The 63,004-nt window shown below is 34.5% G+C and overlaps 1 protein-coding gene across 1 annotated transcript; it reads left to right on the forward strand.

Moving 5' to 3' along the window:
• The first annotated feature begins 4,497 nt into the window (after positions 1–4,497).
• LOC129220230 (cytochrome P450 2J4-like) lies at positions 4,498–47,885 on the forward strand. Its single transcript, XM_054854595.1, has 8 exons — positions 4,498–4,756; positions 16,564–16,685; positions 28,459–28,565; positions 32,128–32,435; positions 34,157–34,278; positions 35,219–35,474; positions 42,922–43,112; positions 47,624–47,885. The coding sequence occupies exons 1-8, from the start codon at positions 4,515–4,517 to the stop codon at positions 47,803–47,805; spliced, it is 1,530 nt and encodes a 509-aa protein (XP_054710570.1). The 5' UTR covers positions 4,498–4,514; the 3' UTR covers positions 47,806–47,885.
• Positions 47,886–63,004: the final 15,119 nt, after the last annotated feature.

The raw sequence follows: 63,004 nt of genomic DNA on the forward strand, positions 1-63,004 counted from the left end.
TTACTTTGTTATTTTCCCTATTGTAATCAAAATACCAGGGCCGTAGATCGCTTTAGAACAAAATTTCGTTAAGAAGTTAAAATGAGAAAGAAGAAACAAACGAAGCGAAAAGATGTAGCCATGGCACACGAATAAAAGCGATAACTTGAATGCAGAGCAGATTTTGGAACTTCAATTAAAACGGTCTGTAACTTTTTTCTAGATAAAAAAAAGAAACTTGGTTCTTTAGTCATAGATCGAGTTAGATCTGGAGTAAAAAAAGTCTCTCTTTCCAATGGTGTCAAAAAGAAAACTGTAGGACAATTCGTTCACTTTTTGTTTATATGTTTACAGAAGAAAGTATCGCTTGAAGACCAGCAAAGCCTTGAAAAAGTCGAATTATAAACGCAAATAACTTCTGCTGTAATTAAGTTAAAGAACTGGAACAAATTGCATAGAACGCAAAAACATCTGCCCTTTCCAATGATATGTAACATTATTTTTTGTGCAAGTAATTTTTCACCGCCAAGTTTGGGGATCTGTGAAAATTGGAACTAAATTGGAATAAAAAAAAAGAACTAATTATTGAATTTTTTCTGAACTGGTCTGCAAACCTTTCCGGTGTTAAAAGAAAGATACTGTGAAAATTTCAGCGAAATCGACCGGGCATTTCTCGAGTTTTGTGCGTTCAAACAAACTGACGCTTTTTGGAGACTTCATTTTATGTTATGTAGAGATATCGAGGCTACGAAATCGGAAGCAAAATGACCGACTTCGGTTCCGTCTCCAACTCCAGAAATTTTAGAACCTTCGACTCCGACTCCTTTACCCCAAAATCAGTCAGACTCCGACTCCTCGGCTCCGACTCCGCAGCCCTCTCAGGTGAGACATACAAGCGCGTGAATGAAGACTATTTAGCCATGTTCTTTAAAGACACTTAAGAGTTCAAAACTACTTTCTTTCTTGTAGAAAATCGCCCATCAATGTTTAACGAGTGAAAATTGCTTCTGCATTTGAACGAAGCAGTTGTCTGTTTGGTGATATTTTGATGGTTGAAATTTTAACCCTAACTCCAAATGGATCAATGCTAAACTTCAATTTTGTTTCTTCATTCTCCTAAAATTACAGTCTTACCAGTAAGACAGTTAAATTACCGGATCTAGTTGAACCTTGTCAAATACATTGCGAAAGAAAAAATCAAATTATAAATAACTTACTGAATTTTTGGTGCTTCAACAATGAAATCATGCCGTCACGCATGCTATGGCGCGACTTTCATTGCTGATACGTCAGAGCGTTACTAGATAAGGGATTTTGGCTATAACGTAAAACCCCTCTAATGCGGATACTAACAGGACAAAAAAAAAATTTCCGCAATAAAGGGATGACCGCAGGACAGGGGTTTAATAATTATCTTTGCCTTAGAATCGGGAAATTAAATATTTTCTGCATAGGAGGGGTGTCCGCATTTGAGGGGCGTCCATTAGGACGGGTTTTACATGAGAATTTCTAACGAACGCATCTCATGAGGTACATCTGTTACTGATCCGAAAAAAAAAACTGAAGTTTTAATGTATTTTCTGAAAATCTTAAAAATTTAATTGCATTTTTACAAAAGTAGAGGCCACAACGTTTAAGTAATGATACAAGGATCTAATACCTTTGAAGTACTTTAATTATGCCCTGTGCAACATCTGATGTCTATTAAAATAGAATTGCTCAGCTATAAAAAATATTAACATTTCGATGTTGACACGGCTGAAACAACAACGTAAATTTCATAGCACTCTTAATAACATATAATTGAGTCAAAATAGCACGAACTTTTTTTTATTACATCGCAATGTACCAAATCTAACTTCATCTTTTTCGAATGTAAATATTTTTTGAGTTACGACAATTTATGCAATGAATGTTTCAAGTTTTACCATATAAAACTTGAAGACATTATAAATTAAAGTAAATTTTTTGGCGTTAAAAATGGGCTTATAATCTTAATAATAAAACGAAAAAAGTAAGCACTCATATTACGCTGCATTTACCAAGTGAAACAGAGATGTTTTAATATAAATATACTAATCTCAAACATTTTCTTAGATGAATGTTTGGTTAATCGGACCATTTTGTGAACTAAGCTGGATGTTATAGCTCATAAAACCATAAATCGATTTCTCCTTTTACGACTCATTATTGCTCAAGTAATAAACTTGAACTAAAAAAGATTGATGATATCCTTTATAGAGAACTAGAGCAGTACCCACACAATGATGCTCGTGCTAAAAATTTAAAGAAAGTCCGTTGAATAAAAAAAAATCTGCCCCCCCCCCCCCCCCCCCCCGATGTGAAATCATCATTTTTCTTTAACAAAATGCGTACACACCTTTAAAAAAAACTATTAAAGTTTCTGTAGAATTTAAAACTATTCTTCAAAACATTAAAATTAGATTTACAGTTGGCTTTAAACCTCTTTAGCGAGTGAAGCGGTTATTTCTGCAATTTAAAATGTTTCACCAAATAAATAGAAAAGACATCAAATAATATCTTTCAAATGTAAAATTATTCCACAACTCTATTGTTTATTGCCAAACTCGCCCAGAAACCACGTTACCGTAACCTAGTTGTTAGCGTGCGAAGCGAACTCCGATTAATTAGCTATCCTATCCGTCTAACGAAAACAAAACAAAAAAAGATCCCGTGGGACATTAGAAAATCATTGTCAGAAAAAGAAAAAAAATAGAAAAGTCGTATATTTCATTTGGTTAAAAACAAATCAAAAGTTTCTTTGGAGCTCAAAACAATTCGCCAAAACATTGGATCACATTTGCGGTTGCTTCAAAACAATAATCCTATACGTCTGTTGGAGGGGAGTTGGTCAGGACAGTCAGGAGCGTTATTCGATCAGTGAATTGGCTATTATATAGGCGAGGATTAGGAATAATTTCAAAAAATTAGCTTCTACGGAAATTTTGAAAACTTCATAAGACTTGATTTAACAGGAAGATATGTTTCAAACAAACTTTATGAGCACGAATATTGGACCCATAAAAATAGAATTTTTGCATTTTATCATTTTTTGAACAACTCAAAAGAGAATTATATTAGCCTCTCCAATTTCAATCCTATAATGTTTTAAAAATTAGTGAATTTAAAAAATACATAATTTTGGCGTCTAAAAATTGAATCAATTGCGAAATTCCGAATGTTTTCTCAATAGTTTGCCCTGAGAAATAGAATAAATTTACAGTTAAGAAAAACAGACAAAATAAACTTTCCTTTATTGATGAGAAGGCCATGAAGGTATTTTTAATTAAAGTTTTTAAAATGTTAAAGAGTCGAGCTGAAACATTTTACAAGAACATTGCCTGTTTTCTATTCTAAAATTATATATGTATTGATTTTATGTCATTTATAAACAATTTTAATTATAAAATATAATTAGTATTCATTTTTAAAATGAGAATGAGTCAAAAACACAAAGCAATATGTGAAGGAAACAATTACAAGAATATATAAACTACAACTTTTTCATACCAAACGATACTACAAAATTTGAACAAATATTCATTACTAGTGATACCCGCACGGCTTTTCCCGTAATAGAAAAATCAAAAGGTCTTTTGGTTCGCCTGTATATTTACAAATAATGTATGGTGAATTTTCTCACCAGTTGGCTTGTAACCATCTTACGGTTCCACGTTATGATAATTTCGTATCTCGTTAATTGGCTTGTGCCCATGTTACGATTCCACATTATGATAATTTCGTAATTTACTCGTCCATCTTATGATTTTTTTTTTCTTAAAATTGGAATAAAAAAGGACCACATCGAATTTTCGGAAAATCGCTTCGAGGTGCACCCCCCCCCCCCCCATGCTACATACTAACTTTGTGCCAAATTTCATGAAAATCGGCCGAACGGTCTAGGCACTATGCGCGTCACAGAGATCCTACAGACATCCAGACATCCTCCGGACAGAGAGACTTTCAGCTTTATTATTAGTAAAGATAAAAAAAATAATCCAGAGAATGTTTTAGTTACTTTCAAACATGTTCAAAAAACATGCAAACAGAGTCTGCATTTCAAACATGAAAATAGGTTCAGCTTTTTAAGCGACTGAAAATCCAATCAAATTGATAACGAATATTAATAAGAATCAACTGTTTCAAGAAATTCTTTTTTAAAAACTTTCGTTTACTATCAGATTTCTGTTATATTTCTTCTTCCAGGAGACAAAAACTTCGGAGTCTTTTGAACTATTTTAGACAAAATTTGAAGGTAAATGCCCTTTTCAGAATTAATCGTTTCAAGATTACATCGTAGATATGAAATTGAACATTTTTGGAAAGACGCGCAATCTATATTTGTTTGCTATACTTATTTCTAATCACTACTTTTTATATCACGTGCTTTTTCGCTACAGATAAATAGTTAAGATAACGGTGAGGCATAATATGTAATCAACAGGCAGTGTTTTAAATATTATAGATAGGATAGTTGAAGCAAAAGTCAGTTGGTGTTGCTTTTAGATACAAAAATGTTGGAGGTCCTGGCTAAGAAAATACCTTTTCACAACTTAGCTAATTCTTCTGTAGAAAATCTCTTAATACTTTTAACAACACTGCTAGTAGGTGTGTTTATTTATTCACGAACAAGACGAAGAGGAAATTATCCCCCAGGTCCAATTGGTCTACCATTGGTTGGATATGTACCTTTTTTGGGATCAGAGCCTCATAAAACTTTTGTGAAGCTAGCCAGAAAATATGGTGACATTTTCAGGTAAATAACATTTTCTTCAAGTAACCAATTTGCAACTCCAATAAGCTATAGGGGGCGCCGCAGCCACTGTCTAATGGCGGATGAAAAAGGTAAAACAAACGCATGCTTTAACTTATAACTTGCTTTGACGCTTAGTGAATGACAGTATTTTTCCATCGTGTTTGTGGGAAGCTTTCTTTTCTATTCTTCTGAAATTATATTACACCACAAACTATCTGAAACCTGTAATTTACCCCAAAGAAAACACGTGGAATGGAATCTTTTACCTTTTTCTTTAGTATTATTAATCACCACAACACCACAAGGTAGCGTATTCAACCTTTGGAGTTGCGAATACTATAAAATAAAATAATACTATAAAATCCCATCATTGTATATAGATATCGTAAAGTATGACCCAAGAGTGGTCATACTTTACAATAATATGATCTTCTTTCATGCTGCTCCAACATAGAAACAGCATGAAAGACCAAGTGATTTGGATCTTTGTATATAGATATCGTAAAGTATGACCAAAGAGTGGTCATACTTTACAATGATATGGTCTTCTTTCATGCTGCTTCAACATAGAAACAGCATGAAAGACCAAGTGATTTGGATTTGAGTTCATCAGCTCTCCAATATAAAGAACAGAAACTCACCCCTTTGAAATTTTGTCCACCAGTACAACTTTTAATTTTCAAATTTAAAATTTTTACTCTTATATTTTAATCTTGCAATTTTAAATGTGTTTTTATGGTTTATGGTTTTACCTATGTGATTTGTATCAAATTTATCTTTGAGATTTTATAAATGATCTTGCTTGGTGACAATGGAAAATTTTCTAATTCATTTTTTACTTCCTTTCACAAAAAAGGAATTACTGTAGATCCCCCGAAATATCCATTTTGACAATCCCCGAGTTAATTACAACGAGTTGTCTCGTGACGTCCGTATGTACGTATATATGTATGTGCGGATATGCGAATGTGCGTATGCATGTCGCATAACTCAAGAACGGTATGTCCTGGAAAGTTGAAATTTGGTACGTAGACTCCTAGTGGGGTCTAGTTGTGCACCTCCCTTTTTGGTTGCAACCGAGTGTTTCTAAAGGGGTCCTTTGCCCCTTTTTTGGGGGAAATCATTGTTAATTTCGATGCAAACTCAAGGGATGTTATAATTTGGCGGACACTTGGTGATATATATCGCCAGTCTTTTGGTCGCCAAGTTTTGTCACCAACTTGGCGACAAATTTGGCAATTTTAATTTTTTTTTATCTGGTTTTAATTTGGCCACTGTTGATGATATTTAGAGAGTTAGCTATTGAATCACATTAAAATTGCCAATAATGGGAAATAACATTAAGTTGATGTAAAAGGAAGTCATGTGATGCACACATCACTTCTTATTATATTACCTTACTTAAACATTGAAGTACTCTTTCACATCAATATACCGAGTTTTATGGAAGTTGTACTCTTTACTTTCAAGAGTAGGGGAAGATGGGGCACCTTGGGACAAGGAAAAGACTGATCTAATTTTCATTGTTTTAAAAGGTTCGGAGTAACATTAATAGGTGGTTTCATTTAAAATTTTTAAGTAGGAAATGAAATAATTTCTATCGGAGCATGAGGGAATTAAAACTTGTCCTTCATAATAAAGGTTAAGAAATGTATTGTGCTGCTAAGTCTAACTTTTTAAAAAGTTGATATATAATAACAATCTAAGTGGAGCAGGTTGGGACACACAGTGGTGGGGCAGTCTGGGACAGTGTCCCAAGCTGCTCTACCAATGTACAGTACAGAAAAAGCCTATTTCATTGCACTGAGTAAATCTGGTGAGTTTAAATAAACTAAAGTTGATAAAATAGTCACTGTTATACAGAACATTGATTTTTATTTCTAAGTAAAGTACTTAAATATATAAAGTAACAGAAACTGTGGGATCTTGAAAAGAAAATAGGAAGTTTTCTGGCTGTTGATGCGTCTGCTCTTGAAACAGCAGCAGAAAATGTTCTTAGCAAGATTTCAATTATTTAAGATGATAATTATTTGGATTATTGCTGGTGTCCCAAGGTGCCCCACCTAGTGGGGCAGGTTGGGATGCTGTATAGCTTTTATATATAAAAATTTAGTTTGATGAAATAATGGAGTAAAATAAATTTTAGTTGAAGTAAAAAAGTCTAAATTGCTTGTTCAGCTAAGTTTGGTAAAAATTGGTTTGAAAATAAAATTTCTAAAAATCATTATCTAAAAAGTGTCCCAGGGTGCCCCACCTTCCCTTATGATCAGTGGCGGGGATTTGGGAGGCAAGAGGGGTGACCGTCCCCGCACTGTTTTCATCGTTAAAGATCGCCTGAACGCTTTTAAGACTGTAATTTGGGAAAACTTCTGAGATCACCTAACGATAGCTTAAAACTGTATTAACGTGCCGCTAATAATTGCTCACAGTGAACAATTACCAAACACGATTACTATCCAGAAAGACAACCACTCAAACACGCGCTCCGATCCAAAATGGCTAATCTTAAGCTGATGCGTCAACTCGTATGTATACTATACAGGGGCGTTAAACTAACCCCTTCGCTGCGCCACTGATGACTGATGTCCCGCAGCGCTGGATTGACAGTGCAGGTGATGATGGTTTACCCTTTATGCGTTAGCCAGCCAGATCCCCAAACCTAACCCCATGTGATTTTTTTTTTTTTTTTTTTTTTTTTTTTGTCAAAGAAAGTTCATACACCACCATTGCCAACAAAATTGCAAGAACTGAAAGTTCGCATAGTGTAGCATTATGAAAAATTGACAGTGGAACGCTCCAAAATGTACGTTATGGATGTGTGTCGCGTTACGAAAGGCACACACATCGAACATTTGTACATGAAAAAATATTTCACAGTTTTATTTTTATTTTTATGTATCACTAGCATTCCCGTACCCGGCATTGCTCGGGTAATGGAATTAGCAGGGGATAACAGTGCTTGGTGCACCTAGTTACGAAAATTTCCTATAATTATTAATTATCACCAATATTTTTTCTAATTTTTGGAGGGTCCCGGGGCCGCTGAACTCCTTATATATATGTACTTGTCCTTAACCGATACTTAACTGTCATTAACGATCCTTTTAAAGCATTGATTTTCTTTACCCGAGCAACGCCGGCTACGGGAATGCTAGTATATATATGTTATCTCAGGACACTGATTTCTATCACTTACCTACGATGCGAAATAAAACTTAAATACTTTTGTATCTTATCTGTGATGATGTTCTTAAAAACTTCGTTTCCAGTTTTGAAAAAGTGAAAGCGAAAGCCAGTACTGTCTGACCACGGATTGTATGGAAAGACAAACATCCGTTTGACAGCCGAAAATGGACGAATCTATTATTTTTTAGCGATGCCAGCTTTTGTAGAAGCAGAGTCTCATTCAAATGAGCGGAATACCGGCATCAAATTTTTACTTTTCTCCTCATTCAGATAGCTTCGTCTTATCTGGAGGTTTGAAAATTCTATACAATCCGTGGTTGGACAGTAACATTATTATTTGACTTGAGAAAAGCCTCAAAGAATCACGTGAGAAACAAAAACAATATCAAATTTAAAATTCGCAACTCCAGAGTTCGAATACGCTACCTTGCGGTGATTTACAAAACTGCCGAAAAAACTGAAACATTGCGTTCCACGTGTTCATTTTGGGCAAAACAAACAGTTAATTATGTTTTTTTTTTTTTTTTTTTTTTTTTTTTTTTTTTTTTTTTTTTGCGTAATTCATCATTTGGAATCGACATTCGCAACAGCGTAACATCAAAAACATCTGATATAAACTGTGAGTACACATTTTATTTATCTTGTTCTGAGTGAATTTGAATAAATATCAGTTTTTCAATTCGATGAAAAAAAGCGGACTTAACAACATTGACTGGACACTAGGGCCGTGCTGAAAAATTACTCTTTTCCTTAACCTAATTCCACGTAAATGATTTAAATAACCTTTGTTACTACAGCATCCAACTGAAATGGACATTATGCAAATAAATTTTCTTGAAAATATTTATCGCAAAACAGATTGAAAAATGCAGAAATAACGTTAAGAATTTGAACAATAAAAAATAAAAGTGTGGAATTTTTATCGCTAAAATATCGCGCCAACTTTACTTTATTGCTCTGCTAAAGTTGACATTATCGGTGGAAGAGTTTCGCCAAAAATCTGTTTTTAGGGTTATGGTTTTAGTATTGTGTGAAAGAATAATGTATCTTGATAAGATTTCACATATCAGTTAAATCATTTCCATGACGAATGAATTAAATGCATGATGATTTCTTTTGATATCCAATCATAAAGTCATAGAAATAAATTATCTAATGTTAAATGTTACTCTTGACAGTGTCACGTATGTGCACTATGTGACAAAAATGTCAACAAATGCCGGAAATGTCACGAAACTGGACATAATATGTACTAATGTATAGAAAAAACGGTATACAATGAAAATGCTGTTCAAAGCGAACCAAAAATTTATGAATTCTGAATTCAACATCGTGAAAATGGCTGCTTCAGAACAACTTACTGTGTGTTCTGCATTAATTTTTTACTTTCGTAATACTTTTTGATTTCTAATCTCTTTCTACATGGGTCAGACTTTAAAAAATCTTTTCAAATGAATAAAGAACAAAAATCATACATGCGAACAAAAATTTCTGTCATTTCCTAAGTTTAGAAGCAATTTATACGTTACGGCGTGCGTTTGTTTTAGTTTTTTCATCCGCCATTAGACAGTGACTGCAGCGCCCCCTATAGTTTGTTGGAGTTGCGAATTCGCTATCGACCAAAAGTTGAGATGAATTACTGAATAATGATTTAAATTTCAATTACAGGTTTTAATTACGCAGAAATTTAGGTGTTTAAATTAATCTTTCCCAAACTAATTGATATTTCAAAAAATCCTTTCTTAGAGGATACTTTCGTAATCATGTGAACATGCCAGCCAAATTTTAAGTCTGAGGTAACAGCTATTCGGAACTCCAGCGCTCGAATACGCTACCTTGCGGTGATTTACAAAACTGCAAATGGAACTAAAACATTGCCACGTTGCGTAACAACGTGTGTCTGTTGACGTAAACACAGGCAGTTTGTTCTGAGTATTTATTAACGCGATCGATGTGTCTTAGTTTGCTTTCAGCTACAGAAATTAATTCGTCCCTTAGTAGTATTCTCGAGCTTCTCAAAATAATGTTAGTTTTCATTATTTCCTTAATAATTGGTGAAAGCGAAAATTCTGGATTAACAAACTTGGATAACGTTATACAAGGTAAAAAATTTTATTGTTTTGTACGAATTTGTAAGAATATGGGGTTTTTTTTAATCTTAAATTAATTAAACTTACCATATTTTACAGCAGCATTTAGTTGGAATGGACAGTATGCAAAATATTTTCTTGAATATATTATTTATCGTAGAACAAAATGAATAACCGAGAAAGAATTTACTTTATTCCTTTTATTCTCAGCTGAAAGGTTTCGCCAAATTTGTTTAGGGTTATAGTTTTTGTACAGTGCGAGCAAAGTAGCCTTGGCGAGATTTCGCGTTTTTAGTTAAACCATTTTTAATTTTTATCATGAGTGGAATAAAATGGTAGTAAGATTACAGAATTCGATAAGTGAAAGGAAATAATGGTCAATCAACTGAAAAGAAAACTACCACCATATATCCGTGAGAATTTTGTTGATGATTTGTATAACATGACACAATTAAATCGTAACTCAGAAATTAGAAAAATCGAAACAGAAATTTTTTAAATGAACCGATTCGGGAATTCGAGAGAAATAACTCAGCTACAAATGGGAAAAAAATAAGCGCTAGCCAAGCAAGGCAAAAAAGTATCATCTTCTTTCGATAACAATTTGTAATGTCACATTGAATTTTCTAGCATTAATTGTTATTCTTGTCAGGCCACAATTATTATTTAGTTTTATCAAGAATTGATAAATATCGAATTCAACATCGTGGAGATAGCTGCTTAGAACTACGAACTACGTAGTTTCCATTAATCTTTGACGTTTAGTAATGCTTCTTGAATTCTCATTTCTTTCTACGTGGGCCAGAATATCCACAAGACTTTGAAAATTAATTTAAAAAGAATAAAGCGAAAAAATCATACGTACGAACAAAAATCACAACACTTTTAGCATTTTCTTCGTTACCATGTGCGTTTGTTTTAGTTTTCAATTCCGCCATTAGACAGTGACTTCAGTGCCCCCTATAGTTCGTTGGAGTTGCGAATATTGGTTGTGCGTTTATATAACTAGACGTTAAATCCCGGTTATCACAAATTTGCCATTTCAACTGCGCTTGCGCGCGGACTTAGCTTTTTTTGGCTTTCTGTTTTAAGATTTCGTGTTGCTTGTTTATATTTAGGCTGAGAGAGAGTTCCACCAAATTAATGAATGCGATTAGAATATTTTCACAACGATTTCGTGATATATTATATGAAACTACAGTAGAATTACGGTAACCGGGATGCGTTGGCGTATTTTTTTCAAAAGCTGCCAAATTTGGCACCTACGACTCAATGTAAACAAAGTACTACAATGTAAACAAAAGAAATTATCAAATGAGAGTTGACCCGAAGACAAGGGGCGGAGCTTCGGATTGCTCAAACTATCATCTAGGTAACTACAACTGTTTATTAACCATTTTCTTTCTCTGATTGCAACCGTAAAGGGAAAAAAAAAAGCATTAAAATTCTTTTTTTTTTTTTTTTTTTTTTTTTTTTTTTTTGAAATATTGCAAAATATGGAAAGAAACAAATGATTAAGCCTATTTTTTTACAGAATTATATTATTTTTCTTACTTTGAATGAAGTAAAGTTTGCAGAAAAGACAAATGAGAGGTAATTTTTTTCAAGATGTTAACTTAAACGTGGGAAGATAAAACGCAGTATCTACAGAGATGAATATTTGAGATGTAAAAAGAAACGTATTTTGGATTCGATACTAACAATAGCGAAATGATGGAATTTGACCTTTTTGTTTTTGCAGTGGAAAGCAAGTTGATATTGCTCTTTATGTTCCCATTCCAGTAATATTGATAATAATATATCTATATAATAGTAATAATAATATATCTAATATATAGAAGAAAGTATTGGATTCGTGCAAATTTTCGAATTTTGTCGGATTCGAATGTTTTGAATTGTGTCGAGTCCATTTCGACTATTTTTCTGTAGGAAAATAAATAAAATATCATGATGTATGTGAACGAAAAGTTTCATGACGTATATGGTGTTACACTTTCTATCAACATGTTTAATTTCCTAAGGAGCATTAAAATGAAACACAAATTTTTACCGAAATTTAACAACAGTAAAAGTTAGATAGAACACGACATTAGTCTGGAAAAAAAAAAAAATTAATTTGAATTTTTGGCACCTTGAATTCAAATTATGTTTTTCGCAATCACGAGCGTGTGTGTTTGTGTAGGCTCATGTGTGTGGGTGCGTAAGTGTATGTATGCATGCATGTGTGTGAGTGAGTGTTGTGTACGTGCGTGTGCGTGTAGGTGTTCGTGTGTGTGTGTGTAGGCGGTGGTGTGTGTGTCTGTGTAGGCGTTCGTGTGTGTGTAGGCGTTCGTGTGTGTGTGTGTGTGTGTAGGCGTTCGTGTGTGTGTGTGTGTGTGTAGGCGTTCGTGTGTGTGTGTGTGTGTAGGCGTTCGTGTGTGTGGGACATGGACGCCACCGCCCAGCAAAAGTGGATTTCGGGGGACAGTGCTCGGGACCAGCCGCGCCGCCGCCGGTGGACGGTGGTGCTGCAGGCCTGGTCCAAGCTGAAAAAGGAACCACAACGCCAAAGACAGTCAAATGAAAGCAATAAGCAATCGTGATTGCTCAATAATCTGAGAAAAAGCCATTAAAAATACTTACTGTTTAATTAAGACTTGAAACGATCTACTTAATAAGATGAATCACATCAAAATATCTATTCAGAGAACGTTATCATAACTAAAATTATAATTCTAACTTACTGAAAGAGTGATTATGATAATTAATAAATTTTAAATTTAAGATAGAACAATAAAGCCGGAGGGAAATAACTTACTGCGAAAACATTCCAAAAACGTATCCAAAAGGTATAAATAACTAATTTTTAAATCTATAACTTAAAAGACTTAAAAAGTGACAAACATTTCGCGATGTAAAATTTCATAAAATGTTTCGAAGATCTAAAAATTAAAAAACACAATATGTTGCCAATTTTCAGAAAAAAATCACCTTTGAGAAAATTTAAAATATCCTATTCTATGGAATAAAAAAAAAAAGAAAGATTTATTGGACAAACAAATTACAATTTTGTAAAGGTGAATTCTGAAATGGCTGATTGGCCAAACGAATAGCAAATCAGCTTTGGTGTATGGTTACCAAAATTGCTCCGTCGCCAAGGTAAGGTAGCAGGTTGCCAGAGTGAAATATTTATCGCCGCGACCCGGTTACCGTAATTCTACCGAAACTGCGGATATGAATAACTGATAATTTTAAGAGAAAAATGACACTTCAATATTTATTAGTTTGGAAATATTTATTTAACATAAATGTAAAACACGTTGTGAACTTCAAAAATGATTGGAATATTAGTACAGAAATTCGTCTTTTGCGGTTATTTTACTTTAGGCGTAAATAACTTAGTATTATACATTTTTATTTAGAGGGTTTGGCTTTGTATTAGAAGTGATGCTGCAATTCTGGTACGCTCTTCTGAGGTTAAAAATTTGGTCCTGAAAAAGGACAGACAAATCAGACACCGAATCTTACTAATATTATATATGCGAATGTTTGTCTGTATGGATGTATGGATGTATGGATGTTTGTTACTCTTTCACGCAAAAAACTACTGAACGGATTTTGATGAAACTTTACAATAATATAGCTTATGCATCAGAATAACACATAGGGTAGTTTTCGTTCCGTCATGGGGGGCAAAACCCCCTTAGGGGGGCAATAAAACACAATTTTTGTATAAATTCTCTAATATTGGGATGAAAAAATACTTGCACATATTTACATTATATGTCCATCGAAAGCTCTGATTTTTCTGCTGAAGATGGCACCTGTTCGAAATTTCTAAGTAGAATAAAAAACGAGTTATGAGCTTTTTAGATCCATGTTCGAAGGCTTTCCTCAATTCAATACAGTATTTAGTGTATCATCTCAACTCCCTGTCGATAGCGACAATTGTTGTATTGTTGACTTTCTTTGCTTTTCGTGATTGTTCAAGGCTTTTCTCAAGTCAAATCTTGAAGTAAGATTTTTGCACAAGATTGGCAAATAATACATGATTTGGCTGATGGTTTTTCCATTTAAACGGAACTTTAATGTAATTAATGGTTTTTATTGTTATTTATGCTGATTGAACACTTACTCATTATCCAAACAACCAGTAGATCGCCAAAATTTTTGCAGAAAGATTTCCGTAGCTGATGCATTTGGCAGTTTTTTCAACGTTGCTGTTTTTGAAGCCGAAGACTACGTCATAATGTTTCTCAGCTTTCACCATGTAAACAAAATATCGCCAATCAAAGAATTTTCAAAAGACTTTTTTTTACTGTGTTAAATAATCCAGCAACTAAATTAGGCAAATCCATAAACAGCACAAAAACTTCCATTAATTTTCCTTTTTGCACAATTTCAAACAATCACCAAAATTTATTACTTATTTTGGTAACATTTCGGATGAAACTGTTTAGCGCCATTTTATGGTGACCAAAAATATCTCAGCATCTGGCGACGCTATCTCTGTAACGAAAATTAATATCATATCGTTTTACAAAGTAAGGAAAGAATGAGGGAGCATCATCGAAGGTACCCCGAAACGACTTTCGCAAATTCGGTAAAATCGCACCAAGAGCCACAATGATTGAAATTTCCCGAAATAACTAAAGCAAGTATAAGGGGATTACGATCGCAGCTACTATTTTTTAATCACTTCGTACTTCATTAGCCATACAGAGAAGGTTTTAGACTCCATGTTTAAAAAAAAAGTATCAACAGATTAATCTTTTTAAACATGAGAAGATTAATTTCATGTTTTTTAAATTTGTATATGCTTAAATATAGTGCTTTCGTTTCTAAATCAATACTACTTTGTTCTTTATACTTATTGCTATTTTAGTTTTATGGTTAAGGAAGAAACTCGATTTTTAATCACGACAAAAAGATGTGTTTTAAATTCTTTCACTTAAAACAGAAAACAAAAGCAAGTAACGATTTTTTCTAATAATTATTATTGACGCAGGCAACGTCGGGTATTTTTGCTAGTCCATTAATAATTAAGACGCAAAATTCAATCTTCGAGCCTAAAACTAAATCAGAGAAAACTTTGTGATTTCTAATTTTATCTGTTGCCATCTCATATTTATTACCAAATTTAAAATATTTGTAATTAATTTTAGCAAGATTTTTGAAATCAGCTAAGTACGCGCGAAAGCGCAGTTGAAATGGCAAATTTGTGATAACCGGGATTTAACGTCGAGTGTTGATATATGGTATATATGCATAAATGTTATCTCAGGACATTGATTTTTTGTATGTATAGATTTACAGTGCTAAGTATAATAGTTTATGAAATACAAATTTTTAAAACCGGGATGTTCTTTTTATGCTCACCCTGGGAAGATTTCCATAATTGGGAATCTGGCGATCTTTAATCATTGGCGTCAGTTTTTGGCTCCAGTGATTGCGCTAGTGATATTTTTCTTTGCAAATCTAAACAAAGAAAATCGAAACATCTATTCACATAACGTTACTCAAAATCAGAAGGGTTACCAGAGTAAAATTATCTGCGGCAAAAATGAGACAACCGTGCCAGATTCCCAATTATCGAACTATCCCCCTAACCCTGTGTTACGACACTGCCAGGTTAGATTTGCCCCTACTATAGTCGTTTTGTATAGAAAACTAAACATTAAATTTAATTTTTGCCCGTATTTGGATAGGATATAAGCATTTTGTTTTGGATAGTTTGGAGAAGAACTTTAAGAGTGCGCCAAGAGTTCCGTGTTATGATAATTTTCTCCTTCCGAGAATCCACACAAATAAATTGTAATTCAAAAAAAAAAAGTTTAAATTGGTAGCAATTTGAAGACCGTATAAAACATTTTTTTTTTTTTTTGACGCAAAAGTGTTTGCTTACTTGCCCCCGATATCGAGATATAAAGTCTTAAAATCTGCGTATCTCTCCTTAATGAAAATGGACACGTTTGAAATAAGATGGAGTCAAAGGCCAACCTTTACATTTGGACTTTATCCATCTTCTTAAAAAAATGGTCGGATACTTTTTTAACAGCCCTTGTTCCTTTTCAAAAAAGGAGTAGGGGAATGACAGTTCGCCTTATGTTACCTCAGCAACAGAGTTACCAAAATAAAAGTATTCATGCCAAAAATTTGGCAACTATGCCAAACTTCCAATTGTTGAAACATCACCATGAACCATAGGACTGATAAGCAGACATGCCGCCAACCGACGAAAACACTCCTAACCGAAAGTTTCAAAGTAGATCTATGTAGCCTCATCTGACGAAACTGATGGGGATATTTCGATAATTGGGAATCTGGCACGATCGTCTCATTTTTGGCGTAAATAATGTTATTTTGGTAACCCTGCTGATTTATAGTAACCTTATGTGAATAGATGTTTCCGATCTCTTTGTTTTGATTTGCAAAGAAAAATACCTCTCGCGCAGGCGCTTGTGCCAAAAATTAACGCCAATGAAGAAAGATCGTCAGATTCCCAATTATCAAAATATCCCCAAACTGATGTGTCTTCTCGAATTTTTTCAGCGTATATTTGGGTAGCAAGCACACCATCATTCTGAATGAATACAGCGTGATGAAAGAGACTGTAACTCATCCAGCTGCTCTCGATAGAGCTCCGAATATTTTTGATCACCTCCCGCTGGCAGGTAAGCAGATAATATTTTCTGTAAGCATTGATCGCTTATCTGCTTGACTCTGTAAGGACAAGCTATTTGTACATTGTATCCATACTTGTGACCAAGTCCCCCGATGTTGTGTAACCAAGTGCCCCGCGTATATTTGTTTTGCTTTTGCAAAGGTTTCAGTAACTTAAAACTAACCAAGCTTTTACTCAAATACATGAATGTATAGTCATTTAACTAACAATTACGATAAAATAATATTCAAAGCCTTAAAACAAAAGCAATAATTACATTTGTTAACCATCGAGAAAAAAATGGCGACAGATCTTTCTTCTCAATCATTTTATTCGCAACTGCAGAGCTCGAATACGCTACCTTGCGGTGATTAACAATACTAAAGAAAAAAGTAAGACATTCCCTTTCACGTGCTTTCTTTGGGGTAAATTGCAGGCTTCAGACAGTTTGTGGTGTAATGTAATTTCAGAAGAATTGAAAGGAAAGCTTACCACCAACACAATGAAAAAATATCTGTCATTTACTAGGCGTCAAAGCAAGTTATAAGTTACGGCATTTGTTTGTTTTACATTTTTCATCCGCCATTAGACAATGGCTACAGCGCCCCCTATAGTTTATTGGAGTTGCGAATTACGAAACTATAGTTCCATCATGGCCGCATTTAATTTTTAATTAGTAACGCGTCAGCGCCATCTAGTGGAGCCATGGTTCCATCGATATGTAAAACTACAATATGACGAGCAAAGATGGCAACAGCTATTTCGGCAATGATAAAATTTGTATTTCTCTAATTTGGCATGTTCCACGACGATATCATAATACTTCAAAAATAGAGTCAATACAAAGTTTTACACTAACGTTTTGGCATTTACTGTTGTTAGTTTTGTTCATTTAAAAGTAAAAGGTCGAGAAAGAAAACAGAAAATGGAAAAGAATTCTGTATCTAGGGTGCAGGACAGGTTAAATCTAGTTTTTCTGACTTTTATTCTGCATGGCGTGGGTACATTGCTTCCTTGGAATATGTTTATTACAGCTCAGAGTTATTTTGTGGATTTTAAGCTAAAGGTATCTAAAGAAGCATCTAGTTCCGAAAAGGAGTATAGAGAGAACTTTTTATCATACATAGGTGTTGCTTCTCAATTGCCTAATCTGGTTTGTAGTGCTCTCAACATCTTCGTGCAGTTTGAGGGTGATAGTGTTACATTCCGAATAATTGCATGCCTAGTTACTGAAATTGTCATCTTCATCCTAACAATTATTCTGGCTATGGTAGACTCTTCAGCATGGGTAGGTGCTTTTTTCTACGTAACCATGATATCTGCTGCCATCCTTAACGTTTGCACTGGAATCTATCAAAATAGTTTGTACGGAGTAGCGGCAAAACTTCCAATGAAGTACCCGATGGCCATAGTTCTTGGATCTAATGTCTGCGGCACACTTATTTCTTTCATTTCACTGATTTCAATAGCAGCTTCTCCAAATCTAAGAACGGCAGCAATATATTATTTCATCACCGCCTTGTTTGTACTTTTAGTTTGTATCGACACATACTTTGCTTTGCCATTAACACGTTTTTACCGTTACCATGACAAGCTAGCTCAACAAGCTGTCTCAAAAACCAAAACTATCACCGGAAAACCTCCATACTTGAAGATATTTGCAAAGATTTGGACTCAATGTTTCAATGTCTTCTATGTGTTCTTTGTCTCTCTTACAATTTTCCCAGCGATTCATGCTAATATAAAGCGTGTGGATCCCAATTTTTTCATCCCCGATATTTATTACAGCGCAATAACTTGTTTTATCTTCTTCAATTCTTTTGCTATGCTGGGGAGTTTACTTCCTAACTGGATTAAATGGCCTGGACCGAAATATCTCTGGATACCTGTTGTTTTACGAACACTCTTTATACCATATTTCATGCTGTGCAACTATAAACCAAATCTAAGGCAAATTCCTGTGGTCATAGATAATGATTGGGCTTACATGGTGATGGCTGTCTTACACGGCTTGAGCAGTGGATATTACAGCAGTCTTGCCATGATGTATGCTCCTGCCTGTGTGAACGCAAAACACGCTCCCATTGCTGGAATGATTTCAGCATTATTTTTAGTCCTTGGCATTGTTTGCGGGGTCAATTTCACGTTTTTTATTGCTTGGTTGATTGAAACCAAGTTTTAGATTCAAAAAATTTGGCTATGTATGTGTGCTTTAAATTTAAAGAACTTTTTTACAAAAACTCTTAAAATAAACTCAAATGAGTTTATGACAGCTTTTTCTCTGTAATTGCTATTTACATTAAGTTTTAAAATTATGGAACAATACATTTTATAGCAAATTGATGATACTTCATGCACATACCAGATTTATAGTTTTTTTGCGAATCTTTAATTTATGAAAAATATCAATAAAGACTTTTTAGTCATTGATTATAGTACTATCATCATTCTTGTTATATAAGTCTAGATTTTAGAATAATTTATCTGGATTTTAGAAGGTGATTTTTTCATTCTTATCTGAAAAAACTCCATCGGGAAAAAAACATTCTAATAGATTTTTTTCTCTTCATATTAGTGCTAACAAAAAGAAAATTGATAGTGGAAAATTTGAGCTTGCGGTGCTGCTCATTGAAAACAGGCTATTTTTGATGTGAATGATGTAGCTTGCCACTTTGAGTGACATTTTCATTCACAGAATTAATATTTACGCTCTGCAATTGTAACCCATTAAAAAGAGCTATTTTGTTAATAGAATTACTAAGTACGAGTATTAAATGAGTTCTGTTCAGAATAGATGGCAACTTAAAATCCAGAAAAAAAAATCCACACCAAGATTTGTCAAGAGTTTAAATACATACTACACAAAAACTAATGACCTTTAACTAATACAAAGAATGCTTTTGAATCTAAAGCATGGCCCCACTAGAAGGCGCTGACGCTTATGAAGTGCGCCCATGTCTAAAGCTTAAAGCAGGAATTAGTAAATGGAAGGAGCTAGTCCAATCATTGGCTAAGCAAAAGCTTGGGCAAAGAGCTCAAGTCACGTGACTTAACAACGACGAATGGTTGACACGTTTTGCGAGAAACTAGCGAAAGAAACCTGATTTCTTCCAATGCCTTTTTTTTTTAATCTATCACATAATTAGGGGTCTTTCCTTCACGAATGAAAGTCTTCACTCTCTCCATTTTATCTCTCTTCAATGGTCTAAAGACTTTCAAGAGCTAAAATTTAACATTTTCTTGTACTTTTAGACTTTTTCAATGGCTTGATATACTAGTATTTGCTTGCCGTGATTACTTACTTTCCTATGCATAAACTTTTTTTTTTTTTTTTTTTTTTTTTGGCAGCGTGATAAGCGGATACACGCTTTGATTGCTTGGTTAATAATTTTGATAACATGTAACAAATTTCATGATATAGTAGTCCCCCCCCCTCTCCCCTCCCTGCCAGAATGGAATAGTTTTTGCAAAGACTTTGGCGACTATGCTTAGAATATCAAAAACCAAAGACTACTAAAAGGTTTTTTTCATTCACGAGCTAAATTAAACATTATTTTGCTACAATCTATCCACCTTTATCCAGTGTCACCCCCCCCCCCCCCCCTTATCTAATGGTCAGAGAAGTCTAACTGCGATGGGAAGATCCCGGGTTCGAATCCCGACTCGGGTATAGATATACTTTCTCTCTCCTGTCCATCCTTTCTGTGAATGTGTTGTTACACTGTGAATGGTTGCCTACCCTATAAACGGATGTGTGTAATGTGAAAGTCGGACTTCACACCAAATTACGGTACAGTTGGAAAAGTGAAGCAACACACCCCAAATTGCAAGCATTGCTGGCACACGACAACAACAATCTTTATCCAGTCAATATTATTCTTGATTACACTATAGTGAATTAGCGTGGTTTGGGGGAAACTAGCACAACGAGGAACATACTAAATTAGAAAATCCATCCTTTCTGTGAATGTGTTGTTACACTGTGAATGGTTGCCTACCCTATAAACAGATGTGTGTTATGTGAAAGTCGGACTTCACACCAAATTACGGTACAGTTGGAAAAGTGAAGCAACACACCCCAAATTGCAAGCATTGCTGGCACACGACAACAACAATCTTTATCCAGTCAATATTATTCTTGATTACACTATAGTGAATTAGCGTGGTTTGGGGGAAACTAGCACAACGAGGAACATACTAAATTAGAAAAATGGTTTCCCATCACTGAAATTGTTGTTGTTGTTGTTGCTCCCAAACATTAATTTACATTTTAATGTGACGTTTCATGCTGGTTAACGAGTAGGGTCGTATCGCAATTGGGTGCCATGTCAAGTAATCCAAAGTTTTTTCCCTCACCCTTTTGTATTTCTTTGAAATTTAGCTGATCGATTGTACCCTTTGAGGTAATCAAAAGTCCAAATTTTTAGATTTTTATCTCTATTATTTTTTTATTTATGACACTTTGATTTTTCGAAAAACCCTCTTTTTTTTCATGGATGCTGGAACATAAAATGGACGATAACGCAGCACCAAATATAGATAGAAAGATTTTGTAAAAAGCATTTGAAAGTACATTAGCTGCTGTTTAATGTGATATGCAACATGACTAATTTCAAAAAAATTTTAATTTTTAAAAAATGAAATTTAAATTTTAAATTTAAATTTTTTAGAAAAGGTATAATGAATTTTTTTAAAAAAATTCTCAAAAATTTGTGTGTATTTTATCTTCATTTGTGCAAAGTTTCAAGTTGGGATCTCAATGGGATCATATTTTTATGAATTTTTAAATAAAATTTGACTTATGAAATAATGACATTTTTCAGCTTCTAACTAGTTAAATATGGGGTTCTCTTACTGGGGATGGTCTAGTAAGTAGTAATTGATCCTGACTATGTTTGAAATGAGCTGACATGAATTTGTAGATTAGTACCCCTCCCCCCCCCCCCTCCGCCACGCCACACACCCACTTTTTATCTTTTTTTTTTTTTTTTTCAAAACAGTATTCAAAAAACTGGCACGTAAGAGTTATAACCGTAATAAACTGGGGCGTACGCTGCTAAACATCAGTAGTGACTAAAGCTTATAAATGGGGGAGGGGGTGTCATAAAAACTAAAAGTTATAAAAACTTTAACAGACAAATAGAACCACTAATTTACAGCTTTTTTTTTTCTTTCGGAAACTGGGACGGTAGGGGGAGGGGACGGAGGAGGGGGAGGCAATCTGGAATGAAACTTAACAACATGGAAGGTTATGCTCAAACTTGCAAAATTTGTTTGATCTATAACTGCTTTTAATATATGTATAAATAGATCTCTCTCGCTGCATTGCTCTCTTTTACAACTGAAATTAAAAGAAAGCTAGCATTAAAGAAATGAAAAAAACAGCTGCACTACAAATGCTGTAGAAAGACATTTAGTTTTATGCGGACAGACGTATGATCTAATACTTAGATTTATTTTTAGTTCAGTGTGAAAAGAATGAAACACGGGGGGAAACACTCCTATTTTGCTATGATCTTGGGGCAAACTATTTCTTTCCTCCCTCCAAAATTGAAAGTTGTTGCAGGGGTAGGGATGAATAAAGCCCTCGATCCGTCTCTTAAGTGGCGACACACTTTGATCCATGCACTGCGCGCCGCTTTCGACTGCGATTGGAGGCGGGCAGTCACGTGGGTTCAGTCCGCCATTTTGTGTCGTTGCCTGTGTGATTTCACTGTGCGGAATACTAGATATTTTCTCTTTGCTATTCGTATTTTTCATCAAACGCTATCTTTAATGTGAAGATGCCTTGGTGTAGTGCATTAAGATATTCTAACAGTTCAAAATTACTGTATCGAAATACATTGAAAGATTATTTATGTATTTTAAATATTTTCATCAATACTGCTGTGCAATTTCAAATACTTTTTGAAACTCTTGTTGAAATTGTAATATTTTTTACTTTTCATGAAACTGTCTGATGGTTTGTTAATTTTCATGGGATAATAAGGACATTCACTAAAATCATCATAAATAATTCCTTCAAATATTGTAAAGCTCAAGTATGTAACGGCACCTAATAAATTGCTAGGTGTAGTAAAATATTTGCCCTGATTTTAAAACTGATTTTTCTGAGTTTAAGATAACAAAGCCGTCAAAATTTAAATATACTAATTATTTTATTTATTTTTAATTTAAATTTTCTATTGTTTAGTTAGTCTCAAAATGTCTCAATAACTGTAGCGAAATTATTTTAAGAACACGTCGTTTTGCTTTTAATTGTGTCATAGCCATGAGTTTCAGTGTGTTGCCAAGTTAATTATTTATCTATTTTGCGCAAAAAATTAAGATATTAAAAGTATGAAATTATTCATTAAAAAAAATTAAGCTTCTTTGAGATTATAGTAACATGTAACTCAAGCCAATTTATATAATTACGTGAAGTTTTTTTTCTTGCCCGGAAAAAATCTGTTTTCGTTTAACTTTTATTTTAATGTGAAAAACTTTTTAATAAAAATATATATATATATATGATTTATCTCAGTATCTGTTAATTTATAAATTCATTATTGCTATTTATAACATATCGTCACAGATGTAATCTGCACTCTTTTATTTGAATTCCTATTGGTATCAAATAATTCAATTATTATTATTTTTTTAATATTGATTTAAAACTGTTTACATTTTATTATCAGTTCGTTGAATTTTTAAGAACTAGTAGTATCCTTAAAAATCAGGTTTAAATGAAAGGCATTTTTTAATGTAAAATCGTCGTGAGAAACAAGAAAGTGTTGGTAAAATGTAAAAAAAGAAAAGAAAAAAACATGGAAGAGTCCTGCTGAAAATAAAACCTTATTAGTTAAAAAAAAAAAGAAATTTTGCAATTCTTTAGACGTGAATAATTTTTCATAAGAAAACTACACACATTAGAAAGATAAATGATACTGCTTTGCATGAATAAGTTCAAACTGTTTCCCACAAATAATTTATGACATAATTAATTTAGCTCACTACTGTTCTACCAAGTAGTGGATTTAAGGGGGGGGGGAGGCAGGAGGCCTATGCCCCTCCCAAAAGGATGAATTTATTTAACTATTTTAATCACTATTTTTTAATTGACTTCTCCATAGCATTTTTTATAGTTAATTAAACAGAACACAAAACACACATAGAGCATTTTTTGAATAATAGCATTTTTGTTTGCAAAAGAAATCATACTGGAATCCTAGAGTGGCAGAATACATTCATACATTTAACTCGCTGGTTTTGAATTCAAGGGAACGTAATATTGCGATTCGTCCATTAATTTTTTTTTTTTTTTTTTTTTTTTTTTTTTTTTTTTTTTTTTTGATGGAATCAATAACTAACATTCTTCAAAAAATGTGCAAGCGTGCCTAAAAAAATTATTTTGATCCAGGATGCTATTTGCGAAATAATAGCTTTTTCTTTTTCAGCTTATAAAAAATGCAAAATGAAAGAAATCATATCGTAGTTTCTTGAGAAAACCATGATATTAATGGAGGCGGCATGCAATATGGATATGTTATCTCAACTGTATCATGGCTTCAAGAACAATAAGCAACTGTTTCGAAATCCACACAGAAATTGTCCAGAATTTTTCAGTAAAACTTATATGTTTAATTGCTATGATTTTCTTAATTAAATAATATTTTACAGTTAAAATAGACTATAAAATAATATTAAAAACTCAAATGAGGTATGGGTATATTTTTTTATTGAATAACCTTGCCCTCGTGTTATAATCATTACGACATTGCTCCTAAAATTAAAACCGCTAATTGTATAGCATTTCGGTAACATTATTATGGTTTAGTATTTAATTGGCTTGAAACGTTAAAGATGTTTTACGTCCACATTCAAAGTATATTGGTACATAATATGTATGTACTTAGAGGTGGATCATTAGTTTAAGGGATCCTAAAAAAATTTAAAAAAAAGAAATTTTAAAATAAAGTAATGAAAACTTTATTATTAAACATCGTATGTGGTAGGGGGAAGGAGGAGGTGCTATTCAATATCCCGGGCCCCCTCCGAGAGATTTTTTTGCATCCGCCCCTGGTCCTACTACAACAACTTTTTAATAATAAAACACTTATTCAAAACACTTCAAGTAATTTGTAACTCAGAAGATCTATATTGGGGAAAAAAAGAAATTACTCTTAAAAATGGTCGAACATTTCTTCAAAACACCTTTTTACTAATATTCGGTTTAATAATAAAAAAAAAAAAATATTTTACTAAGGTAAAATTCAACATTTTTGTGTGTTTATTCTCAGTTACATAAGTTACGATTAAAAATCTGTAAACATTCGTTGATAAAAAGGTACTTTTCAATGAGCGAAACTCTGTATTTTTGTACTGTTGAGATAGGGAGAAAGTTGCGGAACGACACAAAATGGCGGACGCTGGAGCGTGTCGCCACTTAAGAGACGGATCGAGGGCTTTAGGGATGAAATGAATCACAACTTTCCTTATCAGATAGTGAATTAATTAAGTACGCTTTTGTGAAGTTCGGATTGAAAAAGAAACACTTGGTCTGATAAAAAAAAAAAAAAGCATCAGGTGAGGCGTGATACTAGTATAGTGTTAATCGTATGTGTGGATGAGTGGGGGGGGGGATGTACTTCGTCCTGCTTTAAAGAAGAACATTTACCAGCTTTGAATATGTTTTCTATTCATTTTGTTTTATTTTATTCATTTATTTATTTTTTCCATTTTGAAAATAGTTTTGAAAAAGAATAATAAAAGTAGTGGTCGGGGGGGGGGGCTTTTTCTTATTTTAAAGAACATTTACCAATTTTTAATAAGTTTACTATTCATTTTAGTTTTTTATTTTATTTTATTTTATTTTTTTAAACATTTTGAAAAGTTTTGAAAAAAAAAGATAAAAAGTGGTTGCGTGGCGGGGGGGGGGAGTACTAATCCACAAATTCATGTCAGCTCATTTCAAGCATAGTCAGGGTCAATTACTACTTAATCGACCATCCCCAGTAAAAGAACCCCATATTTAACTAGTTAGAATCTGAAAAATGTCATTATTTCATAAGTCAAATTTTATTTAAAAATGCATAAAAATATGATCCCATTGAGATCCCAACTTGAAACTTTGCACAAAAAAAGATAAATTACACACAAATTTTTGAGAATTTTTTTTAAAAAATTCATTATACCTTTTCTGAGAAATTTAAATTTAAAATTTAAATTTAATTTTTTTAATTAAAATATTTTTGAAATTAGTCATGTTGCATATCCCATTAAACAGCAACAAATGTACTTTAAAATGCTTTTTACCAAATCTTTCTATCTATATTTGGTGCTGAGTTATCGTCCATTTTATGTTCAAGCATCCATGAAAAAAAGAGGGTTTTTCGAAAAATCAAAGTGTCATAAATAAAAAAAATTATAGAGATAAAAATCTAAAAATTTGGACTTTTGATTACCTCAAAGGGTACAATCAATGAGCCAAATTTCAAAGAAATACAAAAGGGTGAGGGAAAAAATTTCCTGAATTTTGGATCACTTGACATGGAATGACCCAATTCGGGATTATGAAAATTATAATTTGAATTGAGGACGTCAAAATTCAAATGAATTCCAGAGGCTTGATGCTGGATGTTTTTTGTTTTTTTATTTAAATCTTTTAATATTCTTTTAACATAATATATAACTATCAGCTTCAAAACGAAACACTTGTTACTGGTAAGTGCAGCTAACACTGATTATCGCGCTTAAAAAAGAAGATACCGTGTTTGTTTTGAAACAAACCTATCTTTGCCGTACGCAAAAATTTAATCTCTCTTGCCACGTCACGTACCAGAACCACATATTTCATTGTTTTATTTTTAACCTCCGACGCAGGTTGCGTCTTCGAATTTCATTAATTAAGGAAGATATTAATTAAAAACCTCTAAAAGGTTTTTTGCAATTTTTGCAGTGAAAACATATTTAATTTATTTTTAATTTAGTATCAAAATGAAGTGTATTTTTTTCTGCGTCTGGTAGAATATGTTTGGAACTTTCATGTTACATAGAATTCGAATTATAACGCTTATTAAAGCAGATTTGAAATACGGCTAAGCCTTTAATCACGCAATTGGTACCCGAATTCATTATTGGACGACAAGGAAATTAAAAGCAATAATTTATAATTTTGATCTGTTGCCAGTTTCTATTTGGTAACAAATAAAATACTAGTAATTGATTTTAATAGTATAAGGCATTGAAAAGGGTTTTCAATATTTCCTCTTAATTCTACATTTGCCACTCAGTCGAGGGGCGGGCGTTTTAAATTTTTAATTTCAGTTATTGTGAAAAATTCCGCTGAAAATCATGCTAGGTGAGACACAATTTTAGAAAAATGGTTTCAAATTTTTTGTATGTATTTTTTTCTGTATTTCTTTGTTTCAATAAATCAGAGTTACTTTTAGAGCAATGTTGCAGTGTATAAGGCAGTTACCATTGTAAACTAGGTACTTTTAAGCTGTTAATCGTTGTCAGTTACCCTCTTGTATTCAACTTCGTCAGCTTGAACAAGTCACAATCACAGAGTACATTGAGTAAAATAAAAATTGAAATAGAGAGGTCGCACGTCTGTGTAAAAAGAAGAAAAAAACTGAAGCCAGAATTATGGGATACATCGCTGCGAAAATGGGTGGAGCTATGATAGCCGGTCGCTTCGCGAGAATAGTTACCACCAGTCTCACGAAGAGACCGAATTAAGTAAGGCCCCTATATAGGGACCTTACTCTCGGGGGGCGGCTATAGAATAAAGTATATATAGCAGCTCTCATTTAAGATTGATAAGAATTAAAATTACATAACCTTATGTGCTGTAAATAATATTAAAAATAATCTTTATGATAAGTGTACTGGTAGATACCATCCATAAAATCTTTATCTTTACTACCGCATCCTAATCACCATTTCTTTTTTCATGGATATGCCTCGTATTACCAATTCTAAAAAGTCACCAGTCATAATATGACAGCTGCAAATTTATCGGCCATTTGTAGAAACAAGAAACCCAACGAGTCGGAATTCGTGATTGCGAAAACATAATTTGAATTCTAGACGTCAAAATTCAAATGAATGCTGGATGCTGGGTTTTTTTTTTTTTTTTTTTTTTTTTTTTTTTTTTTTTTTTCATTATTGTCATCTATTTTACTTTAGCTTTATTGAACTAAGTTGCGTCTTTGTTTTATGCTGAAAACAAAGCACGAAAAGAACCTTGAATTCCAACAATTTACTATTGTTTGTGAGGAATCAAAAACGTTTTGTAGATACTGAGGTATACCTGGCCACGGTAGAGTTATCTTTACGATCTGCTACTTCTTAACACCTTGGCGGCATTGAACCAAAGAGCTATTTACTGTATCTTCATCACTTAAGTTTTTACAAGAAATAGAAGCAACTGCACAAAGTTTATCTGCATTTGAGTTGCTGGGAACTGAGTTTTCCTCTTTTCTAACGGCCACACATTTTATATACGATTCAAGGATAGCACTTCACTGAGCCAATGAATTATATATTTATCCCAATATCTCCCCGACCATTACCTACCCCACTCTTCTCTTTTCCTGGTAGCTCTTTCGTGTAGCATAAAAATAACTCATTCAAAAATAAAATACAATATTAAGCTGCAGTAGGGCAACAGCAAATAATTCTTTTTTTTTTTTTCTTTGACATCTATTGTACGTTAGTGTTATTGTACAAGCTTGTTTAAGTGCTAATTGGAAATGAATGCTAACCTTCTTAAGTATCCTTTTCGTTTTATTTTCCAGGATTCATTAAGGCCAATGGAGAAGAGTGGGTTGAGCAAAGAAGATTTTGCCTTTTTGCCACAAGAGATTTGGGTCTCGGAAGAGGACCATGGGAAAATCTTATTATGGTGACTGTGATGAAATAAATAATGTCAAGCGTTCCCTCACAGCAGAGTTTCCCAAACTGTGGTCAGCGGATCCCCGGGGGTCCGCGAGTCCATGCCAGAGGGTTCGCGGTGCTATTCAAGTAAAACATTAAAAATAATTGAGATTGAAGGACGAGTAACGATATTTTAGTCCAAAGAGAAAGCACATTTATGAGGAATAAAAAAGTTCTTGCAAGTACATGCAGGACACAACAGCCCTTCCCCCCTCCCCTCGGAACTCTCGGAAGTAAACACACTACACATTACCGTATATACTCGCGTATTAGTCGATTCCACGAAAAATGTCAGTCCCCTACTTTTAGAAGGAAAACCGGGGGAAAATCGCGATAAATTGAGCCTTTTTACTTTCAGCAAAAATCTGAAACCTTTTTAAGAGACATCATCGGGAACATATCAATGTTTTGTTCAATAACTTCAAAAGTCATTTTTATTAGTAAACTTGTTGCAGAAATTTGGTGATGACATTTTTATTCCTAATTGAATTTCAAATAGAATTTTAGTTCCATAACTCAAAATAATGCAAAAAATGAAAACCAGACAAGGGCTCTGAAAAATATACAGAACAATGAATAAATAAATTTAAAGGGAAAAAAGCGTAAAAATATATTAGAAAAAAAATATATTTAACTCTGTCAAATAATTTTTTTTGCGCGCCGAAAGGGGGGGGGGGGAGATCCGCGAAGTTCGTAATTTTTCCGGAGGGGGTCCGCGGCGTTCTGAAGTTTGGGAAACTCTGCCTCGCAGGATGCGGTGTCAGATTCGAACTGATTTTGGGGTAAATGAGTAGGAGGTTTTAAAACTCCAGGAGTCGCATATAAACAATCTTTACTCGGCAAGAGATCTTGTAATAGTTTTAGGACTATGGATTGTCCAATCAACGTAAATGCGCCGACCATGTTTTGTCCCCATCCAACACATGTAAACAGATTTTGTTTTTCAGAAAACCAGAATTCAAGCTTGGATGTTCTTATTTTTCCCTTCGAATAATGTCTAGAAGAATATCTTGTTTCGAAATGAAACAATAATTAGAGCATGCAAAAGGAGTTAGATGACGCATTTACGTAATATCCAATTAGCAGTCTCTAACTTTTTACATGGTCTCTAGCAAAGTAAAGGTTGTTAATATGCGTCAGGGTCGGTCATTTCCCCTCTGACTCCGCAGCCCTGTTTACTCGTTAAATTCCCAATAAAACTTATTTATTACTAAATTTTACCAAATACATTAAAATAATGACCTTGGTAACTTTGGGTAAATATCTACGCAAGGCAAGTTTTGGAGTAATGTAATTATCAAAATAATTCCAGCAGTTTTAATAAGGTAGAGTGTTTTTTATTTCTTGAGCTAAGAGAACATTGCAATAAATACTGTAAGAGCTCTTAGCGTCTTTTTCAAGTGCGTGAAATAACTACACTCCATACTCCCAGTACAAGTTGGAAACACGTAGGAGCACTTTAATTCAGAAAAAGTCTTTCAATTGCTTGAATGTGCTCTAAAATGTGTTCTGAATGTGCTCCGTTGAAAAGGAAGTGTTCTGAAATGTGCTGTAAATTTTGTCTCCCGCTCAGGATATTTGTAAAATGTAAACTTTAGAGCACATTTCGGATTAGATTGGGGAAACATTTGAGAAAAGTTTGGGAAAACATTTGGGCACATTTGTGAGACAATTGCTTTCTTTCATGCTAATATAAATTCAACAGCTTTCTTTAACTGCCAGTCAAAAGAATATCTTAATATGTTACGACTAGAAATGTTATTGCAATTAATCGGCTAGTGTCACGAATTCCATTAAAAAGGATGACTTTTCCTTGTCGAAGAGTCGAAGACCGTCCAATGCCCGGCCCCCGGCAGTGGTTGACAGCTACCCCGCACCCCGCGAGATTGCTGTAAAACTAACAGCATAAACTAGTACTAGTATAATCAAAGAAGTGTTTCATGAGTACTTCAACTGTTGTGCTACAACGTGCAAAAAGAAGAGACATGAATCAGTATTTTAAATAAAAAGTTCTCAAATGCGTTCCCAAAAGTGTTTAAAAAGTGTGCTAAGCAAAATAAGTGCTCTGAGAAGAGTTTTGAAAGCTGTTTCAAAAAGTTTGCTTTAAAATGTTCTAAAAAACGAAGAAGTTCGGACGATTTCTAGTATATTAATTGAAGTTTTCAAAATATTTGTAAAATTAAAATCAAAAGTATAGCCATAATCTCTTTTTTTTTCCTACAGAACCAGAAATTTCGAACTGTTTTAATGAAAATGCGAAAACGAAAACATTTCCGAAACACAAATTTCGAAATGATTTATACATAAAAATTTATTTTTTAACTTTTCCTGTTTACAAAAGATATGATGTGTCAGGTGGAATAAAATGCTCATAAATAGAGCATCTTCAACTTAACTAAGCTACGCCGTATATCGTCTGACCCCCCCCCCCCCCCTCCCGATATTTTACGTTACAACCAGGCCCATCAGAAAGTTGTCTTTCATTTCTCATGAAAATTGGCTAAATTTCGACTTTTCTGAAAACTTTGGCAGACTTTCACACTTCATATCTTGATAACGGAGACACGAGTGCAAATTATTTATGCTTCCAAAATCATGTTTTGCTATGCTGTTTCAATTGCTACTTTTTTATTATTTTTTTCTCTTTATTACACTACCATATGGTGTTCTGGTTAGAGGAGTTTGAAATGCAATAATTAACTAACGTTCAAGCAAATACAAAGACACTATGCACCTTTGCGATTAAAAATTCCAACTTATAACGTCACTTTCGCTTTATTATTTCTACTTGCTTGTTGAAATTTTCTACCTCATCGCTCCAAAAGATGTATAACTTCAAAGAAATGAAGCAACTGAAACTTACCCAGATGTAAAGATAAATCCTCCGAAATTAGAGCTGCTTTTGCTTTATTAATTTAAGATTGACGAAATTTCGAACGACAAATCAAGGTGAAGAAAAATAAACTTTACTTTTATAGGCAGAATAAAGCATGTGTTAGCAGTGCATAATTAAAGCACACACACACACAGGTTGTGGCAAAATTCTACAAATGAGCGTAAATTAAATATTTTTAGACAAATTTGAAATAAAAAATATTAATTTCCTGTCTAGAAACATGAGTTTGAGAGCATTCCAGTTTTAAGCTGTTTTAACTGAAGCTCTGAATCGCAGAATAAAGTAGCGACACGTCCGACATCTTGGGGCTAAACGATGTTTTCTTCCTATGTCTGCTGTGGCTTTTGCTCATTGATCTTATTAACTATACGTATGTTATTCCACAATCATGAATCACCACAATCAAAAACCAAAACTCGTTACTTCACCATAGCAGACATAAGAAAGTGGCATTTACTCCCAAGATGGCGGACGTAACGCTAATTTAGCTACGATCTACGACTTTAGTTTTAATGGCATTGAAATCACAAATTTATTTATCTGCCACACTTACACACACACTTTCAAAAAAAATCGGAGCATTGTAAAAAAATTTATTCAACGAACTTCTAAATCTCATTTCTGTCCTTAACAGGAAGAAGTCACTGCCTTCACCAAGCAACTTGAAAGTTTTCAAGGACACCCAACTGAAATTTCTCACAATTTGAGCTCCTCCATATCCTCCAACATCATTTCCTTGTTGATTGGTCGGCGCCTGGACAAAGAAAGAGAAGCAGAAAAAATCCAGATATCTGTCCAGCACTCTGATGTAGCTTTCACCTTCAACGGTCCTTCAAACATAGCATCCGTCATGCCGTGGCTTCGAAAGTACCTGGAATTTTTTAAAATAGCTGGATATGACAGAGCAGCCAAAGCCATTAGCAAATTTGATTCTTTTATCAAGTAAATGAATTCTGCTTCTACATATACAGCGTGCCCCCGTTTAACTTGAAAGACCTCTATTTTTGCAGCCGTTAGTCCTACACATACTCTCAATTGTAAAAACGATCAAGATAACACCTAAAATTAAGAGATTAAAACATCAAGTGAAAAAAAAATTAGTGTTTTTGGAAATGAAAAAATATTTTCAGCCCTAAAAATACCACTGGGTTAACGGCACCAGTAACAAATAAGGGTCCAGTAACAAACAGTCATAAGTTTGGAATTAAGTAATGAGCCTTTCATACGGGTAAAACTGATGTTGCTGTGGCCCATGAATTTGAATATGGTGCAACCATCTAATGTTTATCAGAGTGAATTTTATGAGACAATTGGTATTTACAAGGCAGTGGTGAAAAGTCATAAATAGCCACCACGTAGTCAGCTGGTGTTTCATGTTCATTTGAATTTAATAAGGCTTTAGTTATAAAAATAAAGAACTCTTGCACAATTTGAAGCGTAAAAGGGAATTTCGTCCATTACTCATACTCATCCTTTCCTCACCCTGCCTGTTACTGGGTACCGTCAGATTTTTCGGTGTCTGTTACTGGGGGTCGGACCTTTTTTCGAAATTGAGCAAATAAAAATAGAACTACAGTAGAGTCTCAAAAATCCAAGGTAATTGAGGCTCACGTCACCTAGGATTACTGAAAACTTGGATTATCCGAAAAATGCTTAGCAATTGAAATTTTCACCATTTAGCGATATAAAGATGTGAACAGTTTACTTCCTTTCACAATAAAGAAGATGTATTGTTTTCGTGCAGAATTTATCACTCACATTTCAGCAAATTTTCCATTTTAAGTATAACTAAATGTTTTTTTTTCTTTTTTTCATGATGCCTAATAGTGTTTTGGTGTGTAAACATGTAGACAACCAAAAAATTTTCATTTTGACTGTCTCCAAAACCATTTGGATCAGTTTTGTGACGACATTTGTATATGCGTATATTAGTTCTAGTACCTCGAACAGCACAAACATTTTAAGTTACAGAAAGTTAAAAATTCGTAATCATGACTCGTATGGTCCCGAGTTGGGCACTTTTCTTGTTAATTGCGATTAAATATTCCAATAACGATTTGTTCTTCGTGCCAAAACAAGTTATAGTATCTCCAAGGCATCTATTAAACCATTCTCTATAATAGCCAATTAATATTTATGGGCAATTGGGATGAGGTACACCCACCTTCAACTACCTTTTATGTCTTTATTTTATGTAGTAAAGAAGTTTTACAGTAACAAAATGTTTCAATTTCCAGATTTTAATGCAAATAATTTTTAAGCTATTAAAAATAAAGCCTGAAAATATAAAAAGAGCACCTCGAATTAAACGAAACCTCCGACTTTTGAGACTCGGATTTTCGAGACTCTACCTAATTCAGAGGATCCAGCCAAACGTTCGATGAGGTGTAGTAGCGTGAGAGAAAAATAATTTAAAAAGTCTAAATATATTAAAATGCTCAGAAAATTAAGTTAACCTGAGAGCGATGTCTTAACCTGTTACTGGTGCCGTTACCCTACTCTCAATTGCAAAACTGATCAAGATAATATGTGAAGTTAAGATATTAAAAGTTTTTAAGTGCAAAAAAAGTTAGCGTTTTTGTTAGAGAAAAAATATTTTTAGCCCTAAAAGTACCACTATGTATATATATCTTCTTTTTTTTTTTTTTTTTTCCTTTTCCCAGAGAGGAAGTTGCAAGACATAAGACATCATTAGATTACAGAAACGTTCATGACTTCATCAATACTTACCGAGAAAAAATGAGTGAAGTTCTTCCTTCAGAAAAAATAAAGCACTATTTTACAGGTAAGAGATAATGTTCGTCCAGAGCTAATCGAGAATGCATCTCCTTGTGACAGTTCATTGAGCTTTCATATTCGAAGTCGAAGTCAAAAGATAATTTTAAATTAAAAAGTTCTTCCTCAAAGTGATTTGCATGGAAATTGATGACTTTTTCTAATTAATTACAGAATGCAGTATCTTTATCTTTACTAATAATAAAGCTGAAAGTCTCTCTGTCTGTCAGGATCTCTGTGACGCGCATAGCGCCTAGCTCATTCGGCCGATTTTCATGAAATTTGGCACAAAGTTAGTTTGTAGCATGGGGGTGTGCACCTCGAAACGATTTTTCGAAAATTCGATGTGGTTCTTTTTCTCTATTCCAATTTTAAGAACAAAATTATCATAAGATGGACGAGTAAATTACGAAATTATCATAACGTGGAACCGTAACATGGGTACAAGCCAATTGGCGAGAAAATTCACCATACATTATTTATGAATATACAGGCGGACCAAAAGACCTTTAAATTTTTCTATTACGGGCAAAGCTGTGCGGGTACCGCTAGTTTAAAATATAAAAACATTGGCGTATGATTTTAAATATTACCTAACCCTTTAAAGAGCATATACTTTGCAACAAAAGCATGTTTGCTTTGTTGTTCACACTTTTGTGTTTGTCTTTTCATCCATAAGCGCACTCTTTTTGCATTGAAAAAGGGGTTCCGCGTAATTTCAAAACACATGTATACAGCGTTCTTGCTAATTTGTGCCATCATGCGTTTTTTTTTTTTTTTTTTTTTATATTCTTTTATTTTTCAAACACAAAAGGGCTTTATTTTTTTCCAGTTCTTCGGTTACTTTTAATTGTAGAAAAGAAAACCCAAGCTCAATCCAATATGTTAAATACGATGACAGTTTACATTTAAGCTAAAACTTTTTTTAAAAAAACTTTATTTCTTTTTAGAGGAAAATCTGGAAGGCAATCTGAATATCTTGTTCCTAGGAGCGAGTGATACTATTTTTAGTTCCCTAACTTGGCTCTTCAGACTGATGGCTAAACATGAAGATGTTCAAGAAAAATGTTACACAGAAATAATGGACGTCCTGGGTAAAGAAGGAGTGGCTAGATACAGTGAAAGGCAGAAAGTTCCATATACTTTTGCTGTCATAATGGAATCTCAAAGATTTTCAAGCATCGTACCTCTTAGCACTACTCGATTGTACGTATAAGTATGTCCCTGAAGTTGAACTACATATTTTCATTTTTAATTCTGAGAATTAATATTCCTCAGTGTAACAAATTGGACAAAATAACCAATTTGTGCATAACTCGCTTTTTTATGTGAGTTCATTTTTTATTCATTTCAATTACAATGAATCCCACTTTTAGCAGAGATACGAAATCGCATTAGGGATACTTGATTAACGAATTCATATTAACTTGGGAGTTATATTAATTAGGTATATTGATACCAATTGGGGTTTTATAAGCTCAATTGAGAGAAGGTTGTTTTAAAGAGAGGAAGGAATGCGCAAGAGCGAGCAACGTAGGGGAATATGGGGCAAAGTGAACTAGCGGGGTAAAGTGAAATGGTAAAATATTTACTCCGCTTTTCGCCGAACTTACCTCGTAATATTTTAACTATGTAGTAACATATGTTGTCCATTCCAGTCTAGGAAAAATTACTTCTGAAAATCAAAGCATATGATAATACAAGCAGTTTTCAAAAATGGATACTCAAATTGTAATATTTTGTTCTTAGTCAAAAATTATTTTGATTTTATCAAATGGTGAAATTCTTCTTTTCAACATTTTAAACATTAATTGGGATCTTCTAATACTCGGTGCAGTATTGATTTAGCTAATATTTAGCCTATTTGCGTTTTAAATATTTTTCACAATTAGTCAAGTGTATGCAGGGCAAAGTGGATTGGACAAGGGGAAATAGTTCATTTTGTTTACTTCTTTTACTAATAATTAAGCTGAAATTCTCTCTGTCTGAATGTCCGAAGGATGTCTGGATCTCTGTGACGCGCATAGCGCCTAGACCGTTCGTCCGATTTTCATGAAATTTGTCACAACGTTAGTTTGTAGCATGGGCGTGTGCACCTCGAAGCGATTTTTCGAAAATTCGATTTTATTCTTTTTCTATTCAAATATTAAGAAAATTTTACCGAGCAAATTATCACAACTTGGAAGAGTAAATTACAAAATTATCATAACGTTGAACCGTAACATGGGCACAAGCCAATTGGGGAGATACGAAATTATCATAACGTGGAACCGTAACATGGTTACAAGCCAACAGGCGAGAAAATTCACCATACATTATTTGTAAATACACAGGCGAACCAAAAGACCTTTTAATTTTTCTATTACGGGCAAAGCCGTGCGGGTACCACTAGTATTCAACAATTTACTAAATCAATTACATATTCATTTATTAAATAATTTATTTACATTCCTTTATTTAATATTTCACTTATTAATTCATTCATTCAACATTTTATTCACTCATTAATTTCTCCTCACGCATTAATTAATTAACTTATTTATTTATTTTTTCATTGTTTCATTAACTGTTCATTTAATCAATTATCCTGCTATTTGCTCTTTAATGTGTTTGAAAATATTTTTCGCAATCGAATAGAAAATATTTCATTCGGAAAATATTTCATTTTTCACTTGGCCCCATGAAAAAAAGAAGTGAAAACTTGCCACTTTTTTTAAGGCACACTTTTAATACCAAAAATTAAAAATAATGTTTCAATGCAAGTTTTATCATAAAATACAATGTTCCTTCTTTGTGTACTGTAATTTTCAAAACAGATTTTTAATGTGTTCCCTTTAAAAAAACTTAGTTATCTTAACCATTTCACTTTGCCCCACATTCCCCTACTTAGAGCTTATGAATTAACATTGCATAATATGCGTAAAATTGCAGAAACTAGACTTCACTGCTTGTCATCAAGGTTCACCAGAAGAGAACAAGTTGTTACAGCTCATTTTCGTATTGGTCATATAAGATTCACTCACAAACATCTCTCTTGATGCGAATCTGCTCCAATATGCAACACATGCAATGTCAATCAGACAGTGTTGCAAAACTTCTCGGATTGTCCAAATTTCAATCATGTTCCTTTTAAATTCTTTAACCATTTTAATCCGTCTCTGAAGGATTAATTCGAGGGTACACTCCATCCAAAATTGTTTCCCTACCTTCAAGATATTGATTTTTTTTTCCTTTGATTTAGTGTGCGTCCTCTCTTTTTTGTTCAATTACTATATGAGGTAGTGAGAAGCAAAGGGATGCAAGTGGCAAAATTAAAAATTTGGAGATAACCAGTACAAATGGTAGGTGAACCTCTCCTCTATCTTGGGGCAAGAGATTGTACTAGTAGCCCTGGTAGGTGCTGCTGTATAGCATGATTTAGAAAAAAAATTCAATGAAAGCCTACCTAGGATCTGATCTTTAAACGCGTTTTACTCGAAACTTAACATAGTGCACTTGTATCCCTTTGCTTCTCACATCCTCATATGTGTTTTTATGATAATCAAAATTATTTCTTCGTTAAATCTTTAGGCTTGTTATTAAAAATTTAAAAATTCGTTCATGTGTTTATTTCGACACTAACCTCTTGATGTCCTTTACTCTGAATAAAATTTCCTTTTTTTTTTTTTTTCTTTGGCATTTTTTTTACCTATCGACAATTGTTTGGCGCAGTATATCCTATTAAGGCTCTTGTGAAAATAAACTCAAGTTTGACAAGCTGTTTAAAAATAAGAGGATCAGTAATGTAATACTTTTTTTTTCATCTCTACTATTGCATATATTTTTCTCCACTTTATGGAACTTTCAATGCCAATATTTTCAGCGAACATTTCAATAGACATTGCAATTAAACAATTAAAATCACTGATTCATGGCTACGGGTACGAGGCAGCTCCAATTTAATGAGGAACCACAAGTGTTGGAATCTGATGTTTCCTCAGAAAAACACGCAAAAGAGATCAGCCGACTCTCACATGAGCACAGACGCTGAGCGCATCCGCCCACTCTCGATCAAACGATGCTTCGTCAGTTTTGGTCCACCCAATAGAATCCACAAAAAATCCTACTTATTTCGGTTTTGTACTAAACACGGGAATCAACTGTAGTAAACACATAAATAGCCTCTCTGAAAAAGGAAAGGTGAGACTACAACTATCAAAATTTATTTCTGTCAGGGATTGGGGCGCTGACGCCAAAACTCTTAGAATCACTTATACCATCCTTATTCGTCCAATAGTCCAATATCGCTTCCAGATTTACCTGACTGCTGCTGCTACAAATCTTAAAAAGCTGGAGCGTGTCCAACTAAGTGTAGCTAGGATCATCACTGGACTTCGGCATTCCTGTCCTAATATTGCTCATTACGAGGCTGATCTCCAACCCCTGTCACTAAGAAGGGAAGCAAATTTTGCAAAGTATATTGATAAGCTCAAGAGTCTTGTATCATTTAACAGAACATCAGACTTTTTATTAAACTGGGCGGACAACAAAAGGTTGAAGAGGGATAGCCCTCTTGGTTTTATGAATAAATGGGGATTGAACGAAATTGGGGTAGACCCCTGTACCACTTTTAATTCTTTGGGTAGTCCCACCACATCTCTCAATAACGTGGTTTTTAACGAATTTTTAAATTTGGCTTTTACTAAACAAAACGAGCACAGAGTGCTGCTGCGCAAACTGGCTCTTGAAACAATCAACAATATCCAACCGGGGCTGTTGCTGTTTATACCGATGTAGTCTGGGGGAGCAAATGATTTCCCAAGCGATTTTTGTGATACAATTATGGGAGTTAGTTTTTCTGAAAGGTATTGGCACGAGGAAAGCGAATTTGGATGCTGCCAACCCCGAAAATGGTGCAGGGGGGGGCGGTTATAACTGCGCTGGGGGGCAAGTGGTTTTCCGTTCAATTTTTGTGATACAATTATGGGAGTTAGTTTTTTTTTGAAAGGTATTGACACGAGAAAACCGAATTTGGATGTTGGCAACAGCGAAAATGGTGCAGGGGGACAGAGGCGGTTATAACTGCGTTGGGTAGCAAGTGGTTTTCCGTTAAATTTTTGTGATACAATTACGGGAGTTAGTTTTTATGAAAAGTATTGGCACAAGGAAAACGAATTTGGATGCTGCTGCCCCCGAAAATGCTGCAGGGGCAGAGGAGAGCGGGATTATAACTTCGCAGGGGGCAAGTGGTTTTTTGTTCATTTTTTGTGATATAGTAGTGGAAGTTAGTTTTTCAGAAAGGTATTGGTACGAGAAAGACGAATTTCGTTGTTGTCATCCACGAAAATGGTTGCAGGGGGCAGGGGACGGTTGTAACTGGTGATGAGGGGGGAGGCAAGTAGTTTTCCGTTCAATTTTTGTGATACAATTATGGGAGTTAGTTTTTCAGAAAGGTATTGGCGAGAGGAAAACGAATTTGGGTGTTGCTACCCACAAAAATGCTGCAGGGGTTCAGAGGGGAATTATGACAGCAAACATAAAGCAGTTATATATTCAACATTTCTCGGTTTACAACAAGTTTTCAAAGCTTAAAATGCTTAAATCCACTAATAACATTATTATATCGCATAAACATTCGAATTTAATTGCAGACACATGTTTCAGAGCTATTAAGAGCACCTTTTTCATAGTAAAATATGTGAGTTTATGAATGAAAATTCATCCAGCTAAGGACAATCTTTCCATTGATAAGGGGTTCCTGGAACCAAGTCCATTATTTAGACAAGAAATTGAGGGGGAGTGCCGATTTAAAAAAATTGCAAATTCGTATTTGTGTATTTTATCCTTTTCGCAATATATTCCCTCATCCGTATTAAATATGTAACCTTAACTCAGGTCCGTCATTTGAGTGTCGTGGGGGGGGGAGAGCGGCGATCAATTGCCCCCATGACATTAAAAATTTAATTTTTTTTTGTACACATAAGTAGGCATTGTTTATCAATTGGGGGAGGGCGAGAGGAAATTCAATTGAAAGATTATTTGTTTCTCTAACGAAGCAATTTCTTCATAATTTATGCGCCCACAACAATTTTTTATAGCTTAAAGCACTCCTAAAGGATGCTTATATGCAATTACGAATGTGCTGTAAATATTATAAACCACTAATATTTAACCTGAAGCCTTTCAGTTGTGAGTGGCCTGGAATATGGTACCTATTTTCTTAAGTTACGAAAATGAGCGAAATATATTTAATCTGTATTCAGCAAAATGACAATATAATGAAAAATGAACCTATTAGTTTCTTATGGGCTGCTTAATGTTGTTCTTATTTTTGTAGAGGTGTTTCTTTCGTTTGCTGATTATAAAAAGTATTTTTGAACGAAACAAAATATTTATTCAAACTGTGACATTTTTTTATTATGCCAACATTATAAATTTTAGGTAAAAGAACAGAAAAACTGCACATTTTTCGTTACAAACAGGTGCTAACAAATGAGTTAAATAAGAACAAGAATGTGGAATTACATTTGCAGATATCAACACATAGAAACTAAGTTAAAAATGTTTGAGTGAGAATATGCATTTAAATTAACAATTCAAATAGGTTTTTTACATGCTAAACTCTTTCAGAAGAATTTTGCTATCGAGAATTTTGAACAATAAGTCAGCAAAGCAATACTAATAAATAACACCGAATAAAACTCCGTTTCACTGTCAGATTCATCGGAACTACTACCCCTTTCCAGTTAAAACAGTAATTTGCGTCATCCAGATCTAAACGTTCGCACATGTCCGTGAACGGAAATCCGATGCGTCTGCATTTGCATAAAAGTGTTCAGCATTTACTTTTTTCGCATGAGCATTTTGCCAATTCTAAAATTGCCTGTGGGGCAGGTTCCATTCCGGTCATCTGGGGAACAAATCCCCTCCCCCCTGCCACCCTGCAGTTTTATGGGAGGAAGCAACATCCAAATTCGTTTGCCTTTCAGAAAATTAACTCCCATAAGAGAATCACAAAAATTGAACAGAAACCCACTTGCCCCCCAGCGCAGTTATAACCGCCCCCTGTCCTCCTGCACCATTTTCGGGGTTGGCAACACCCAAATTCGTTTTCCTCGTGCCAATATCCTTCAAAACCACTAAATCCCGTAGTTGTATCACAGAAACTGAACGGAGAACCTCTTGCCCCCCCCCCCCCCCGGGCCGTTACAACCGCCTCCTGCCTCCCTGAATCACTTTCAGGGTTGGCAAACTCCCGAATTCGTTTTCCTCGTACCAATACCTTTCTTAAAAACTAACTCCCGTAATTGTATCACAAAAATTGAACGGAAAAACATCCCTCCCCCCCCCCCCATCAGTGAAGTTATAATCCCTCCAATGCAGCAATTTTGGGAGGTAGGAGCATTCAAATTCGTCTTCCTCATGGCAAAACCATTCAGAAAAACTAACTCCCATAATTGTAGCACCAAAGTTGAACGGAAAATCACTTGCCCCCTCCCCCCCAACGCAGTTATAACCGCCCCCTGACTGCCTGCACCATTTTTGGGGTTTGCAACATCCAAATTCGTTTTCCTCGTTCCAATACCTTTCGAAAAAACTAACTCTCATAATTGTATCACAAAAATTGAACGGAAAACCACTTGCCCCAGCGCAGTTATAACCACCCCCTGCCCCCTGCACTATTTTCGGGGTTGGCAACATCCCAATTCGTTTTCCTCGTTCCAATACCTTTCAGAAAAACTAACTCTCATAATTGTATCACAAAAATTGCACGAGAGCTAAAATTTGACCGTTTGCTCCTCTACTAATGGGAGCGAATCCGATTTGGGAGGAACTAGCATTGGTGTCTATGTGAGAATTAAGGACAAGTCCTACGAATATAGCTTCAGAAATCTCTGTTTTAGCTTTGTTTTTCGTTCGGAACTTATTGCCATAAATGAAGCGTTAGGTCTCGCCTTGAACACTGGTATTTGTGATGTGTGGATTCTGACTGATAGCAGGAGTTCCATTCAATTCTTGAGAGACTGGACATGTATTTACGATCAACTGGGGCACGATATTGTTTCCAAATTAGCTATATTGTACGCGGTAGGCTCTGTGTGCTTACAGTGGATCCCCTCTCATGTTGATATCTCTGGTAATGATGCCGCTGACAGACTCGCCGTGGAAAGCAGTAACCTTTCCATTCTTCATCATCAATTTTAAGAGCCTCAGAGGTTCACACACACAAACATTCAATGTTTATTGAGAAATTAAAATCTACTTAGAGGATTCCACCTGAACACGATTAGTACACCGCAGAGCATCCTGGATTGTTCTTGCAGAAGACCTGCTCAAGACTTGCCCAAACTGCCTTAGCTAGGTTAAGGCCTGGCCACATTAGAAGTCTTGTCTTCGACGGTTCCACCAAAGCTTTTTCTACTTGCCCATGCTCATATTATTTGCTATATCGGTGCCTCTGTGGGGCAGCTGTCGGATGAGAGTGGGATTATCTTCGATCTTTTAGTGCGACATGATCTCTTGGAAGGGGATCAGCAACAACAACAATTAAAATCATTTTTTTACGCCAAAAACAAGTAATATATCTTTGCCAAAAGTGCCTTTTACAAAATATAATATTAATATTCTTCGAAATTAATGTTTAAGTGATTTGCGATTTGCTTTTATTTTTCAGAGCGAATAACGATTTTACTATCAAAGATTACACCATTCCTAAAGGAGCAGAGATCGTAGCTAATCTTTGGGCTTTGCACAATGATCCAAAATACTGGAAGGAGCCGGAAAAATTTATACCGGAACGTTTCCTGACAAATAATGGATCAACGTTAGTGAAGAATCCTCCCAGCTATGCTCCTTTCTCTCTTGGTAAGCATATGATAAATCTGTCTCCACTGGATATATTTCCACTCGTTAAGAAGTGAGTCTGTACAAGATAATTATCATCTACAAGAATATACTAATAGCCCGTTTACGACGTCCATAGACTGCAATTTCGTCCTTGTTATGGACTCATATGTCTGGAATAGCCTTAAGTAGCAGGAGGCAGATATCCAATCAAGTTTCGAGTTGAGCCGCACCATTACTTGTGAACTCTCGCTGGTTTATCACTACTACACACAATTATGCTACCACAATTTATGCTACCACTTCGAAGGTAATCTCAGCTTCAATGAATAGACATCTGCTTCCAGGATCGGTCAAGACTATTCCAGACTAATGAATCTATAACAAAGACGAACCCGGGCTGTCGGAATGTTCTTGTAGTTCCGCCTTAGCCCCTACCTGAGAGTGGTAACTTACAGCTTATTAGTTATCATCTAATTTCACTAAAATTTTTAGATTTGGATTTCATTAAATTTCGACGAACTAGTGTTATGAAAATCAATACTAAATCGATCAAAAATGCTAGAGAAGACATGGTGATATTTTTGCTGTCGCAAATCAATTTTTTAAGCATGCTGAGAATTAAACTTTAAATTGTAAACTCCTGTCTGTTTAATTTGCCAATATCTTATATTGACACTAGTATTTTGTAAATTTGGATGATTTTCAAACTTTACTGAGAGTTGGAGTGGAGAAATCAAAGTAAAAACTAATTACATGAGCGGTAAGGGCAAAGTGTAAGTGAGATTTTCTTTTCTTTTCCCCCTGGAGCAGAAAAGTTGGGTACTGGTAGGTACACTGTAAAAAAAATTCGGAAACGTTTCTGAGTATATCGTGCAGCTGCGGTTCATGAAATTTTCGAAAACGTTTCTGAGTATTTCGGAATTCTCTTTCTGTAATGTCCGGAAACGTATCTGAGTATTTCGGAATCCTCTTTCCGTAATTTTCAGAAACGTTTCTGAGTATTTCGGAATCCTCTTTCCGTAATTTCCAGAAATGTTTCTGAGTATTCTGTGCAGCTGTGGTTCATGAAAGTTTCGAAAACGTTTCCGAGTATTTCGGAATTCTTCAAACAATTTTCAAAAACGTTTCCGAGAATTTCGGAATTCTTTTTCCGTGATTTTTTCTAAAATATAATTCTTTATTATAGTATTGCATACCATATCAGTTTCAATTCTTTCATATCTAAGAGCAATAATACAAGCAATTTTAGAATCATTCGTGGATTTTTTTTTTTTTTTTTTGGAATTTCTAATGACAAATAGCATGGTTAACAGCATAACATATGCACAGTTATAAATTTTTGAAAAATTATGAAATAATCTACTAGTTTCACTCCTATTCACAAAATCGTCGGGGAATTGGAGTGGGGGTACCTTCTGAAAAGTGGGGATTGTTTGTTAAACAATCTTAAACTTCAGTTTTTCTCTCAATATTTTCAAGACAAAACTATCAACATATTGTATTTTTAATGCAGAACTTAAAAACATATCTTGTATCAAACTTGATAGCTTTTATCTTCGGATAAAATTTGACAGGACTTACCTACCCTTCGCGTTCCAGAATTCGTTCACCTCAAATCAATTTCTCTGACGAACAAAGTGTACCGAAAAGTACCAACAGAGAAATTGATGAATTTAAATATGACACCAAGTCCCCCTGCTGGAACCATTCGGGTTGATTCTTCTGTTCTTGCCCTTTCCAGCTCATCACAAATATAAATACTTATTCAAAATAGGTTACTGATTTTATTTTTACAGTGTGCGCAAAATGCATTATATATTTTATTTATTAAAACATTGAACTCTATTACATGATTATTCCATTTCATATATACGAGAATACCCCCTCCCCCCCACCATACGAGTGATGGTGCACCCATAAAATGCTATGAAGCACCCCCCCCCCCCCTCGAAAAAGCAACATCATATACATTATAAATCAAAGTATCATATACATTATAAATCAAAGTATCATATACATTATAAATCAAAGTATCATATGAATTATAAGTCAAATACTTTAATATGGTGTAAAAATACAAAATTATTTTATTAAGTCTTTTTTTTGCTTTTGGTAAAATTGAGGCTCGTAAAACGAAAAAAATGAAGACACTTTTAAATACATACATGTATTTATTTGTTAAATAAATTAATACACATTTAACTAATTTAAAGCGTTTCGCTAATGCAAATATTTATAGAGATATCGTCATTTAGATAATACTGAAGCACTATGTTCCTAATTACAAGAGATAGTTTTTTTTTTTACTTCATACAATCTAGCTACACTGTTTACAAGAGAATGAAAACATGCAACCTTAAAGACGAACTATCAAACCTGACAATTTGCATATTATAACATTTAATTCATAATGCTTGATACATAAATGTTCAGCCAAATATTAACTGAGATTGACACATAAAAACAAAGTACACAATAACACTTATTTAAAGTTTTTTATATGAACTAAATCTCTTTAAAGTAATAGAGTTGCAAAGCGACTTACCTATTCGTCGGTGGTGGTCTTTTGCAGGCTTTGGTCACCAAAAAGGTGATATTTATGACAGAATAAAATTCTGCCAACAAAAATTACCCATTTAGTAGAAAGAAGAAAAGTATCCAAGAAAAAAGTAAATTACCTACACAAGTTATGCGACGCAATGAATTTACATGGCGTCCTCTAGGCAGTTATTTGGTTTTTAATTTCAGTTTGTATTCCTTCCGCGAGCATGCGTCGAGAATTTGCACTTCGTACTTAAAAATAAGTGACATAGCTTCAAATTCAATCTCATGACGATACATAAGCAAGAAAATATAAGACTTTAAAATTATCTTCAGTGAATTCATGCGAGGAACAAAACTTCTACTAATCCCCTTGATGAGTGTTACTTCGCATACATGAGTCAGCACTTGTTTTCATTGCGTGCTTTCGAAAGTTTTAGTTTAGATTTGCTGCTGGACTATAAAATTGCTGTGTAATCTGCGCATGCGTCGACTCTTACTTTCTTGCTAAACGGGAAACGTTTCTGATTATAGCAGAAAACTGCGGAGGGCGTACGAATCTGTGTATTACGGAAAACTTTTTTGTATATTCAGAGAGTTTTCCGAGATTTTTTACAGTGTATGCTACATGTGCAAAACTTCGGGGAAAGCAGAAAATATCTTTCTTCTCCATATTTCTGGTGAATTTTAAGTCATTCCATGTCAAATCAACCAAAAACTTTTTTCTCAACCAAGCTATCTCAGACTTTCATAAAGCTTTCAGAAATCTTGCTCTTGTATAACCTTGTTTTTATATATATAGAGTGAAACCCCAATTTTATATCCCGCGAATCTACATTTTCCTCGCATTTAACGTTTTCTCATCGGATTCCATCGTCAGCTTCGCTGCGATGTATTTCCCGTATTTTACGTTTTTTAACCCAATCCCCTGAGAAAGGTAAAATCGGGGTTTCGCTATATATATATATATATATATATATATATATATATATATATATATATATATATATATTTTAATGTATCATTCATAATTGCTGATTAATTCGTTTTTGAAATTCGTTGAAAGGCACTCTTTTTATTTGCCAGCACCAATTCAAAATGTTATTACTCAAGTTGTGTGGGAGCTCTGCGTTATCACTTATTTTGAAGAGAATTGTCTGCAGTTCAATTTGATATGCTACTTGAATGCTTTTCGTAAAAAAGCTCTTCGTCCACGTCCCCGGAATCGACTTTATTTATACCTGACCTTCTCCACTTGACGCAGTCCTCTTCAGAGAGAAACAGCATCCAGCACACAACATCTAACATCCATTACATAACATCCTACATCCATCTCACAACATCCAGCATCCATTACATAACATCCAGCATCCGTCACAAAACATCCAGCGTCCATTACATAACATTCAACATCCATCCCACAACATCCAGCATCCATCACACCACATCCAGCATCCATCACAACACATCCAGCATCCATAACAACACATCCAGCATCCATAACACAACATCCCTCATCCATCACATAACATCCAGCATCCATTACATAACATCCAACATCCATCCCACAACATCCAGTATCCATTACGCAACATCCAGCATCCAGCACATTACATCTAGCGTCCAGCCACTGGCATTAATTTCAATTTTTACGTCCTAAATTCAAATAATGTTTTTCGCAATTACGATTCTGATACCAGGCTGGACGTTAGGGTTGGACGTTAGATTTTGTATGCTAGATGTTTGTTTTTTTAAGTAACGTACTTAAAAAAATGAAGTAGCACGGAATTGTATGGAATGGTTCAAAAATTTCTCAGTAACGGTATTGAAAGTTACATCAACCTCATAACAACGAGTAAATTTTTAAGTTTCTGTATCAATAAAATTAATTCTCATGTGCTGTATCTATGTAACCCAGAATCTTCCACTCGTTCACAGTACATTTACATTAATTTAAGTTTCAAATTAAATTTAAATTCCCTTTTCAGGTCGACGAAACTGCCCAGGTGAAACAATTGCTTGGATGGAAATACTGTCTTATTTCACGGAAATTCTTAAGAAATTCAAAATCTCTCCCCAGCCTGGCGCCAAGCTTAATTTCACAGTCATCAATGGACTTGTTGCTCGCTTAGAACCTCAATCCTTGTGCTTTGAAGCAAGAAGTGTTTAATGAAGAGAATGCCGAACACCGAAAAAGTGTATTCGAATTGTAAGAATTTCTGGCGTTTGAAAATAAAAAGAAAGCGTTGTACCAGCTTTTACTGTAAACATTCTGAGTAACCTACAGGAAAAACTTTTTTAGTAATTAAAAAAAAAAGTCTTACTAGATACAGGGTGGTTAAAAATAAATCGAAATAGCTCCAATTACACAGAACGGATTTGCATGAACCTTCAACTACAAAGGCTGTTAGAAGAGTATCCGACATTATGAGCCAACTTTGAAGCTTTCTGCGCATGCGTGAATTTTTTCCCGTCTGTCAATACTGTCAGCCGCTGCCAAATACAGTTTGACTGACGTAAAGTGCCGTGCCCTCGTCTGATTTTCTAACTTCATAAAAAATAACAAAACAACTGGAGCAGCACTAACCTTTCAATCACATCTCGAGTTTGGAGAGCAGTCAGAAGTCACAAGAAGCTTTATCAGGAAAGTAAGAACTCTATCGAACTCAAGAGTGGTTTCTCGCCGAAAAGGTCAAAACCATTAAGAATTGTTCGGAGGAATCGTCACTGAAAGCAGTCGGCATCTTTTGCACTGGTTTCCGTTTTGTTGTCGCCCAGTTTCTTACAAAATTTGTTTCAATCGTTTTCTCATATTTCTTGAAATTAAAAAACCTGAATAAAGCCCTACACACTAATTCATTCTAACTCTGTTTGGCAGTGACTGACACTATTGGCAGAGGGGAAAAATTTTACACATGCGCACAAAGGTTCACGGTCAGTTCGTGCAAGCGCGTTTGATTCATATCCATCAGGTTTTCACACAAAAAAATAGGGTCGAACAATTTTCTAACAGCCCTCGTATATATGTTGTGTTGATCATGCGGGCGAGATTATTGCAAAAAAGGAAAAAAATGTAGTTTGCAAGTTCCCCATCAGGAGGCGTATTCATTACTTCCCGACATAAAAAATTAAGATAAATTCATAAACCAGCGAAAAATAAAATATTTTTTTTTATTTACCCAATTAGTATACTAGCATTGACCGACCTAGTGGATCAAAAATGTGCCATAAGCTTAACACCGCAATGATAAGATATTTTATCTGCTCGTCTGCTGACGAAGCAATGGTTTCATTCTGATAATTGGGGCTCCCCGATGGGAGTAGGTCACAGGCGAGGTCACTGTGGCCTTCCAAAAATATCCTTATTTGGCAAATTGTGTCTGACGATTCGACAAAATCATCATCATTCGGCAAAATTTGGAGTTCCATTCGGTAAATTAAGAATTTCTATCCTCCCAAAATAAGTTCGGAATGCCCCTGCTGATAATACGGTCTAGGAAGATTGGGCGCCGCAGATTGTGCGCCGTCGATTGAGTGCCGTCAATTGGGCACCGAGCATATTGGGCACCGGGAACAATGGAACCAATGTGCTCGGCGCCCTATGTTCCCAGCGCTCAGAATGCTCGGCGCCACAATGTTCCCGGCGGCCAAAGTGCTCGGCGCCCAATTTTCCCGGCGCCCAAAATGCTCGGCGCCCAATGTTCCCAGCGCCCAATCGACGGCACTAAATCTTCCCATTTCGTGATAATATGGCTTCACGCGTAATGTGTGATCCTTTCTGTTTTGAGGCATGTTCACTACAGACGAATGATTTCTTTGAACCATTGCGCGTCGCTTACACCAGAAGTTCTCAAAGTTGGTGTCGCAGGGAGAGGCGAGGGGTGCCGTGAGGTGTGCCCATGCTATCAATATTACATTTATAACTGATAAACTAGGGTGCTGTGAAAAAGCTCTAAACCATGAATCGAAAAAGCTTAAGAACTTCTGGCCTATACAGCAAAATGACTAAAGCTACTCAGTTTGCTCATGGTTTTAGTAGTTCAGCTGCATCTAATTTCAAATTACGTATAATTTTTACTTGATCTTGGGCGCATGATTTATACGACTTAAATTTGAAGTTTCATCAGGAGAAACTGAGCTATTAGCCTCTAAGTACCGTCAGCTTAATTTTAACCACCCTGTATTTTATGGTCTCAATTTCCATGTTATATTTAGAAGTAATAAATAAAGGACTGTATCAAACCAACCAAGAGCCATCTCATGACTTTTCAATAAACTTCAAACTGAACTACTGTGTTGCCCCGAAAATAAGACACAATCATAAAATAAGTCCTAGCATAATTTTTCTGGGATTTTCCAATATAAGCTCTATTCTCTGTTCACGGGAAAGATAAACCGAAAAAGTAAACAAACTGGTTGCCGGGAGGCTTGCCGCTATGGTCGTTTGGAGGGGGGTTCTCCAGAATGTAATAATAGTAAATCATCGCTTCCGACAAATTTCTCCATATTAAGTTCTTCTAAAAACGAAGTTATAGACGATTGTCAGTGATATTAACTCACGGGGGGGGGGGGCTTTCCTCCGGGACTTTTTTTCTACTGGAACTCCTAAAAAAGAAATTGCATGCCACTTTTGATGACGTTGGGCAAAGAGATAGGATTTGGGACTCTGCCAGGGGCGGACTGGATCCCCTAAGAGGGGGTCAACCTTGACTAAAGAAAGGGTGCAAAAAAATAAAACGAAGGCGCACACGTTAGAGGGAGCAAACGAAATAAAATATTATTAAAATTTCGAGGGCGCTAAAAAAACGAAGCCGCACAGAATCAAGGGTGCAAAAAAATGAAACAAAGAAATAAATAAACAAAATTGCTCAGGCTTGAGGGCACAAAAAAAAAGAACAAAGTTGCACAGCTTTGAGGGCTGAAAGAAAAACGGTGCACAGGTTTCAGTTCGCAAAATATAGAAAAAAAAAGAAGATCCAAAGGCTCGACAAAAAAAAAAAAAAAAACGGAGACACTCAGGTTTGATGGCGGAAAAGAAAAAAAAATCAACGAAGCAAAAAGAAACTGAGGGCACACTGGTTTTATGGGCGCAAAGTAAAAACGAAGGCGTACTGGTTCAATAATGCAAAAAAATAAATAAATAAAAAAATAAACAAACAAAGTTGCCCTGGTTCGAGGGCACTAAACAAAAAGAAAAAACCGAAGGCGCACACGTTCGAGGGTGCAAATAAAATAAAATGAAACAAAAAAAGTGTAAGGGAGCATAAAAACAAAAAAAGTACGAAGCCGCACAGACGGCGTTCGAGGGCGCATCGGCCCACGGCCAGCGGGCGTGCTTGTCCGCCTCTTGACTATGCTCGTGGAAGAGTTGTGTCAGTGTCCGGGGAATGATCCAAGTCTGCAAATAGTAAGCGAGGTCTTGGAGGGGACACCTTTGCTCTTAGGGATGGGCACCCCTGTGTAAGAAGTCAATGTGCGGAGCTCGTACGGAGGCGGGGGGGGGGAGAAAGGGGAGTAACTGCCTCCTCACTTTTCAGCGTTAAAAATTAATGATCAATTAAAAATTGATTTTTTATAGGGTAAGTTGATTTAATTTACGAAACTGAAAATTCCAAATAAATGAACTTTTTCTTATCTTATTTCATGGAGAGGGAACGCCTATATACGGTGGTCATCTGTTCCAATAGTTGATGCCGTATTCTACATTTTTGGAAGTTATTAACTCAGTACTATTGAAAGCCAGTAATTTTGTCCAATTTTACAACAAAAAAAAAATCAGTTTCAGGATCCACGCTCCCTTACCATAACACTTCTTTTGAACCCCGATTTTTTTGGTACACCAGTCGCCTATGCGGAGGCTCATTATAAGCTATGCCGTTTGCTTGTAATAGGGCTCCTCATAGGCGGAGGGGAGAGGGGGTTCTTTTAAAATTGGAGAAGTGCGTACCACGAAGTGCATAATGACAATATTTAATTTGGAATGAATAAAAAATCTGAAAAAAATCTGATGAAACTTATGCAAAATTATGAATTGTAGAAAAATGGAGTAAACACCTGGCTATTGAGGACGTCTTTTTTCGGTTCTGAATACTTCAGAGCAGGCCCGGATCTTCGTGTCCGCTGCCCCGTGGAACGGGGGAGGGAGGGGGAATGGCCGTTGGCCAACATCACTGAGGTGCGCACTGTCCAATCCAGAGTTAGACATTCAGTGGGTGGTTAGGGGCCCTGAGGATTTTTTACAGGGGAAACCAAAGTCTGTATATCTGGGTCTGCTCTAGAACAGGACCTGATTACCACACAGGCCGAAGGCCTGGGCCTGTGGTCCCATCTTTCTAAGGGGCCACTTTTTTTTTAAAAAACTGATGCATGGAATTAAAATTAATACGAACAAGGAACATTACATGTATTTTTTGGAAAATAGTGAGGTATTAATTGGAAAAAAACTTCACTAAAGGGGCTTTTTTATAAATTCTGCCAGTAGCAGGTTTACCACATGTTGCAAATAGTGATGTTCCGGATATCCGTATCCGTATCCGCGGATATCCGAGGGAAAATAAAGATCCGTATCCGTATTCGTTACTTTTTTGACGGATCTTAAACGGATCATTTTTATTCTAAAAATTTTTAAATATTTGAATAAAAGACTCTTATATTCCGTTTAAATTAGGTTTTATTCCCTATTTAAATTATAAGGTATCATTTCAGAAGCCAGTTTGTACCCCCCCCCCCCCCCGCATTGCAAAAATGAAGGGGAAATTAGTTTTAAAAGTGTGTATCAGTGTGTCTTTTTGTGGCATCGTAGCTCCTAAACAGGTAAACCGATTTTGATAGTTCATTTTTCGTTCAAAAGGTGACTTGATCGAAACCCCAGTAGCACCAGAACGTTCAAATCTGGTACAGAAATCGTGTTATTGGTCGAATGACGGTGTTAAGTGTTACTTGCACGTAAAAGTAGACGTACAGCAACAGTGATATTATCACGGTGCCAGTTTAGTTCTGAGGTGATGTCATATTAGACGTTCAAAAAACGTTCTAATGCCACGGTGTTATTCCCGTGCTAAAATAACGTAATATTTGACGTTCCGATATCACTGCATCCGAGCGCCTTCAACAGCTTTCGGAGCAACTGCTCTAAAACAATCGGAGCAAAGGATATTCTTTTATTAAAAGTAAGTGATTAATTTAATTATATTTATTTTTAAATCTTTCACATGTAAATTTTGTCTATAAGTCGAATTTCATTTAAATTTTGAGTTTATTGGGGTTTTTTTTCTCCTTAGCTTCGAACATTCTGCAAAACTTAATTGTTCCATTTGTATAACTTAATATCAATGACTATTTCGCGGATACATTTTTTGCTAACATTTCTTTGTGAAATTTTCATTTCTGATCTGAATCCGATATGATTGCTACCTTTATTTCCGTAAAAGGGGTTGTTTTAGTTATTCCATGCAGAATGCGTATTTCTTGTTTATTTTATCGCAACAAAACAAAATGGCGAGCGGCTACCAGCTGTTGATTGTCATCACCTGGTGCTTGAAAGTTTTCTGCGTTTATTATTTCTTCACAGACTTAACAAACAAAAAAGACTGGCAAAAATCAACTAATGAATTGGAAACTGATGGGGAAAGAAAAATATTATTGAACAGAAGCGTTGGCTTTAAGAGTTAAAATTATCTGCTATTTTTGTCTGCATTAGAAAAATATTCGCAAATATTCGCCGTGTAATAAAGTGTTTGAACTCAGATTTTTTTTAATTTTTTTTTTATTTTAAGTCTTTATTTAGAGTTTTAGATTCGGGTTTTAAATTTGTAACATCTTTTTGACGGGAAAAAAGCAGCCTTGCTCTTGAATCAATCGGCATCTCATAAGTGGAATTAAATTGTATTTAATTATGAGTTGAGTATGTTTTGTGTGCAATTTTTAAATGGGATCGAATTTATGTCGAATAAAGAGGCAAAAAATCCCCAACCTGACCTTTTCATATTTTCATGAAATTTTCAAAAATCTTACTCTTCCACATCTTAAATTTGTAAATAATTTTAAAAAAGAATTCAATCATCCATAACTTATGATTTTGAAATTCGTTAAAAAGTATTTGTTTTGCTGGTCGGCAGTGCTTTCATACTTAACTTCAATTCTCTGGGAACTTCAGTCTTGTAAAATAGCTCCTTTTAAAAGACAACTACGTGCTCTTTGATTCGATATGTAAGTTGAAAACCTTTTCAAAAAATGCTTCTCACAAAATTTTAAAATTTTTTGAGATATTGTCTTTCATCTCAAAAAATGAGTGCTAATCAGGGTTGTTTGTGATCTCTAATTTCCGAAAAATTTCGGCCGACAGATTCTAAAACTAAAAAAATATTTAAAAAAAATCTTTTAAAGTGGTACTTTTCAAATGATTTCAAATTATTTTTCTATGCATATTTGACAAGTTTTTTTCACGGGGGGAGGGGAGGGTAAAGGTGGGGGCAACTTCCAAAAATTTCAGTTTCCAGAAAATTTTACTTGAATCCACCATCACCCCTGGTGCTAATCTCTCAATAGTTCCAGTGAAAATCCTTTTTTTTTTTCAAAATCTCAAAAAGACAATATCTTAAAATTGAGAATTTTTTTTTCTAAATATTAAATTATGTGAAAAAAATTTTTTTGAAGAGTATTTAAGTTACTGACCACCACACACAAATCAAAGTGCATGTAATTGTCAGCTATTACACAATCCTGATGCTCCCATAGCTTTGAGATATGATTTCAAAAGCACCGAAGGAAGGTACATTAACAAACCTCAAAACTTCATTACGCATTAGCTGCTCTCCCGGCTTTGCACGGTCTACCTCGAAAATGAAAGTTGTGTCAAGTGACGCGTGTTCAACAATCACGCTTGAACAAAACAAAAAAAAAAAAAACTTGAATTCTGAAATTTTGAATTCAAATTATGTTTTTTGCAATCACGAACTGAGACAGGACCCTCCTCATTGGAGTTATTGTTTCTAGAAACAGCTACGTCAACCCCCCCCCCCCCCAAGCCTGCCTCTCCTCCTGGGCGGTTACGTGTGCATAGTTGTGTGTGTAAGTGTGTAGGCTTATGTGTGTGTGCGTAGACCTGTGTGTATGCACGTAGGCGTGTGTGTGTGAGTGTACGTGTGTGTGTAGGACATGGACGCCTTCGACCAGGAGAAGCGGATAGCTCAGGACCGGAGCAGCCGCGTCGCGCCGCCTGCAGAGGAGGGTGGGCGGTGGTGCTGCAGAGGCTTCTGGTTCAAGCTGAAAAAGGCACGGAACATCAAAAACAGTCAAATGAGAACAATAAGCAATCGTGATTGCTCAAAAAAAAAAAAACACACACAGTGAAATTTTGCGACAACTTCCGGAAAAATAACCGAAAAGGAAACGTTTTAAGTCTACCGATTGCAGGAAAAGCCTCAAAGCAAAACCCAGAATTTTATTTGTTTATGTTCAAGAAATAAAATGGCAACAGATCTTCCTTGGTTTTCTTCACGCTATAAATTTCAATAAAAGCATTGTTAAGGAAAGTTGAGATGAAGCACTGATAACTTGAATGGATGAAAGTCATCGAAAAATAGAGATTTCATGTCGAGAAGTATTATCCTATGTATTATCCTCATATAAATAATAGTCGGTGATCAAGTAACCCGCGTGTTTCAACAATGAAACTCTGAGAATGTTTTGGTTATGTTTAACATGCAGGGAAGTGCTTAATCGTGACAAGGCTGAACTCGATCCGATGACTTAACTGTTTTACTAGTACTAAGACTCATTTTAGGAGAATAAAGAAACGTAAAAATGGTCAACAATGACCACTATCTACTGGAGTTAATGTTTAATCCACTGGAGTTAGGGTTAAACTGCCAAATTTAACTTAAACTACCAAAATATCACCAAACAGGCATTCGCTGCGTTTAAATGTATATCGAAACAAATTTTCACTAGAGTTTAGGGTTGATCCACTGGAGTTAGGGTTAAAATTTAAAAGTACCAAAATATCACCAAAGAGGCAATGACTGCGTTCAAATGTAGAAGCAAATTTTCACCTGTCATACCATGACGGATGACATTCTAGTAATAAATAGTTTTCAATTGACATCTCTGCTAATTATTATCGGAGGATTATGTTAAACAGCCAAACATAAGACGGGAAAATTACGAATTCAATTGTACCTGGTTTGATGGTCAGAGTTTACTGGCGTTCGGGAGAAGTTACTCGGACATATGTATATAGATTAATAATAGATTGATAGGTACAGACGCTCAGATTTTAATTATGTAGGATGATTTAGGAAAGATTTTTTTAAAACCATATGTATCTTTATTTTATAAAAGAGCAATATTTCTGAAAGTTTTATGTTAGTATGAAATGGTCAGGTTCAGTGCCCACCTGATTTAACATGAAGTCACCCAATACGAAATAGAACACAATGAAATTAATACAGTAACAAATGAAATAAGCTTATTAATACGTTTTGAATTATACTGTCTACAACTCCTAGACATTAAAGTCAATGACAAATCTTTGCATCTTTCGAATTATAAACAAAATAAAATAGTTGAAGGAAGTACATGTATTGCAAAATAAATAACAGGTAAAAGCATCTAAGCACTCATTAATACACTTGTTATAATTCGTTACGTAATTATAAAATGATTGGAAGACAAGTGTGTTAAATTACATACTTTATAGCATGAATTTGGGAAAAAAAACAACTAAAATTAGACATGTGATCCTCGCATATAATTTTGTTTTTTGAAAACATGAAAGTAAGATGCATACAAAATAATCAAAACAACTATATGTCACACCAAATAATTAAATGACATTTTCCCATTAAACCCCACGTATTCTCAATATAAAAGATACAGCATGTGCTTTTCTATACATAATGGGTCTTCTACAACCTCAAAATAGTGAATAGTATCAGAAAGAGAAAATTACTTCATCCAATCATGAACATTTTTAGTGAAGAGGCTTTGTTTGTCTGTATTGGAAAGGTGGAAAGGTTTTTAATTCCTCCAAAATATACCAGCTTAATTTTGGGAAGATTCTGATAGGGACAAAAACTTTTCTGTTTTTCGCAGGATATGTTACCGGCAGGAATAAGATACTTTAGCTGTCCGTTATTTTCTAGGAACATTTCGGGTTTTTTTTTTACAATGAAAAAAACAAATTAGTGCACATCTCTTCTTTGTCCGACAACTTCCATTTCATCCTTTGTTATAAGCCTTGATAAACGCGATTTTGGAAAAATATCAATGAATATTTTCATATCTTGAAAATAATTCTAATAATATCTCTGAATATATGTGTGGTACATTGATATTTACCTTTCATCATTATTTACTCTGAGATGTGCACAAAATAGATAATTTAAGTAATGCAACTAGCATCTTCTCCTGAAAGCAGCAGGCCATGTTTTATATGTGTGCAAACTAGTTTTACTGTGTAGAAGTAGAATCAAGTTATGACACTTAAAATTATTACCCAATGAGACTAAAAATATAACAACTTAGGTTCCAAATCAAACAACAAATAAACACGCGAAAATGATGCATAAATGCAGAAATAAAGAGTATCTATTTTTAAAATAATGAAAATATTTTTTTTTTTTTTTTTTTGCAGTATGAAATGGTGGGAAAAAAGTACTATAATAGAAAACGCATAGAACTTTCTTAGTGATTTTTTTCCCCATTTGGACAAATTAAGGGTCTTGACCGATATATAGCACACAAGTCACAAACATGGATACTCGAGTTGGATTTTGAAATTCCTTTAAAAGCAGCATGGTTTTTCCATGATTAAAATTAGAATCATCCTTTATGTTTTTTTTTTTTTCACATACATTATTATGTAATTTTTTTCATCAAAGAAAATCAAAGTCAAATTGTCTCTTATGTTAAATAATGTATTGCCTCTCTATGACTATTTCTAAAAAATGATAAACACACTGGGCTCCCAAGGTATGATCAACGGTTGTATTGTACTATTGGATTTGAACACTTCGGGTTACATTTTTTTCCAACTTATTTAGTTTAATTTGTATCATTCAAAAAATAAGAATGTTTACGTCAGGTGATTTCTGACTGTACTTCAATTTTTTTACGCACTTAATCTTATTATGAGCTGCAATTTTTGTCTTTTTATTTGTATTTTAATTTCAGGCAGCCAAGGTCATTAATGGGATAAAACGATCAACGCCTTTCTTTTTAATTCCTTTTTGGTTGTTCCTAAAATCAAAATATGTGTAAGAGTTTATCATGTAAAATGAAGGGCATTTTGTGATTAAATTTTTTATTAACTTGTATGTATTACTTCATTGATTTTCTGTGTGACTTACGTGATTCTTTTTTAATTAACTAAGGAATAGAAGAATATAATTCACATGAGTTTTTCTGAGGTCTAAGGAAAATCTTGCATTTTAGTGAGAGAGAAAAGGGGGAGTAGAGGAAATTCAGAGTTTTAACCATAAAATTCTTTAATCAATCAAAAAGTTAATGCCGTAAAATAGCTTTAATAGGGAATTCCATTGAAAATTTGAGACCCTTTTCATGTAGAATCATAAAATGATTCAGCTAAAGTAATTTTTTTTTTATCATCCAAATGTTATTCATCACAGACCAACTAAAAAGAAGCAGGCACTTCAAAAAAAAAAAAAAAAAAATTCCCTGGCAAATTTTTACATTTGAAAATTGTAAGAACTTTTAGGGGAGTCAATACCCTAAATACTTTCAAAAATTCGATTTTTTGATTTCTACACATTTTGATACTCCATTTAAATACCTTTTTAATGATACAAACTTTTTGATTGTGCTCATATGAGAAGTAAGTTAAAATAAGCTTTAAAAAATTTAAATATATTTTGATAAGGTATGATTTTCTTCTTTAAATTGCTATATCCAGAAATGGTATTTTTGGAACTTAATGTTCCTTTTCTCAGAACCTAGATTGTGTTAGGCTTTGAAATTTTTGCCACCAATTCAATACATCTAATTAGAATATTTTAAAAAAGCTTTCTTTCTGTAAAATTTTACTTCAGTATAGAGAAAAAAGTCTACTTAAGGAAAAGAAAAAAATCATTATTGTATCTTTAATAGATTTTCAGAAAAAGGTACATAAACATGTGGAAATTAACATTGACGGTATAGAGGGTACTAACTCCCCTTAAAATATGTATTTTATTTATTGAATTATTTTAATTTATTAACGTACAAGATTCGTCAAACCGGGCACAGCACGAAAAAAAAAACTCGTGGGTTTGTTAACACGATCCACTTGAAAAAAATAAACTATCTCGATAAAGTGGATTTTTTTTTTTTTTTTTCAAAATTTACCGCATATTGAAACATTTACTTCAGAAACAACCTACATATTAGATCTAAAATAAATAATACCAAGTATGAAAATTGGCATCTGCCTTTCTGAACAACTTCTTAAGTTTCAGGAATTAAAACTGCATATGGATTTCACGATTAATTAAAAAAAAATATATTTTTGCTGGGAAGCCAAAGTAAGCAATTTACTTAATTTATTTCAATCACTTTTGAAGATTTTATTTTATTTCCTTTCTTTCTTTCTTTTTCTTTTTTTTTTTGTATTGTTGAAAACAAATGATTTGATTAACTATATCAGGAAATCTCTTTTTTTAATAGATGTTTAATGCAAGATTGCAAAGTGTAAAGGTAGATTACAATAATCACATAAAATTAACCAACCTGTGTGATGACTATTCCAGATTCCATAAACTGTAATCATACCTGAAAATTTTCTCACATATTCTGAATTATTGTGTGCAAAATTATTTTCTGACTTTATAGTTACTAATTTTAATATTTTTTAATACAGTTTAAATTTTTATTTCCAACTTCTTGTGTGGAAGGATAAATAAAATACTTGATATGATTCATGGTTATGGTTCATGCGGCTCTTTTTAACGCAAAATTTAGTCAGAGGTTTTTTTTTAAACAAACTGAAGAAATAAAATACTACTAAATGCCTTTTGGGACTAAAAGGAAAGCTTTTCTCAAAATGTGACATACTTGCTTCTGTATGGATGAATCTGTTTTCTATTTATGGTGTGGTCATGTTTCAGAAAAATTAATTTTGATAATATTTCACCTAAATGCTAAATATTTTCAGAAATTAGCTAGCAGTGTATTTTATGTATTTTATGTAAATGCTACATGGTTTTCAAATTCATTTTTTTTTCTTCAATTATGACGATTTGTAATAAATTTGAGTCGAAATAAATTCAGGATTTAAAATTATTCATATCTCTATGAAAAAATAAGTAACAAAGTAGTACAGTTTAAACAATGTTAAAATAGTGATCAAGATTAATTTTTTTTCTTGTAAAAACGTCCGCAATTTTCAACAATGACCAGGGTACTTGATAAAAAAAAATCCAGGGTAACTAAGGTTTTTTAAATTACTCCGGTTTTTCTTCAAACCCTGTTCATGTATTCATGGGAAATTACGTTTGAAGTTATATTGTAATACACCTTGAATAAGCCCAAGAGTCGAACCTCGAAATTGTGGTGTGGCTGCGAGACGCACTGCTATAAACTGCTCTAGGGAGTTGCATTTCAGGACAGTAAAGCCTCTACAAGAGTTCATTTCATCAAAATCTGTAAATTAATCGGTATTTTTGTAAATTTTGTGTTATTATTTAGTCTGCAGAACAGAAAATATAAAACCCTAATTTACAAAAACTGTACACATTTAACAGATATTGTAAACAAAAGGTTAAAAAAAAACTACTTTTAGTAAAAAGTGCACAAAATCTGAGTATTGTAATTGAAGGTAGTATTTACGGGAGGAATCGAAGTACCTTGTCTCCTCTCAATGTGCCAAAATTTTGCAAAACGTTAAATTTATGTGTGCTAAATTTGGCTAAGCTTTGATATTACCTGGATTTTGTTTAAAATATTTTTGCATTTTACTAGAGAAGCGAAAACTCCTCTACTTGAGCTTTCGAGCATCAAAACACTTCTGTACTAAATTTGGAAAAGATCCGTCGCAAACTAGAATCGTCAGAGGAAAAACCCTTTATGAAGGGAGGCCAAACTCCTCCCCCCCCCCCTTTGTAAATTTTTGCGCATCAAAGGAACTGTGTGCCAAATTTAGCAAAGATCATAAACTCGATTTATTAAAAGAAAAACACTCTATGGGGTTTTTCTGCCCTCAGGGTGGGGAGAAAACTCCCCTATGTGAATTCCTGAACATCAAAGGATCTCTTAAACGATCCAACATAAACTGAAATTTGCATAAGGGCAAATCTTCTTTGGGGGAATTTCCACCCCCATAGGGAGGCGAAAACTCCCCTATGTGGATTTTTCAGCATCAAAGAAAGTTATGTGCAAATTCTATCAAAGGTCCAGTGTAAACTAGGTTTTTGTAAGAAGGAAAACCCTTATAGAGAGTTTCGCCCCTATAGAGAGGGGCGAAAGCCTCTATGTGAATTATTGAGCATCAAAAGACCTATGAGCCAAATTTGGCAAAGATCCGACGTAAACTGAATGTGTACAAGGAAAAACCCTCTATACATCGTTCCCTATCGGCAGGGGCCGAAAACCCCAAGGGAATTCTTCAGCATCAAAGTATCTACGGGTCAGATTTGGTAAACTCAATTTGTAAAAGGAAAAGTCCTGCATGTGAGCATCTGCACACCATAGAAAGGGGGCGAAGACTCCCCTATGACACTTCTCGACCATCAAATGATTTAACAAAATTGAATTGTGCCAAGTTTGTCAAACATCCCACATAAACTGGATTTTTTTTTTTTTTTTGTAAAGAAAAATTTTTATTGTGGTGTTCTTTGAAGGGGAGGGGGGGATCTTTCTATGAGGAATTTTCGATCATCAAAAGACTTCAGCTCGAAATTCGGCAGAGATCTGACAAAAACTGAATTTGACAATGGAAAACCCCCTTATGAGGTACACAATTATTTTTTTCGAATTTTTTTTTACCTGTGAAAGCAGAATATTCAGTATTGTTTCGCTAACACCAAAATGAAACGTCATCCTACCACTTTAACATAACGTAATATTCTACGTTCAAAATTGGTGCAAAAGTGGTGGTACAACACCATATTTCGACGTGCTATACGACATCGATCGACGAGACACATAGACGCTTTTTAGACCGTTCTGAGAGAACGTAATTTGAACATGTCGGCTGGTGTGCTCTGAACGTGTCATTGAACGACCTTTGAACTCCTTTGTGCTGCTTGGGAAGTGTTCTTAGCTTCACCTCATTTTTGCAGAACTTTAATTACCGGTGGTATTAATTAAAAACCGATTTAACGTTTTTCACAATTATGGTAGTAAAAATTTACCTGTACGTTAAAAATGTTGGCCCTAAATTGAAAGAACGAAGTTTTCTGCGGTTGATATTTATTTGAAACTTCCAACTTATATCCAGTAGGAGCTATAATTTTGTTAAGTAAATTTTAAATGCAATTCTAAGCCTTTGTACTTTGTACGCGTGATTAGTAGCGATTTCATAGTCAGAAGATAAGGAGAAAAAGCTCAATGATTTAAAATTTTTACCTGCTATCAGTTCATATTGGTTAACAAATGTGTGTTCTGACCCGCGAAATTCATCTTAATATGAGGTCGGCTCTCTGGGACATGTTTTGTTTTTTTAATTTTTAATTTAATATTAGTTTTTGTTATTGATTTGCGGTTTCTGTTATTCTTCATTTTTGTTTTTCTCGGCATCCTTTAAAAAAAGTGAGACTAAATTCTCTATTTTCTGTTTGTAAAGGTGTTCCCGACTCTGTATTTCGTCGGTCGGAGAAGTTCGGTGGAATTGGGTCAGCGCTACATTTATGCTGAAATAAAATGGGAAAAATTATATCTAGCCTGTCCAGTAGCAACTTTACACTCTTGCTCCTGTATCCTACATCTACCGAGAAAGCTAGAAATAATTTTTCATATTCCATCTAAGAATTATTGCAGCGATGACCCATTCCTTTCAACTCTCCCTCAATTTTAACGGAGATTTCTTTAAAGAGTAAATCATAGTCTTGATTATATCTTTGCCGCAGATGACTTTTTTTTTGGAAGAAACTGCAATTATTCTGACGGGAATACCTTCAGTAACAAATTTTACACTTGTACAGTTGAATTGGGCAAAAAAAAATATATTTGAGATCCGTATCCGTATCCGCGGATCTTGACACTAATGATCCGTATCCGTAGATCTACCTTTTTTAACGATTCGGTACATCACTAGTTGCAAATACTAGGGGCCCCGAAGATCATAAGGGCCATGAATGGGATTCATGGATATGGCACATGATGCAGAATAAATAATTAACACAGTTCTATGATAGACAAAAGGGCCACCAAAAAAG

Source organism: Uloborus diversus, chromosome 4, assembly GCF_026930045.1.
Source record: "Uloborus diversus isolate 005 chromosome 4, Udiv.v.3.1, whole genome shotgun sequence".
NCBI lineage: Eukaryota > Metazoa > Arthropoda > Arachnida > Araneae > Uloboridae > Uloborus > Uloborus diversus.

Bases quoted from the DNA above. Each gene is read 5' to 3' on its own strand.
- LOC129220230 (XM_054854595.1), top strand. From the start codon at position 4,515: ATGTTGGAGGTCCTGGCTAAGAAAATACCTTTTCACAACTTAGCTAAT. The intron at 4,757-16,563 runs GTAAATAACATT...GAATTTTTTCAG, and splicing joins AAATATGGTGACATTTTCAG to CGTATATTTGGGTAGCAAGC. The intron at 28,566-32,127 runs GTGACTGTGATG...TGTCCTTAACAG, and splicing joins CATGGGAAAATCTTATTATG to GAAGAAGTCACTGCCTTCAC.